The sequence below is a fragment of the Amblyomma maculatum genome, chromosome 10, assembly GCF_055883805.1.
Source record: "Amblyomma maculatum isolate TAMU_Amacu chromosome 10, ASM5588380v1, whole genome shotgun sequence".
NCBI lineage: Eukaryota > Metazoa > Arthropoda > Arachnida > Ixodida > Ixodidae > Amblyomma > Amblyomma maculatum.
The window spans coordinates 106,333,773-106,405,861 of record NC_139353.1 but is presented as its reverse complement, the minus strand read 5'-3'; the positions used below and the strand labels follow the sequence as shown (position 1 = coordinate 106,405,861).

The window sequence follows — 72,089 nt, the reverse complement described above, 5'->3', positions numbered from 1 at the left end:
GGGTGGGACATTTTTGTTTCGGTTACATTCCTTTCGTTTTTAATCCTCAGATTTCGGTTGATGTCCGTGTCCTTTGCGACTGAGCGCTGTAACTGATGAATGGCCCGGGTATTGGATGTCATTCCGGAGGCTCAGTAGCTACACTGTCCGACAGTTGAGACTGAAATCTAGGGTGTTGCCGCGGCCGCTGTAGTAGACGAAAAGCAAGGCACATCGAAATGCTTTGCCTCTTCATCCCGTATGGTGCCCGCTTAGTGGCGCGTGTCACCCTCGGCACGAGGCATCATGTTTTTTCTTCGAACTCAGTGTCAGGAACCAATCGCTATCCCCCTTCAGCGCTGGTGAATATAAAAATGCAGGTATACCGAGATTACGTAGTGCGCTAAGTAACTCTGCGAAGTCGACGTGCTCCATGTGACGCGCTGCTCATTGTGTGTGATCTCATGGTCCGCGTATGGACACACATTGCGTGGAAAAATTATTTTTCTCATTCCTTGGACCTGGATAAAGCTGAGGGCTTCTGAATGCATGCACCGCTGCCAGAGCTCTGAAAAACCTTCTTATTGTGTAAAGGGGGACTATAGGCAGTCTCCACTGGTGACCATAGGGCCCCACCTACACCACCGGCTGTCAGACTTGCTATGCACGTAGTGGACTAACTCCTCCACTAGCATGCTTTCCTTGCGCGTCGAATTCAAATTGCCGCTTGCAATTTGCGACAACGGCAGATTCGGCCTACTGTCGCCGCGCGTAACAGCAACAATAAACTACATTGCCAATAGGGGCCTCTTTGGATGGGCAGCAGCACTGCTTAGCGCTGCTCGAGGCCAGGTTGATCGACAAACTGGTTCAGCGACGCCGTAGGCTGATTCGAAGGGCAGATAATGGCCAGTGGCAGCAGCGCTTCCCTAACATGGGATAGTCTGAATGGAAGGCTTATTGTTACCTCACTCCAGTACTATTTTAAGCAAAGGTTGCTGACTACTGTCTCAAATTATGGTAGCAGATTAAGGCACCAAACTGGGTGTATGATGGTGGTTTATGTTTCCACTATGTGCCGTACATGTTGACAAAAGTTGACACGCGATAGCGTAGTCGTAGTAGGTAGTCCATGCTTCATCCCTGTCACGTCTGGCTTTTGTGTTGACATTTGTAAGCACAATTCTCCTACAGAGCAGTGACCGAGTTAAACTGACAATTTGCCGAGCTAGTCGGCGAAGTTGCCTTACCACCATGGCGCAAGCGTTGATGCCCAGCATGTGTACTTCTTCGATGTCTCTTAAGAATAGAATGGCAAATGCGTACACTTCCTCTCCTATCATTTAATTCTCATGGATTGCCTCCTATCGGCATTCGCTGTAGTGCTACACATAATTATAATCGGTTTACAGGAAAGCAAAGGCGAAGTCTGTCACACTTTCTCCGGCAAGTGTGTTTCGACTGTGCATCCTCGTTCCTGTGGTATGGTGTTCCTTGGCGTGGGATTGCAGATTGCAAGAATGCTAGACAAGAGCACTTTTCGCGGAAATTTGCAGAATATGACGCAACTCGCGCACTACCCTCGCACACAGGATTGCGTTCCATGAGCCTAGAAATGCTTTTGCTTTAAAAGTGATCGCCAGTACGGCCACGATGTCCTCGGAAGACACAGGCATGCCCCAAGGACTCATTTCAAGGCCCAAACACTGCGATGTCACACATCATTTCATACGTGCATATGTCTAGGTCACATACGCAGAAGTGATGGAAATAGAGATTTCTGCGCAGAAACATCGTTTCTGAAAGTTTTAAGACCACTGCAGAATGTGCATGGGGAAATAAGAAAGCCTGAGCATTGCTCTTGCACACGGTACATCGCGCGCCGGTTGTCGAACACAATCAGCGTTCAATTTAACGCATCAAAGTTCACCGGCGATCTATAACTGGCCTACAGGAAAGGAAAGGCGCTGCATCTGCCAGTCGCATTATCTCGCTGACATCTCGCGGCAGACCTGATTGATTTATAGGAAAGTAAAGGCGCAGTTACTGTCTCACTTGTTTTCTGTGGACACCTCAACCGCGCCGTGAGGGAAGGGAGGAAGGTGGGTGTGAAAGTGGATAGGGAGAAAGAGGAGCCGATAGTGAGGGCTACGGAATAATTTCGACCACCTGGAGATCTTTACCGTGCGCTGACATCGCGTAGCACATGGACGCCTCTTCGTTTTGCCTCCATCGAAACGCAGCCGCAGCGGTCGGGATCGAACCCGGGTACTCCGGCACAGTAGTCGGGCGTCTTACCACTGCACCACCCCGGCAGCGCGACATCTCGCGACAAATCTGCCCCGCTACCGTGGTTAAGTTCCTTGAAGTTCCTTGAACGGAAGAGAGAAAGTAGAGAAGAAAGAAAGATAAGAGGAAGAGAAAGACGCGCGCTGACACAGCCGTTGTCCACCACCTAAGCGGTGGCGGGTGCAATGGCAATCTACAACAGGTAAAAATTCGGTGGCTGTCTAGCCCCCGCCGCAAGCGGCGTTGACCTGCTGTCCCAGCCCCGCAGGTCTAGGAACAGCCACCCTTCCCCACCTCTCTCCACTTTAAGTGTGGGATTGCAGATGGCTGGTTGTTCTTTGTACAACCAGCTGCGGGGTGGCTCGTACACGAGCATCTTTGGGGTTTTGGGCGATTATTTCAGGCCTCTTGGGGTTAGGTATTCTTCAACAGTTCTCACAGCTGCCTGAAGGATGTCTTCGATTTGTCCATCACTACCTTTCGTGGTCCAGAGTGTGGTGTCGTCTCCGTAGAGGCAGTGATTTAGCAGATTGGACAAAGAAAAGCCGTGAATCATACTAAAGGCAGACGGAGTTCCGATCCCCAGACTGGACAAGATTAGAATCATAGGTATGTGGCTGCCGGAAAATGGTCGTCACGGAGAAGCTATAAAGAAAATCCAAGCTTGGGCTCAACAAACGATACTTCTAATTAGACGCATTGCAAATTGTAAGTCGGGCATAAGAGAAGCAAACCTCCTAAGACTTGTACATGCGTTTGTCATCAGCAAGATGGCCTATGCAGTCCCGTACTCAAATTTTGTCAACTGCGAGAAGGATAAGATTGAAGCAATTATCAGCAAGAGCATAAACACAGCTCTTGGTCTCCCCATCAGTACGTCTACGAACCGGCTAATGAAATTGAGGGTGCACAATACGCTCGAAGAATTGATAGAGGCCAACAGAACCACCCAGTACGAAAGACTACCAAAGACGTTGACGGGAGAAGCATATTGCTAAAACTAGGCATTCGGTACAAAAGTCAAGTGGACCAGATGACCGATGTCCCGATGAAAGTCAGGAAGCGACTCAAAATCCCCCCGCTACAGCGAAATATGCATCCAGAGCATCACCAGGAAAGAAAGAAAAAAAGGGCGGAAACGTTGCAGAAGATATAGCAAGAAAGAAAGGACGGGTTATATGTCGACGCCACCAAATATGACGATAGGCATGTTATGGTTGAGGTAGAGTCGGATGAACAAAATCTAAGAATAAGCGCTCGGTTAGGACGAGCTTAGCTGACACGGCAGAAGAGGTGACGATTGCCCTTGCAATAGCGGGGACAATGCCTACTAGAATTTGAAAACAGCAATATGCAGTTTTCTCAGAGGAAAGGTCTCTCCACAGGCAAACAGGATAGTGAGAACATGTCAGGAAGACAGAATAATCCGGCTAATATGGGCACCAGCCCATTTCCAGCTTCAAGGAAATGAGAAAGCTCACAAGCTTGCTCGCTGTCCTCACCTTCCTGGTAGGTTATGATTTTCAGTACACTCTTAGAAAAGACAGGCTAGTCAGCTACAAAGAGATTACTGGGCACTATTGTCTACACAGGTTAGAATACCCACCGGCTGATAGGAGACTAAATAAGATCCCAGAAAACATTCGGAGGCGCTTGCAAACGGACTTTCCGAGCCCAGCTACCCTACGTCAGTGGCACCCTGAACAATTCTCAGATAGGCGCGAACTTTGTGAGAATAAGGCGGATCTGATACCTATGATATGGACGTGTCCAGAAATAAAAATATGAATGAACAGTCAAAAACGGAAGAATTTTGGGAGACCGGACTGTTGAGCTCATACCCTGACACTCAGCTAAGTGTTATCCGACTGGTCGAACACGCCGCCCTGACCCCAGGAATCCAGGATTTCATGTAGGCGAATAGGTTGACGCCTATCCAGCATCTGTTGGAAATTAGTTTTACCCACACCCCCAGATGGCAGGAACGCTAGACAAGGAGAACACATCTCACGTACACTCGCGCACAGATCCAATTCCTAAGGAGGCATTGGCAGATCTCGCGCACAATTCGCAGACAGAACTCGTGTGCCACTTGCGTACGGAATTTCTTTCTGTGAGCCTATAAACGCTTTTTTTCACCCTAATAATAATTGTAATAATTAGTTCACAGGGAACAAAATGTGCAGTATATGTCACGATTGTTTTGTAGACACCTGACTCGCGCAGTAAGGGAAGGCAGAAAGGTGGGAGTGAAAGCGGAAAGTGAAATAGATGCCGTTGTGGAAGGCTCTGAAGTAATTTAGACCACGTGGGGATATTTACCGTGCACTGACACTGCACAGCACGCGGACGCCTCTTCGTTTCACCAAAATCGAAAAACAAGCAAAGAGCTGTCAGTGAATTTACAGACACGATGTCCGATGCATACAAATTCTATGCGACAGCATTAATGTGGCACGTCAGCCACTATAACACGATGAAAGCACACCCTCGGAGCAGAACTGGCAGGACTTTGTCTTGACTGCAACCACAATCTCGGAGCAAGACTGGCAGGATTTCGTCTCCGATGAGAGCCCGCTCTAGGACCAGGGCTGGCAGTAGTTGATCTCCTACATGCACCGCACAAATGGTGGACGGCGGCGTAGTTGGGTGCCATGTGGGTGGAGTGCATACCAGCAATACTGTCAGCATGCATTCACTTTGAATATGATTGGCCGACGTTCACGGACAGAAGAGAATTCAGAGCTCTTAGTTCTGTGATGCCTGTCCACCGTTTTCTTGGAGATTGGAATCTGATTAAAGGTAGCGCATGAAGCAGACGTATCTTTCAATAAAGCAAGCTTCCGAAGCACTCGTAAAAGATAGCCCCTCACTTCGCGAACGGTTACCGTTGAGCCTGCCGGCTACCGGTTTCAATGGGGGCCATCTTCACGTTCGTCATTTAACTTAATGAGAACTGCATAATTATTTCACACCGGACACTACGAAACTCAGATGCCACTCAGAAACTGCATATCAGGCCGCCGATTTAGAAATATTACACAGTAGAGGTTCGAAGCATATAAATGTAGGTCAACCATAGAAGTCATGGCCATTTTAATTGTTGACGTGATCTGTGTATCTGTAGGAAATACTAGTCAGCCTTATAACCTCTAGGAGGCCTTAGCAAAAAGGCACACTAATGTGTATGTTTTGGTGCAGGAGGCCAAAGAAATCACCCAGCGGCAACTGCCGACGGAAGCACCTCCAGGAGGACCGTCCCAGCAGAACAACGTGTCTACTATCCCCGAGACACGTGAGCCGTCCCAGTACTACACGTCGACGGCAGTCAGCCAAATGACAAGGGACGACTCCACAAAGGTGCCTAATGACCTCAGGCATGGACGCAGCCTCGCTGAACTAGTGCTCGGCTACTTGGAAACGAGGCGACGTAATTGGGCTGCATGATTTTTCTACCGTCAACTAATATTGTTGAAATTATTTACTAAAATTAGAAAACAAACACGAGTAATAGGTATCCCTTCAGTCCTCTCCACAACGCAAAATTGCTTAAGATAGCGGAATTAACGCAAAATATTGGCAATCAAACATTGCGCCCTCCTCTCCACTGAATGCATGCTGGGCCGGAAGAAAAAAAATAAAGATTGGTTAGCTTTTTCATGCCTGGATGTACGTAGCAAAAAGCAGTGACTAACTCGGGGTCAAAAGAAGTTATCTCCTGCCTTCTGCGCCGTTCCCCAGCAGCTAAAGTCTCGTGGCTTCCGTGTCGAGCCTGTTCACCGGCGTTCTATATTTCGTTCTCAGGAAAGGAAAGGCGCAGCATCTGTCAGTCGCGGAAGGCAAAAAGCGCCGCCTGGCGGCGTTGGAACTGTAGTTGTTGTAAAGTTGTTGTGGCTGTAGGAAGAAGGAAAAGAAAATGCACGGGCCTGCTACTGGCTCTGTAGCTGAGCCACCTCCGCTGCCTCGTGCGGACAGAAGAGATATTAAAGAAGGAGGAAAAAAGGGAGAAAAAAATGCGCGCAGCAACAACAGCCGCCGTCCACCACTTCCAATATGTCACGAGAAGACCATATTTTGCGGCGCCTGGCGCGAGCGGAACCTTGGCCCGCCATTATGGCAACAAATCAGGTGTGTTCTAAGTGGGTACCTCGGGCCCCCATCCGGGGGGCTGGTATACGGTCGCAGTCGTTCACAACGGGAAGACAGTCGATGGCCTTACATTCAAGGCCAAATCTATAACACACGCTTAAGAGGTAGTCATTGCACTCGCGGCCTCTAAAAATATCTAAAGATATCATCATCATCACTGACTCATGAGGGGCTTGTCGGAACGTCACGCAAGGGTGAACCACCCCCTTAGCCTACAGAATATATCAAAATTACAGTCGTGACAGAGACCCTGCGTGCCGATATCTCGTCTGGGCTCCTAGCAACCAGGGACTTACAGGGATTCATTGATTGATTTAAACTTTAATTTCCACCGATTTTGGAGGCCCCTTACTCCCCGCTCCTGGCACACAGGCCTTGGGAACGGGGGCTGGAACCTCCGCGACTAAGGACTGGCGAATATACATTGGTTATTCGCGGCCTCAGCCGCCAGGCGGACGGCTTTTTGCTGGTCAGCGGGGACGTTGCTTCGCAGCAGGGTTACCCAGGCTTCTCTACTTTTAATGTTGTCCCCAGCGCCCGGAGACTTAGGGAATTCCCAACGTATACAAATATACAAATACAAATATTTTTATTTAGCATCGACACTGATTATACAGTACTCGTGATGCTGCAGGGTGCTAGTAAAAAGCCTGCGATGGCTTGACAAAGGCTAGCACCCCGCTTACAGTGCAATACATCAGCGGACAAAACGCAACAAACAAGAAAAAGCTATTATAAACATAACGACGGCTTGATATATTACAAAGTACATTTAGAGGATAGGACTAATATTGGGTGGTACAGAACTGCATGTGTTAACAATATTTTGATTTGAGGACATATACTGTTGTATAGATTAGCTGGACTTGTTAACAGAGGAATTAAGAGCTTGTGGTAGCATGTACATCAACATTTGGCGGCCATAGTTGGTACGGGTATGGGGAATCTTCCAAACCTCACTGCTTCGTGTGCCATACGTTTTTTCAACTGGAGTCAGCGTTGCAAGTGTTTCAAGGAAAGCGTCACTATTTATGCGATAAGTATGATAACGTTTTAGCAGAACTGCGTTGAACAGGTTCGGTAATGGTTCTAATCTAAGGTCATGAAATATAGGTTCTGTGTGTGCGTCATAAGGTTCATTAGAAATTATTCTTACAGCTTGTTTCTGTAGTCGATAGATTTTGGACAGGTTTGTGTAGGTCATTGTTCCCCATACCAAATAACCATACGATAGCGTGGACATGAAAAGGGAATTGTATAAGAGCAATTTAATGTGCTTTGGCAAAAAATAACGAAAGCGTGCAAGAATACCTACTGTTCGCGAAAGTTTGGAGTGAACAAGGTCAGCATGCGCGCTCCACTGCATAATCTCTTGAAAAAGAACACCTAACGTTTTCATAACTGGTACCAACTCTATGACCGAAAGACCTAGTCGAAGGACAATAATGGAATTAACTGGCTTATTTTTAGGGCGAAAAAGAACTGATTTTGTCTTCGAGATGTTTATAGTTAAAGAATTAGTTTGACTCCAAGTGTTTAGTACATCAAGCACTTCATTCGCTTTCTTAACAAGCAGGGGTAAACTGTGATGTGAGAAAAATAGGCTTGTATCGTCGGCATAAATAACAAATGAAGTGTTTAAATCTATGTTAACAAGGTCGTTAATATATAGGTTGAAAAGCAGCGGCCCGAGAATACTTCCCTGCGGAACGCCATGTAATAATGGTTTGAAACTGGAGCAAGATTCATTTATGTGTACCCTTTGTTGGCGGTGTTGTAGGTAAGACTTAATGAGAGATAGAAAACAGCCTCTGAAACCATAATATTCCAATTTTGTTAATAACGTGGCGTGATTTATTTTGTCAAATGCTTTTGAATAGTCTACAAATATTCCAAGTGTATAAAATTCACGCTCAAAAGCATTAAGAATGATTTCTTTTTGCGCCAGCAAGGCGCTTTCTGTGGATCGTTTTTTTGTAAACCCAAACTGATATTGTGTCATGATGTGATGCTTGGTTAGGAATGAGCTCATTCGAACGTGTATTAGTTTTTCAACGACTTTGGAGAAAACAGGGAGTATTGAAATGGGCCTGTAATTAGACATGTTGCATTTCTCACCACCTTTAAAAATGGTAGTAACTTTAGCCACTTGGAGTCGGCGAGGAAACTGACCGCATGAAAATATTTGATTAATGATATAGTCTAAAACTAGAGCTATAATAATAGTAACATACTTAAGTGGCCGAATCTGTAAGCCATCTATATCAGTACAATTAGAATTGTTTAAAGACATGATTGTAGACACGACCTCATCTGCAGTCACTGGAGATAAAAATGCACTATCTTCTGTTCGTTGGGGCATAAAATCTGTACAGCTGGGGTCATGATGGCTATTTCCTACTGATGTGAAAAAATCATTAAAAGCTACAGCTAAGTTTTCTCCAGCAAGAGTTGTACCATTTACAGTTATCTCGTTGGGGTTATCATTTGAATCAGGGTGGCGGTTTAGGAGCGTATTTGATTTTTTCCAAATGAATTCTGGAGTTTGCTTCGTGTCCTGGACGAAAAGGTTTTCAAAGTACTCTCTTTTAGTTTTCCGTAAGAGACTGTTTGTTCTGTTTCTGTGCTTTTTGAATTCATCTAAATCGGTTTTGTTTCTGTATTTCAAAAACTTTTGATAAAGAATATTTTTCAGCTTTATAGCTGTGATACATTCTGCAGTAATCCAGGGTTTGCGTGCTTTGCGTGGCCGTTTGAGGGTTCTGAAGGGAAAGCAATCATTATAAATATTTATAAATTTGTGTATGAAGGTTTTGTAAGCCCCCTCCGCATCAGTGCTCGAAAGAACGCTCTCCCAGGATATCTTAGAAAGTAAGTTATAAAAAACCTCCAGGGTGCTTTTATTTATCTGCCGATATGTATTAACACTCCGCTTCGCGTCTTTTAATTGAAACTTTTTATGACTAAGCACTAAATATATAGGTAAGTGGTCACTAATATGTGTTTGAAGAACTCCTGAACTGATAGGCACATTTATAGTGTTTGTGATAAAACTGTCTATGAGTGTGGATGTACCATGGTGTATACGAGTGGGTTGCTCTATGATATTAGTGAACGCATTAGTTTCTAAAGTGCAGCACAATTCTTCACTTTGTGGGGACGAATGCAGAAGGTCAATGTTCAAGTCTCCGCCGAGAATTAGTTTGCAGTCGTTTTCGTTAACCCAACTTAGAAATGCTTCAAGAAAAGGAAAAAAAGCACTATTTCTACCTTCAGGCGGACGGTATGCCACAGAAAAAATGGTCATATTACATCTCAAAGTTAGCATTTCGTAATCATCAGCTATAACAGAAAAAAGAGTCAACAATGTCGCATTGAAATGCATCTTTCACTAACAGCATTACACCACCCCCTATCCTCCCATTGCGATTCAAGTGGAAGGTTTGATAGCCGTGCACACGAAGTGCTTCTGAATCATCCTGGTACCACGTTTCAGTTACCATCACTACATCAAACTTAAAACTAAAACAGTCAAAAAGTGTAGTTATTTCGTCTTCTTTGTTTCTTGCTGACTGAGCATTTATATGCAAGAAAGAAATGTACTTTTCTCGAACAAGGGGCGAGGGCGATGCTTGTGGCGCCATCTGGTATCAGACTATATATCAAAACGATTAGGGCGTCACCCAAACCTGTTAAACAATCTTTTCAAGATCACTGCTGCTCGTTATCTGAAGCACTCCGGATTTTTCGGTTTTGCGGGCAAATATCTTTCCGTCTTTCGTCCAGGCATACCGCCAGCTCATCTCTTTCTTTCTTGCCACTGTCATTCCTAGTAGCTTTTTCAGTTGTGGACAGAGATGCTCGTTAACGTATATGGGCGTTTTTTCCGAGAGGCCGACATCGGTAGCAGATAGACGCATTTTCCGCGCCTTTTCCAACACTGCATCGCGTTTAGACCGGTTGTGAAATTGTACAACTATGTGCGGGAAAGGGGCATCTTTGGCAGGAACACGGTGACAAATATCAATATCGCTTTCCTCTATCGGTTCGCCTACAGCTTCGCCAAGTTTTCCAAGGACCTCTGTTAGCCTTTCATCGGAAGTGTTGGGGACGTTTTTCAGCTCGATGTTTCTGTTACGTGAGTACTGCTCGAGGGCAGTAGTTCTCTTGTCTGTTTGAGCAGCAAATGTTTTAAGCTTCTCTTGTTCAGTAACTAGGGCTTCATTCTGAACCTTCAGCTCATTGTTTTCTTTTTCGAGTTGAGTGCATTTTGTTACCATTTCCTCATACTGTTTATTGAGGAAGTCAAGGCTCTGCTTAAGGTCACGATGCTCTTTTCGAAGTTCTCTTTCCATAGAGGTAAGCAAGTCGGTAAATTGTTGCTGCAAGTCACTTTTAAGCAAATCGCGAACTTCTTGCTTGAAATCTTTGAGAACTTTTAGTATTTCTGCATTTGGCATATCACAAACACTTCGGCAGCAGCAGCAGAGACACTGAAAAAAGGAAACTACAGATGTAGTCCGGACCAACCTGAAAAATGGTAGATAACCGCTTCAGTTGGTTGTACGCGTGTCCGCTGCTGCTGCCAAAGTGTCAGGAATAGCGTTGCGCGTAGCCACAGGAAAACAGCGGGACAGATGTTGCTCACTGTGCAAAGATGATAGCCACGTCTGTAGCGAGTATCTCTCCACGATGGCACGTGCCGATGCGTCGATGAAAGTGCTGAAGAAAGTCGCAAATTCGAAAGTCAAAAGTCGCAAAATTGGAGTAACGTGAAGGCTTGGTGAATGAAAACAGGTAAGGCAGGAGCCAAGGCAGCCGGCGGTACAGGAGAAGACGTTCACCGGCAAGGCACCAAGTATAGGTAGTGGCCAACGTCCAGTACCTGAAAAATGGTAGATAGCCGCTTCAGTTGGTTTTACGCTTGTCCGCTGCTGCTGCCAAAGTATGGTCGAGGGTCCCCCTCGCTTCGCAGGCTTTACATTTATCAATTTTTCTCTTATCTATCTGGGTGTGAAACAACCAGACAGGGTTGGGGAAATTTCCGGCTTGTAATCGCCGCCAGGCTATGACCTCTTTATTATTTAAGCTGCGATCCGTTGGCGGCATCAGACGTCTTCCTAATCTATAATTTTCAATTATTTCTTTATAGGTTTGCAAAAGTTCGTCCATCGCTTGGCAGTCGGGCGGCTCCGCGTTTGCCCGGAAGTAAAGATCTCGGGCTAAATCATGGTCCGCCTCGTTGCCGGCGACGGATGTGTGTGCTGGGATCCAAATTAGGGTGATTTTGCGGTCGATTTTAGCTGCAGCTGCTAGAATTCGGGCGGCTTCTTGCGAGACCCTGCCTTTTCCGATATTTCAGAGAGCAGTTTTACTCTCGCTAAAGATCAATCTAGCCTTCGTTCCGACGCAAGCGAGCGCTATTGCGACCTCTTCAGCCGTGTCTATGTTTCTGCTTCGGATGGTGGCGGAGACGACTGGTGCGCCGCTACCATCGACTACCACGGCGACTGCCGCCCCTGATCGGCCGCTTGCAGCGTCTGCGTAGATAAATTCTTTTACTCTGAATTCTTTTGCTCTTTTAACCAGAGCTTCTGCTCTCTTCTCCCGTCTCTCCTTGTTGTATTCTGGGTGCATGTTGCGGCGGAGAGGACGGACAATGATGTTCTCGCGACATTGTGGCGGTAGGGCAACCTTGTCGGCTGTACCCCTATCTATTTTTCGACCCACCCATTCTAAGATGGTTCGACCCGTGCTCGACCTACTTAATCTCTCATGTTGGGTGATTCTCACCGCTTCAGCAAGTTCCGTCCAGCTATTATGCACTCCCATTTCTACCAGGCGTTCCGTAGAAGGGGAGACCGGTAGACCCAGCGTCCTCTTGACGAAACGCCTGATGAGTGCGTCTATCGTATCTTTTTCATTGGTCCTGATGTTCAGGAACGGTGTGGCATAGCATATTCGACTGATTATGTACGCCTGAATCAGTCTCAAGAGGCTTCTCTCTTTGAGGCCTCTGCCTTTGAATGCAATCCTCCTAAATATCCCTGTTACTTGTGTCGCGTAGGTAGTGGGTTTTGTTTTATCGTTGCGTCGTTATGCCCATCCTCTTGAATAAAAAGTCCGAGGATTCTGATTTGCTGGACGTTTGGTATGGTTTTGCCGTCGACCTTAATTTCTACGTTAAATTAGCGCTTGCATCTCAATGATTTTGGATTATATATGAAAAGTTCGGATTTTTGCGGAGAGCACGCAAGATCTCTTTCGACCGCGTAGGACACAATGTGTCCGCCGCCGCCTGTAGGCGTTCCTCTATGCTGCCATCGCTGCATTGTTCATCCAGAGATTAACGTCGTCCGCGTAAATGCTGAACTTTAGATCTTTTATGACTTTAAAAGCGGCGGGAAGGCCTCTCATTACAACGTTAAAAAGGAAGGGGGAGAGCACCGAGCCTTGAGGCGTTCCTTTACTTCCCAGGTGGACAGTGGGGAATTCTAGGTCCTGAAACTCTAGTTTCAACGTCCTGTTTGTCAGGAAATCCATTACGTAATTATATGTCCTCTCGCCGACTCCTAATTCCTGCAGTCCCGCGAGAATTGCCTGGTGTTTTACGTTGCCAAATGCTTTTGTTAGATCTAGTGCTAGAATTACCTTCGCGTCTCTGGATTTTGAGTCAATTCTGTCTGTCGTAATCGGAGCATTATGTCCTGTGTGCACAGGCCCGGTCGGAACCCGACCATCTCGTGCGGCCGCAGGTCGTTTTATGCGAAGCATACTAGCCGCACAACCGAGCTCTTCCTTGCTGCGCCGCGCGCGGCCGCGTAGCTACCACTTGACCTACATCGGCGCACCACGTGATATGACGTCACAACAGCTGTGAAAACGGGGGCTCGAGTGACACGAGGAGCCGGAGTGAGCGGCCGCGCGTTCGATGAGCTCCGTCGAACGCAGCCGTTCAAGTCCAAGTTTCGACCTACGGCGTGCATTATACCGCTGGATTCGACTACACACGTGAAGTGGAGTCCGAGGAGACCGCAAGTTCGGAGGTAGGCACACTAATTTGCCTATTTTTCGGTGGCCCACGCGGGACCGCTAGGCCTACCCATAGGCCTAGCAGAAGAAAGACGCTCTCGGCGGCGGGAGCCACAGAAGAGCATGAGCAACGCAATGGAGCTGGTGGAGGGAGAGACTATCGACCCCGCGGAGCTAACTAAGGGTACTTGGTTTATTACGAAAAAGAAAGGCCGCGTAGTGCCCCTCGAAGAGGAAACGCGAACCGCGACCAAAGATGAAGAGCGGCGGACTACAGGTCACAAGGCCGCCATCGGAAGAAAGCTAGCGGCAAAATCGGTAGAGAAGCAGTCCGTGCAGATACCGAAGGACGCCGAAAAAATAATAATACGCCCCCGGGGCGGAGTCAGCCGTCTAATAGAAGGTGGAATGATTGAACTGGCTGAATCGATCGCCCGCGCCGCCGGCATCGAGCTCAGGGACGCCGAGAACGACATCTTCTCGGCAAATATAAAGCAACAGTCCATACTAATCGCCACTACTAGCGAAGAGCGTGGAAGAAGGTACGCGGCTTTGCGCGCAGTTCTTTGCGGCAGCGAGAATATAGAAGTAAAGGCCTATCCCGCTATGCCTGAAGATTGTGGCAAGGGAGTCGTGCACGACGTCCCCCTACGCTATTCCAACGAAGAGCTATTGGAGCGAATACGCAGGAGAAAGGAGAACCCTTCAGTGCTCGGTGTTCGCAGACTGGGAGCAACCTCCAAAACAATACTAATCCTCTTCGAAGATCAGAAGGTTCCGCGCTGGGTGTACCTATCTCCTTTCGCGCAAAGATGCGTCTTGTACAAGAAGAAATATGAAGTTTGCCACGCGTGCGGGCGCATGGGACACCGAGACGACGTCTGTCCGGATCCGACGAATAAAAATTGCCGCGGATGCGGCATGGAAAACCCGAAAGAAGGTCATCTGTGCGAACCCAGGTGCCAGCTATGCGGAAAGAATCACCTCCTCGGCGATAAGCGATGCCGGGAGATATATAGAACCCCATACATCACCAAAAAAAGACGTTGGGAGAAAAAACTGGGTCAGCAGGAACAACTGGCTGATGCAACGCAAAACTGCGAGCGAGCGGGACGCTCAAGAACCAGAAATGGTGAAGAGGACCCCCGGCTACTAAGAAGGAGATCGAGATCAAACAGCAAGGACTGCCACCACTTCACAGCCAAAGAGGGGGACTTCCCAAGGCTGGAGGAAGGAGCCACCGCCAACTCTACGCGACGCCGCTCGAGCTCCGGTACCAGGGACCGTTCCAGCTCTGGACGAAGCCGCTCCAGTTCGAGGACCTTGGCCGACTCATCCACTGCCAGCAGCTCCGGGTGCTTTACACGGGACCCCAAGACGTCGTGGGGACCACCTGCACGCAGACGCAGTCCGAGCGAAGATCGAAAAACGGTAAGCTTCACGGTTAGCAGTTCCCAGGTAAATAGGGAGGCAGACGAGAGAACTAAAAAACTAGAAAAAGAGAATCGAGAGCTCAAGAGCATGCTCAGCATGCTCACTACAGAGATTCAAAATTTAAGAATGGAAAAGAGTACCCCCCCTCCTCCACCGAGGAACCAACTGGTACCCCAAAAACAGGTACAGAAACAGATGCCCTCTTCCCCGCCTACAAAGGTCGTAGTCGCGCGCCCTGAGCAGAAGGATAATGAAGAGGAGAAAATGATTACTGAAACAATCAGGCCACCCCCGCAAAAACGTAAAGGGAACGAGACGGATCCGCTGGTGGCATTAGAAAGGAGACTGGACGCTAAATACGAAGCAAGATTTGAAAGAATAGAGACCCTCCTCACCCAATTAATGGGTGCGGTAAATCAAATGCAGACGCAATTCACCGCGATGCAGAACGCCTTCACCGAGAGGCTAACTACATTAGAAAAGACTGTGACCCCAATTCAACAAAATGGACAGGCGCAGTAAAAATGAAGACTCTCTGGTGTGGCAGTGGAACTGCCGCGGCTTCCAACGAAAGCGAGCGCTCTTGCAACAGCACTTAGAGCAGAGCGCAGAAAAACCTTTAGCTATAGCCCTTCAGGAAACAGGAAAAGGTCTACCAAAATTATCGGGATATCAGGCGTTCCACGGTAATCGGGGAGAAAAATCCCGCGTCTCCACGCTAGTTAAAAGACACATAGCGGTAGTCGAGCATGAGGTCAACTCACGAGACATCGAAGCTGTATTAATAGAAATTATCACTGGTCGCAAGGAAGAGGCTAGTCTCTTCATCCTAAATCTGTACAGCACCCCCCAGCAGAGAAAGGTACGTTTCCGCGCCCTCTTCCGCAAAGCGATCAAAACAGCAGGAAGCAATACTCTTATAATTCTAGGAGACTTCAATGCCGCCCACCAAGAATGGGGCTACAATAGACACGACCCCAAGGGTAGGCAACTGTGGGAGGACATACATGAGCTCGGCCTCACCCTGCTGACGGACCCTAGCTGTCCGTCCAGGATGGGAAACAGCGTCTGTGCAGACACCACCCCGGACCTTACCTTAGGAAAAAACACGGGAGACGCAGTCTGGAAAAACACAGCTCAAAATTTTGGCAGCGACCACTTTGTTCTGGCTCTCACCCTCAGCAAGGGCGTCAAAACGCGTCGCCTCAAAAAACCCAAAATCACCGATTGGGACAGGTTTAGGCAAATCAGAGAAAACTGCGAATCGGGAGATGAAATCCAAAACATAGAGCAATGGGCAGAGACGCTTAAGAAACAAGTAGAGAAAGCAACCACGACCCTACTGGAGGACGATGCGCCGGTGACGGTTGACAGCAAACTCCTTCATATGTGGGAAGCAAAATGCGGCATGGAGAGGCGTCTCCGGTCGCAAAGATGGAACAGGAACCTTAGGCGAAGGATAGCAAGATATAACAAAGAGATTGAAGATTACGCAGTAAAACTTTGCGAACAAAACTGGTGTAGTAGGTGTGACGAGATGGAAGGGAACATGAGCCTTGCTAATACGTGGAGCCTACTCAGACACCTACTTGATCCTGACAATTCGAAAACTCAATCGGGCATAAGACTGACGAAAGCCAGACACGCGTTCGAGGGCACGGACGGGGAACTCATGGCGAAACTAATTAACATGTACGTAGGCGACACGCAAACCTTACCCCTGCCGGATTACGAAGGACCCTTAAACGAGGCCCTAGACGCGCCGATCACGGAGGCGGAGGTTCGCGCCGAAATATTAGGCCTAAAAACAAAATCGGCTCCCGGCCCAGACGGAATCACAAACAAGGTTCTCCGAAATTTGGACGATAATTCCATCCGCGCGCTCACCAAGTACATGAGAATCGTATGGGACAGAGGCCGCCTCCCACAACAGTGGAAGACGGCAAACGTAATTTTGATACCGAAGCCAGGCAAACCCCCTAAACTAGAGAACTTACGACCAATCTCTCTAACATCCTGTATAGGGAAATTGATGGAGCGGGTAGTCCAAACGCGACTAACGCGTTTCATGGAGCTTAACGACCTGTGGCCACACGAAATGGTTGGGTTCCGGCCCGGCCTGTGCACACAGGACGTAATGCTCCGCTTGAGACACGATATCATAGAAAGCGAAACCAGGGACGCGAGGGTACTACTAGGTCTAGACCTGACAAAGGCGTTCGATAACGTAAAACACGCGGCAATTCTTTCTGGTCTCCAAGAATTGGGGGTCGGAAAGAAAACGTACGACTACGTAAAAGACTTCCTGTCGGGTAGAACGATAAAGATAAAGTTTCAGGACATTGAATCCTCCACCGTCAAACTAGGAAGCAGGGGTACGCCACAGGGTTCGGTGCTGTCCCCGTTCCTCTTTAATGTTGCCATGCGAAACCTCCCGGCAGAACTGAGGAAAGTGGAAAACTTGAAATTCAGTATGTACGCGGACGACGTCAACCTGTGGGCTACCCAGGGGAGTGACGCGAGCATCGAGGAGCGCTTGCAAGCGGCGGCGGACACCGTCGTGTCCTACGCGGCCGAAAGGGGCCTCTCGTGCTCTCCACAGAAATCGGAACTGTTTATATACAACCCGAAGGCGCTCAGGTGTAAACGCCAGATAAACATCAGCGTAACAGTAGACGGCCAAATAGTGCCAAAAGTCGAACAAATTAGGATCTTGGGGCTGTTTCTACAAGCAGATGGGTACAACGATACAACGGTAAAGAAACTGAACGCGTACGCCACGCAAGTCACGGGTCTGTTCAGGAGAATCGCACTAAAGGGTCGGGGCCTTAAGGAACGAAGCCTCCTGAAACTAATGCAGGCTTACATCACTAGCCGCATATGTTACGCCACACCATTCCTAAACATTAGATCAGACGAAAGGCAGAGAATAGACGCACTCATCAGACGATGCGCGAAGAGGGCTCTGGGACTACCCATCTCGACCTCGACTGAACGCCTCCTCGAAATGGGGGTGCACAACAACTGGACGGAACTAGCGGAGGCTGTGCGCATGGCGCAACTAGAAAGATTAAGCAGAACCACCACGGGCAGAACCATCCTCGGCTGGGTGGGACTGCAGTCAGATAGAAGAACAAGCCACAAAGTAGACATTCCACGAGAGTGTCGCGAATATATAATAGTGCCCCCCCTACCTAAAAACATGCACCCTACGTACAACAAGGAGAGGAGACAAAAGAGGGCCGAGACGCTCGCAAAGAAAGCGGGGAAAATGAAGCCGGGGGAGGTCGCCTACGTGGACGCGGCTAGCGGGAAGTCGGGGGCGGCGGTGGCTGTGGTCGTCAACGGCCGCGGCGTGCCCGCCGCCGCCGCGTCCGTTAGAAGCCGAAATGTAGACACGGCTGAAGAAGTTGCAATAGCGCTCGCTTGCGTTGGAACGGAAGCCAGCATAGTTATTAGTGACAGCAAAACAGCTGTCTGGAACTTTGGAAAAGGGAGGGTCTCGACGGAGGCAGCCAAAATTTTAGAGAAAAGAAAACTTGAAAGAAAGATTCGAATTATTTGGACCCCCGCGCACGAGTCCGTCCCCGGCAACGAGGCGGCGCACGAGCTAGCCCGAGCTCTCTACTTCCGGGCAGCCGTAGAGCCGCCTGATTGCGATGGGATGGACGAGAGGCTGCAAACTTATAAGGAAATTTTAGAGCACTACAGACTTAGCAGAAGGTCCCTGCCACCACCGGACCGAACGCTAACTAACAAGGAGGCCGTCGCTTGGCGGCGCCTGCAAGCTGGGAATTTCCCAAGTCCCGTCTGGCTTTTCCACACGCAAGTGGAGGAAAAGGCGGACGATAGATGCGAAACCTGCGGAGAAAGGGGTACTCTTGATCACATAATCTGGCAATGCCTTGATTCCCCTGGCGCCAAGGAAAACATAAACAGTAGAGAAGCCTGGGAACTGCTACTGCGGAGCGAGTCCCCCGCCAACCAGCAGCAAGCTGTCCGCCTGGCGGCTGAAGCCGCGAAGAAACACTGTCACTTCGCCTGTCTTTAGTCGCGGAGGCCCCGGCCTCCGTCCCATAGGCCTGCGTGCCGGGGGCGGGGAGTAGGGGGCCTCCTACATCGGTGGAAAAATAAAGTTCGTAACAACAACAACAACAAAACGGGGGCTCAACTCGTGCGCTAGCTTGCGGACGCGCAGCCTCCGCCGGCGGCCTAACTCCCGCTCCTACCGCTATGAGATACTGAAGTCACGCAATTGTATAAAAATCGACGCACTCGTTGAGTCAGTTGAGCAGCGAGATGTCGGCGGCTGGTACAGGTGGGTCACCGCCGCTTGCGGCGGGTCAAGCCTGGCACCGAATTTTTCTCTGTTCTAGGCCGTCGTTGCACAGGCCACCGCTGGTGGTGGACGACGGCTGTTGTTGCGGCGCGCGTCTTTCTTTCCCTCTTCCTTTTCTTTCTTATCTATATTCTCTTCTATCTGCATGAGGCAGCGGAGGTGGCTCAGCTACACAGCCAGTAGCAGGCCCGTGCATTTTCTTTGCTTTCTTCCTACAGCCACAACAACAACAACCAGTTAGAGGGCGGCTCGCCAGACCGCAAAGCGCGTTACGAACAGCACTAGTATGCATCGCATCCTAGGCTTAACCATAAGCTAAGCCAGACCAATTTTTTCTCCATGAAATTAGTTAGCCTTGTTTGGATTACGCGTTCCATAAGCTTTCCAATGCATGAGGTTAGAGACATAGGTCTGACGTTTTCAAATTTCGGGGGCATGCCAGGTCTTGGAAATAGCACAACGTTTGCAGTTTTCCACTGCTGGGGAAGACGACAGCTACTACATACTTCTTGCATGTACTTGTTGAGTGCCGTTATGGAAGGGTCGTCTAGGTTTCGTAGCATTTCGTTTGTTATTCCATCGGCGCCGGGAGCTGATCGCGTCTTTAAGCTCAGGATTTCGGCTCTAACTTCCGCTTCTAAAATAGGCGCATCGAGGGCCTCGTTCGGAGGGCCCGCATATTGCCTAAGAGGGAGGGATTTTGTATCGCCGACATATGTGTCTACAGGTTTAGTTATTAGTTCCGCGTCAGTCGCCTCGAACGCGTGTCTTGCCTTTGCTATTGTTGTGCTTGATTGTGTTTTCGAACTGTCGGGATCAAGAAGATATCGTAGCAGGCTCCACGTCATTGAAAGGCTCATGTTGCCCCCCATTTCATCCCATCTGTTACACCAGGTTTGCTCGCAGAGTTTAATTGCATAATCCTCAATTTTCTTATTGTGCCTGGCTATTTTTCGCCTTTGTTTCGGTTCCATGTCTGACACCGGAGGCGTCTTTACATACCTTTTTTTGCTTCACACATGTGTAGGAGTTTCCTGTCGACTGTTTTCGGTGCATCGTCCCCCTCTAGGGTAATGGTAGCGGATTTAACATGGTGCATGAGGATTTCTGCCCAATCGTCGATATTTTCAATATTTTCGTCCAAGTTTGCGGATTCCCTAATTTGTCGGAATTTACGAGGCAGATGACGCAACCGCCCGCGCGCTTTTCTCTGGGCAGTTTCCTTGGGACTCGAATCGGGTGAGGACGTCGGTTCCAATCAAGCCTACACATTCAAAGATGTTGTAATGTTCCATCAAAACTCGTTTCGCAAATATCCTAATCTCTGCAGAGGGTTAGGAAAAGCGCGCGAGAGGCTAGGCTGCTCCTGCGCCTGTTCACTAACACGATGCTGTGCCCGAAAATACTTCAACATTTTGACTACCAATTCACTGGCCAGTGCCAGTACCGTGGAGACGTGGCTGAAACCCATCCCTTACCCCAATCGGGAGGACTGGGAGGCGACCCTGCTCGGCTGCTGTGACCTACAGGCCCAAAGGGCCTTAACACGGTGTGCGCGGGCGGCGGCAACCGTCAACGGGGTCCCTGGCTAGGGTCTCCACACAGTATTGTAAGGCCGAGGCCCTTAAGGCTCGGCGTGAAACAAACCTCGAAAATGTACAATAAATGTTTTCACCACCACCATTACCACCACCACTGAAGCAGTGGCGGGTGTAATGACGGCCTACAATTGATAAAATTCGATGGCAGGCTAGCCCCCGCCGCAAGCGGCGTTGACCTACGTGTCCCAGTCCTATCGGGGCCATGATCAGCCACCCTTCTCCCCAGTTGTTCCGCAATGGAACGCGCTCGTTCCCGCTTGTGCTTCACAGCTAACGGCAGATGAGTGACGTCACATCCTTGACATCACCCTAATTGATTGACTTAACCATTTTAGTCTTTGGAACTTTCGAATTGCGCGCCAATCGCAGTATCTCTCACTCGCGGAATCACGCTATTATATTCACGGTAGACAAGTAGAATTATGAACACCGTTTCACGAGTCGGTGCCTGGCAAAGTGGTAAAGCGTAAGGCTGAATATCCAAGGTATGGGAGCTTGATTCCCAGATGGAGGCTAATTTTTTTAATGAGGCGGAGTCCCACACCTATTAAGCGTTGCTAGGCAACGACGGCAGAGCGTGGCGAGGGGCTGCGCAGCTGGCCTTGGCGGTGACGTCACGGCATACGGCATACAACGCACGGCATATGCGAAGAACAGTAAAGAACACAACACGCGGAATTTCGCAGAATATTACAGATCTTGCGCGCAACTCTCGCGCACATGATTTCGTTCTATTATCTTGGAAAGAGTTTCGTCTAAATAATTGTGGGCTCTACGCAAAATATTTCAGTTTAGGTTTAATACTCACGATCTCCCCTTATATTTATTTCTTCTAAAAAAATTTAGAACAAGTATCTGTTCAAAGGCCCTTTAAAGAAGGCCAAAAAACAACTATATTAGTGCTTCATTTGAGAATGCTTTCTGTTGAATGCAGAGAAAGCTAATCGTTCTGTGATCTTCAAAATAATCAGTATCCTCTTTGTTTTGAAATACTACAATTTTAGCACATCTTTATTCTTTCGGTGCGTCTGAGATTATGACGAAAGAAGTCAAACAAATGCCCCGCCGCGATGGTGCAGTATTTGGGGCGCTGGACTGCCGTGCCTAAGGAAGCGGAGTTGGAATCCCAACCGCGTCGGCCGCTTTTCGTTTGAGGCGAGAAGCAAGGAGCTCATGGGCTGTGCGATATCAGTGCACGTTAATGAACTCCAGGTGGTCGGCATTCTCGGAGCCCCGACTATATAACATCACTGACAGCCTTTGTCGCTTTAAGCACTATGAACCAAACAAAGTAATATCGGTTTTCAATTCGTAGTGTGTTCTGCATCTTAGAATGAACCGGTAGTTATTTAATCACTACTAGTTCTTTCCCTTCCCTTATAAAAATGTCATCTCTAGACTTATATAAAAATATCAGGAATTGGGTAGATATGAAATATCTGGACCAATCTGGACCAGATAAGGCATATCGGCCCAATTCCTGATTTGCAGTATGAAATACGGCATATGTGGCGAGGTATACCTTATCTGCGCAATTCTTTGCTTGTAGTACCTGATATAACTGATATTGCCCATAAATGTGCTGAGAGCACAACAGATGCTAGATGAGAGCAAAAAGTTATAGCAGCAAGGAATTTTAGGCGATTTGCTCAGGAAACGGGGAAAATAACGGTTAGCACCATATATGTGTCAGGACGCGAAGCTTGAATGCAAAAGCGCCAAATTTAAACATTCATTCAGGCATGAATGACAGACAGCTGATGCCGTCCAGCTCATATAGCTTGTGACTAGCAACAATAGGATAGCTATTTCAAGCCTGGTTGCCTTGAGCTAGACCAATACCTACTAGTGCATATACTCATTGAATGAAGAATGAGTACAGGAGTGGGATGAAATAATTACCCTGAAACCACAACCGACTAGAGACCAATAGCCAGTTGAGTTACATGTATCGCACCTATATTTTCCCCTTCTTTTCACATTTCTGAATTCACTGCAGTGCATGCATGGGGGGGGGGAGCATATCACCTATGATCTTTATCTCAACATAACAAATTATTAAAACGTACAAAAGCAAATATTCAGTATTCCAGCTAAATGCAGACAGCCGCACGCTCAATCAAGGTTGCCAAACGGGAAATTTCATTTTTCCTTTCCATTGCGAACCTACAGACAGGAATACAGCTTTCGAGCCACAGGTTGTTTTTCCTCTCTATGGAATCGCTCATAGACGGGCCTGAATTACGCGGGTACTGAGAGTTAGGCACATGCTCATTCGTCTAAATTAAATATTGAGATCCCACTCATTTACACGCGAAACTATAACAAACTAATGAGGTATCTGAACAAAATAATGAACCTTCCTGTTTAATAAGAATCTAAAGAGAAAGATAATAATCTATTAAACTATATATTAAATTTGAACCTACTCTTACACAAAGCGTTAACCAGTAAATAGTTTTAGTATGAGCTTTTTGGATTACTGGCGAATCTAAAGGAAATAGAGAACAGCATTGAAATCGAACTAGACTGTTGAAATCGAATTTAATTGTTTGTAGATGCTCAGAAAAAGCACCGCTAAACCGTAGGGTGATGAACCACGCACTGCTGGGCTGCTTCTAATACCTAAATTTAGCAGGGTGCATAGGCTGTCAGGAAGTACCGGTGTTACCTGGAGCAGAGACTGCAGTGTAGAATGGGCGAAAGCGCCTAACTCGGGGTTGCTTTTGAAATTAAGAGAAAGAAAAACAATACAAGGCGTTTGCGGATTTTTTGAATGTGTCCGATGGCATTTCACACGATGAGCGACAGCCCCGCCCCCTCTAAAACAAATTAAGCATGAAGTTACATACTTAGGTAGAGAAAATAATAGCATTAATAATAAACAACAAAAGACCCAATCCACTCAATGAAATATGTCAAGCTTGCTGGAGGGAAAGACTAATTAGCAAAGTATACTGTACGTAAAAGTATGTAATGACAATTACTATCGAATTCACTGATTGGAAAATAATATTCTATCAATGTTATAAAGTGAACTGTACCCTGAGTCTGGCATGTGCTAGTTCCCGACAAGAAGTCTCATGCTCATGGTTCCTGTGATCTGGCGTGAAGCCATGATGAGGGTGCGATCCGCTGGAAGTTTCTAAACCATGGTGAAAATTTGGCAGAGGGCCCCCAGGGCGGTAACCCCGAAAAGCTCAGGCGACCATAAGGTTCGCTGCCAAGGCTGAGGAGGCAGCTGCGACCCGCAGTGGGACACGGCAATTTCCTCTGTGCTGGCGGTCATAACGAAGCCCCTGTATTTTTGCTGTTGCATTTTTGTTACATGCACACAGCTAATAACGAACGGGCGCTGGCACATACACACGCACTAGCATCACAACCCGCAGCATGCCCGCCAGCCACACCGAACTCCTGATATCGGCCACCGAAAAGGAACGAGACACCAACACGCGCTCAAACACGTACAGAGTGGAAAGGCGGAAGGGAACGAAGCAAGCACACACAAGAAGAGCGCGCGACATCTGCGGTAGAGCGCGGCAAGCCGCGAAGTCGATCGCAGCGGCCACGAGGAGAGATGAAATGCGATCCCGCGAAGCAGGCAAGCTAAGCGACTGCCGCTGTCTGAGAGGGAATTCGAGGGAAACACCGGACAAAATGCGTTAGCGTCTAGCCAGCGAGGCGGAGTCCGTATACTGAACTGCCATCATTTTCTTGATATTTTGAATCGCTCAACTGAACCGACTATGCTTGTAGCGAGCGCGGCGGGGGCCGTATACTGAACTGCCATTATTTTCTTGATATTTTTACTCCCTCAAATGAACCGACCAAGCTTAGTGCACCGGACTGCCGCAGCATTTTAAATGAAAACGCGAGTTGGTGGGGGGCAAGAGGAGCATGTAGCCATAACCTAGCGCACTCCTGGATTATGGAACACATGGTATAATAATGTGCAGCGAAATCTGCAGAATAATTGAAATAATAAGACTCAATCGTAGCTTCTCTAAATTGAATACAATTATGTCAAAAAGCATGCAGGCCATGCTGAATGTGTGAAAAAATTGAAGCTGGGCCACATGATGCCAATGTTGTATATTTGCAGAAGGTGGATCAAGGCCATCTATTGCTAATTCATAGTCACTATGACGCCCAAATAAGGCCCCAATGAGATTTTATAAGATAGTGTGACACCAGGCATGCCTCTGGTCTGTCCATATAAGGTCATTACGACGCCATATATGCCCTTTATCAGGCAACAGAAAGTCATGAGGATGCAACATCCCCATAATCTGGCAATATAAGCTCCCATTACCCGTTCAGATATGAATTGGAAGTTGCATGATATATCCATATCTGAGATATATAAGGGCAATATTTAGTACATATACGTCCCTATCTGGACTGATTTTCGATTGGATTTGCCAAGATAAGATTTTATTTGCTGTCCTATATATTTATATCTGGCAGCACATAAAGGATATCTGGACCAGATATGGAATATCCGTATCTCCATATCCGTATCTCCTCTTTCACTATGCTTGAGGCACCATAGCCTAGGTGCGTGTGCCTTAGTAATCGGCGGGATGACTATTCCGGCAACCCCCAAAGGTAATCAAATTGATGGGGATATAAGGCTTCGTCTTGAGTTGGCGCGATATCGCCTTTAAAGCGCATTTTCATTCCCAGACGGGTTAAATGTTTTTCTGCAAAATAATGTAAATCTGTTTATAGAAATGAACTCCGCAGTAACTGCCACACTTCCTTGTGGACACCTTACCTGTGCCGTAAGTGAAGATAGGTTACCCGCATCGATGGCTCAGTTGTTGACGCTCAGATACTCATCCAATGAACCCTGGTTCGAACCCGACAGTGGTAGCCGCGTTTCGATCAAGGCGAAATGCAAATGTGTTGGTGTGCCTTGCGATATTTTTTTTTTATTTAAGAACATACTGCCAGCCTGAGCGTCAGGCTTTAAGGCAGGAGCAGGCATACAATGGTTGGTTGGTTTGTGGGGTTTAACGTCCCAAAGCGACTCAGGCTATGAGAGACGCACAGGCATACAATGCTTTGCAAAACATACAATTTACACAATGCATACATAGTGTCAATACACGGAGCCGTAACTACTCATCATAAATACAAGTCAACGTTAGACCAGCAAGCTATAACACAGAGTGTAAAATAGAAAAAGAATGTGAAGTGAAACGTGTTGCCAAAAAAAAAAGGCAAAGGATATTCAACCCGACGCCACGATGTGAATACAATACAAGTGTGCCCATATATTCAGGACAGCGCGTGACAGAATGAAGATACACTTGTGCATTGGACAACATCAGCAGGTAAGGTATTCCACTGGCGAGTCGTTCTAGGAAAGAATGATTCTTTAAAAATGTTGGTTTTAGAGTAATATTTTTTAACGTTTTTAGGGTGATAGGAACGTGTTGTGCGTGGGTTAGAGGTCTCAATATAAAGTGTTTTATCAATTCTTAATTTGTCATGATAAAGCAAGTAAAGAAGCTTCATTCTTTCCCGGTAACGTCTTGATGCTAAGCTTTCCAGGTTGGCATCTAGTAAGAGTTGGGTTGGAGATGTGCGCCAGTTATATGCCTTATAAATGTACCTTAATGATTTACGTTGTACGCTTTCAAGTTTGATGATGTTGGTTTGTGTGTAGGGGTCCCAAATAGCGGCAGCGTATTCCAATATCGGTCTGATGTACGTTTTGCAAGGCAAAAGTTTTATGTCGCGTGTTGATTTTCCCAGTGTTCTTCTCAGATAACCGAGCCTTTCATTGCCTGTTTTTCAACGTATCCTACGTGTCGGTTCCATCTGAGATCGCTTGTGATTATTAATCCAAGATATTTAAAACTTGATACTGTAGCTAAGGCATGGTTTCGAAGACAATATGTAAAGTGCAATGGTGGTTTTTTACGAGTGATTGTCGTTGCGACTGTTTTTTGTTATTTATAGACATTTGCCACGTAGGGCACCATTCTTGTATTTTGGCCAGAGATGTGTTTAAGTCTACCTGATCTTCAAAACTACGGATTTCATGGTAAATCACGCAGTCATCTGCGAAAAGTTTGATTTTCACTGGGATTTCACAAGCGATGTCGTTAGTAAAAATCAAAAAGAAGAGTGGTCCGAGTACCGATCCCTGAAGGATTCCTGACTCAACTAAAACAGGTCTGGAGGACACATTACCAACCTTAACACTCTGATGACGAAAGTACAGATAAGCTTCTATCCATGCAAGCAAGGTATCATTTTTCAGTAAAGATTTTAGCTTCAACAGTAGTTTACTATGAGATACGCGATCGAAGGCTTTTTCGAAGTCTAAAGAAATAATGTCAATCTGATTATGATTATCTAAGGCTGCAGCGAGGTCGTGAATTATTTCAAGTAGCTGAGTTACAGTAGATAGCCCTTTACGAAAACCGTGCTTACGCTTATCAATTATGTTATGATTGTTAAGAAAAACAGAGATGTGTTTGGCAATGATATGCTCCAGGGCATTAGCACAAGGAAGCAACCGTCCGTGAAATGGGCCAAAAAAATGTGGGTAGCGACTGGTCAGAAATTTTTGGAATAGGTGCGATTTGGGCATACTTCCAGTCAGCTGGTACTTCGGCGCATGTCGAAGATTTGTTAAATATGGGGGTCAGGTATTTTGCGCACCATTCAGCATACCTAATTAGAAAACAGTTCGATATTCCATCTACACCAGAGGACTTCTTAGCGTCTAAGTTCAGTAATAGCGAAAGTACACCTTCCTCTTTAGCGCATACACCACCAATTGCCGGAACTTCATCATAGAGGTTGAAATTGGGTCTTAAGCCGTCATCACGTGTAAAAACAGAGCAAAAATAATCGTTAAGGGCATTTGCAATTTCAGATTTGTCGGTTGTAACGACATTGTTCAAGCACATGCTTTGCAAGGATTTCCTTTTTGGTGCAATGTGGCGCCAAAACTTTCCTGGGGACGAAGACAGAACATTTCTGAGAGACACATTTTGATAATGAGGTTTCGCCTTCTTGATGCTATCTTTCAGCATTGCGCGCAGATCGCCCATTTTGATTGCGCTGGCTGCGGACGGGTGCCGCTTATGTTGCTTCCTTGCGTTTTTCAACTTTCGCCCAAGCCGAACGATTTCTTTATTATTCCAAGGGCTAGTATTGCGCTCTATCTTTCGCTGAAAAGGCACGAAGTCGTTTCTGCATTTCAACACCAAATCCTTGACCAACACCAAATGCCACTCATAAGCGTTAGAGGGGCGAGGGTGACTTCTTAGCAAAAACGCTTAAGTTCTCCCTATGGCATTATCACTGCCAATAGGCTTCCAAAGCACCGTCGAGCGGCGCTGCTGCTCCTGACAGGGAGCGCCATCTCTGACAAAAAAATAGAAACTGGGGATACACTCGGCACCACCTAGGCGTCCCGTGCAAGTTTTCTCCTTTTGCTCGCTCGCTTCCGCGCACGTGCAGACGTCTCGCGCTGCTTTGTCGCGCGGACAGAAAAGCACACACTGGACGCCCTCGGCTGAGCTCGCTGCCTTGGCGGCGTGTGCTGTGCGCTTTCTCTCGCACAAGCACGCGCCTTGACGCGCCCCCGCAGACACACCGCGACATGCCCCTGCATTCCATCTTGATAGGGCAACCTAAAGCGTATTTTTATCAAAGATACTTAATTATAGGCGGGAAACCTTATATTTACGTCTGCCCTGCAGAGCAGACAACAGACGGGAATGAGTACATATTGATTGTGAATGCGTCCCACGTTAGCAAAAACGTAGGAAGTGCATCTCGAGGTAAGCCCGCTATGTAATTATATTGTCGTATATAATATGTTTAAAAACTGCTAAAATATCATCAGTACTGTGAAATGAAGTGCCCCGCTCGTTGACGATCGTTTTGGCCTTTAGCAGGAAATCTATATATGGATTTGTTTTTTATTAGTACGACGTTACCAAAGGAAATCTTACAGTAAAATAATAAGTATATAGTCCGAAGGAGGTGTTTCTTCAACGACAAAAACGCTATCAATCTCATAAGCACATGCGTGCTCCGTGTGCTGCACGCGACATAACCGGCTCGCTGTCTCGGAAGGCAGTTGAATTCCAAGCTTGTACTACATAGTTTTTTATTTCGGTTCTTATTAAATGGCGGCAAGACATGAGCTTGGGTTCCCTATACCAATCCCGCTCTTAAAGATTTTGAATCCTCAAGTGCCGATAAACGAGGGGCTCGGTACTTCACGCACTAAGTATGTCATAAAGGATCGTTCATTTTTCTACTCTAGGAGTACAGGAAGTCAACCCAAATATAACATGCGTGCAGCCTGCTTAGCTCCCTTAGGTCCCACGTTTAGTGCGTACATCATGGCTATATATTAGGAGAAAAACACATATGACATTTTAGTGACGGATCCCGACGGCGGTGTCCAGAAAGTGGTCTTGAAAAATTGGCGAGACATCATTTTGGAAAGTTAAGTGCAAATGTAGAGTGGCCCTGCATGAGTCCTACTTATATTCACCTTGTTCCATGCCATATTTACCTTAGCCCACGCTGATTCAAACGCTAATCAAACCTAATCTGCATATTATTCTACGTTAAGTAGCTTCTTATTAAGGCAAAAATCTTTTTAGGATCCTGGTGCGTCGGCTGAAACTGACCAACGGACACGTCATTAGGAAACGTCTGCCGTATGAAGACAGAGCAAAGAATTTAAATTATTTAGAGTGATAGTGAATAATAGAGGTTATAATAGTTATTGGTAGAGGTTGTAATGACTGCTAATTACTTGTAAGGACTCCAACGACAATTTGTATGCTGCAATAGATTATAAATCACTAAATATGCTTAGTAATGACTTATAATGCCCCATATATCTAACGGCGACTTGGCTATAGATGATTAGAAGAACCCTTTTTGCTTAGTAATGAGTATAATGAATAAAATGACTACTAATACCTTGTAATGACAAATACGTCTAACGACGACTTTTACTGACGACAATTGATTAGAAATAACTAAATATTTATTATTTTGTAGTAATGACTAAAATGACTATAATTACTGCTGCTGTGTTTTCGCCGTTCACCTCTTTCGAGATAGCTTAAGAGACCCTGTAATTTTTCTAGACTCATGCTCTCGCATTTGCAACATGGAGGTGTGAAGTGGCCTGTTTGCAAAGTTGTCAGCATTGACTTTTTGATTAATGTGGTTAGGGTGTCCATGAAGAGTTGTTTACTAAAATTATAAAACGAGCCCTAAGAATAAGTAACCCATCAATCTCCGAAACTAAAAAATATTTGTCGCCTTCATTAGCACTGAACATATGGCGCTAAAACTTCAATATCCGACATGTACAGTATCCGCCTAGACGGCGGCCTGGATTCCTTGGACCTGGGCGGCGTGTTCTGGAAACCCTGTTCTTGAGATGACACCCCAGCATATGGGCGATTTAAAATGTAGCTCCTTTTCTCCCGCTTCCCAACTCATCCCAAAGCGGCGCGCAAGGAACAATAGGGAGTTTTAGTACTGCGTAATGAGCGCTACGTACGCACAGCCCACGTACTTTGCGGAACGCTACGCCATGGTCGCGTACATGCCACAGAAAGACTTTTAGTAGGGCGGAAGCGCATACGTACGCAGGGGTCTGAAAGCTAACGCGGCAAGCGCAGTGGCTTGTGCAGTGCCATTTCGCAGCCATTCAAAAACTGAATTTTCCAGCGCAGGAACTCCTGCTTCTTTGTTTTTCCGACAGGCGAGAGATGGAACCCATGCTGCAAAGGTGCTGATTTGGTTCGTCGTTCTTGCAGAGGATGAGGATATAATGAATAACTTTAACCGAATCGGAGCACTACCCCCAGCAAACGTAGTAGAAAACGAAAATTAACTATATAACCCCGTGCAAATTTTAAATCCGAAGGAGCAAACCGATTTTCCGAAAGAAACAATGTCATGTCAAAGCAGTTTTCCGAGTTCACAGTGCGCCTATGCTGTCATCATTCAATGCAAAGTAACTATGAACCTCGGAGAATACACTGCAAAACTATACGAAGTCTCATTAGAGAGGCGGAGTATATTTAAAATGCCATGAAACGTATGCCGTAAAAGTCAGCACCATGGCCCATAGGCAAAGAAAACTTACCAAAATAATTTTCTGGTTTAGGCCAGCCCCAATGAACACGGCAGATGGTTAAAAGTTAGCGAATGTTTTGAAGAAAAAGTATGACAAAATATGCTACGGCTTTTTTGGAGCCAAACAATATTTAATGCGCCTCGAATAATCTGCGTTGTAAAAACCTACATACGCATGAAATCTAGCTGTCTGCTCTTCCGAAAGTTTCAGCGTTCCCTCTTAAAGGTGGCCGCTCATATGATACGAGCTTTTAAGCTAAAAGTAGTCATCACTCGGCACGAAAAACGAACCGTGCACAACAGCAGACGACCAACAGTCCGTCTACTCACACGAATGTCATTCGCGGTCGCCGGCGTCGTCTGCGATCGAATAGAGCGTCGGCTGCGCCGCCGTCTGCTACAATGGACCGTTCCCTTCCGAAGTTTAAAAATGCCTTTTGAATGTACATTTGTCTATGGGCTGCTTACTTTGAATGAAAGGTATCAAGAAAAATTAGTACATACGGAAGCTGTTACGAGAAGCTTCCGCGATTGGGAGAAGCCCCCAGCACATAGCGAGCGTGTGTGCGGTATGTACGGCTTCACAACACATGTTTTAGCGGTGTTTATAAATAGATTACCCGTGGAATGACTTAGCATACTTTGTCACACATTCATTCAAAGCACTCGCCAACATTTAATGATAAGCAGTCTCCATTGATACTGTACTAAACAAGAAAGATACTGCGGTAAGTTGTGTTTACATGTTTTCTAAGGTCCCTACCAGCTCGTACCCCTAAAAGTCACGCAATGTTATATAGATACTCCGCCTTTGAAATGGCATTTCATATTTTCACAGTCTGTTCTAGGATGTTTGTAGTTGCTCTATACCAAAAACAAAATCATAGGTGCTCCGTGAAGACATAAAATGGCTTTGAAATCTTTCGCTTCCACATATTCTCGTGTTAAGCCTATACATTTTACCCCCAGTCTGCGGCGGGGTCGCGAGCGCTCCATTCGTTTGTAAACACGGCGTTTGTCCATAGGTGTAAAGCCCACGGGAAACTTGGTACTTACTGCTTCAAGTTTCAAAGATCCTGGCGACGAAATACACCAGCTAGAAGTTGGAGCGCTCGCGCAGCGCATTCATAGAAAACAATTTGTGCGTCGCATAAGGCAATCCGCGCCCTGTACTGCGGAGCAACAAATGGATTAGAAGTTTTTACTTCTTGCGAAACGCCAAATCGCCTGCAATGAAAAGAAAAGAAACGAGCAAGCGCTGCGTGTTTGCTGCTTATCATGCGCGGCCACATAGCCAAACGTGTCTGTCGAGCTTTCTCATACGCGAGAGCAACACGCAGGCGGTTCAGCGAACGCACGCAGAGGTAGGGATTTCTGCGTACGCGAGCAACGTATACGCAGTACGCAAGGACCGTGCTGCGTATGACGCATGCGCAGTAAGCAGCACGCAGGCCGCCTACGTACGCAAGGGTTCTGCGTATGCCTACGTACGCAGTACTAAAACTCTCTAATGAAAAGAAGCCACGCTGGTGCTCCTCGCCGCTTCGTCCCGCCCGCGCAACTAGAGAGCGTCTAATGAGCAGGCGAGACCAGTATGCACTAGTGACGTCACTGGGAAGGCTTGGGAACTGGGATGGGCTACCCAAGTCGATGGCGAGCAGTTGTCACGTGCAGCTTTAAAACAAATTGACTTAATAATATCGGCTTCACACAAAGCTTCAAATCTGACTCGACTGCTCACAAAGGCCACCTCTGAGGATTTCTTGGTTTTTAAGTTCACCTGAAGTATAATTTCAGGTCCCTTAATTGCTGAATATATTTTCTCGGACAAAGTTCTGAAATCGCGTATTTTCCATTTTACCGCTCAATTGAGAAAACAACAAAATCCGAGGATCTTAATAAACTGGACGTCGCTTGTGCGTGCGTTCGGCACAAGCGCGGCTGTGTTCTGCTGCTACAACTATCGGTATCGCCATGCTCTCCATGAGGGGGTGTTTACCGTCAGTGTCTTTTCGCAGGAGCCCAACGACGCCGTGAAGCGAGAGGAGCTTCTTCCAGATGAATGCGACTCCACTCTGGCAAGGGGATCGGCCAAGACGACTTCGACCCGCACGTTGCGTGCGCCGTCGTTACGCTCCACGACGTCTAAAGCAGCCAGCACATGGACGAGGGAAGAGTCCTTGAAGGCACTGAACGATGTGCTGAACGCCGGCATGGGTGCCGTATCCAACAAGGTGGGCTGATGCTTGCTGCTCCAACAGATCGGCGCAATGAAAAATTACTCGTAACGGAAGAGTCTGCCGGAGAATAGTATAAAATATTGGCTCATTCTGGTAGATTTTACCATTTGTTGGCAGTATCGGTGGAAGAAGGAAATCAGGGTTTTACACATGGTGGTACCATACCATGTCGATTCGTCCTACTAATATTTTTCAGTTTGTAGTGTCCGAATTGAATATACTACGCTTTACGACTATGGCACAGCGTCACGCACACAGGTAATTTTGTTCATATCAACTTAAGGCAGTGTAGGTCTTGTTAAATGCAAGGCAGCTACTTTTATACTTTGCTATTTTTTGATTCGCGTTAATATACGTTTAAAGCAGAACACCTCACCAACCAATGACATGATCAAAGACGCCGCTATATTTGTGCCAGCGCTGCCAATAGCACTCCTAAAGCAAACACGGTTGTTCTTACCTGCGGTAGGTGTCAACGGGTGTGTTTTGTTTCTTTATTCATTTCATTCTATTTCATATTGGACATGGCTAGCACTATGGCTGCCGCTTCGGCTTCTGTCGACGTTTTTGCTTTGACAGAGGCGGAAACTGATTGATGAGAGGTTTACCAAATCACAATTTTGGCATATGTCATGGGGTGACTGTATTCTGCCGAGTCTACGTAGGCCCCTTTATTGTCAGTAGCGCGGGCTTTGTGTAACGGCTTGGCTCGAGCTTCTTGTCGTGCCTTGTTGCGCTGTGCATTCCGAGCGACAATGCATGCTTCGGGAATGTACACTTTGGAAGGACCAGCGCGCGCTTTACGCATCTACGTATTAATCCACGAATTTTCATTTCTTCTCAGACATCAATTCCAGATCAGGCGCAGAGTCCTAACTCTGCTGAATAATAAAGCTGGTACCAGCGCCAATAAATACGTTTTGAATTTTCGCCTTTCGTTCGTAACTCATGTGATGAGACTCGGCGTCTGTCAAGCGTGGTTGTCCAATCGTATTAGTCTCTCCGTTATCGATGTGAGACAGGAGAACTAGGCCGAAAATACGTATCTGCTCTTCCTTTTGAATTTCGGCTGCCGCTATCAGAATGCGAATTTCCAACTGTGCCTTACACCTAAAATGCTTAGTACCGTAGCAAACAGCTTCGATTTTTGTGGCGAACAACCAATCCATGCTCGGCCATCTAAAAGCGGAGATGCCTTTTAGATGGTGCGCGTCGCTGCTCTGCTTCAATGCCCCCTCAATTAGTATTGGGTATTGGGATTGTGCGCCCCGAGAACGGGCAGGACTCTGCTGGCTAAAGTAAAAGTCAACCTCGACTGGTGCGCACATCCGAGGGCAGAAAGTGAGTGTATCAGCAAGTGGCTAACAATCCCCTTTTTGAAGCGAAAGCTTCACTACCCGTGTCAGATCGCAACTTCGCGTGGCTCCACATAGCCTAGTTCTGCGCATGCGCGTGACCTCGCAGCCAAGGCCAGCTGCGCATGCCCCCTTGCCAATCTCTGCCGACGTTACCTAGCAACGTTTAAGAGGTTAGCGACTCCTCGTTATAAAAAAATTGTCTCCACCGCGAACTCAACCTCCATCCCTTGAATCCTGAGCCATCACCAACTGTCGGGTAAAAAGGAAATGGAGATGCTTGTTTTATTTCGAATGACGTTTAGTTTATTCTTGACTGTTAGTTTTCTCTATCTCTAAATTGATGTTTAGATTATAGAAAAGTGGATGCATGGTATTCGGGTAGTGCTTTATAGTGCTTTCATTGAGACAATGATGAAACAGGAGGAATGACATATTTTGCTTCTTTTTCTTTCCGCAGAAATATTAGTCAAACACTGCTTTTTTATTCATGCTATCTTAACCCTTTCGTACACGAAGAAAATAAATGACGTATCTTTAAATACCATAGTTCTTTCTTCTTTATCATGACATCTACAGTAAACGGCTCAAACACTCCATTTCGGCTCATCCCGCGAAATAATAATTACTTTTCAACGTATTGAATTATTTTGATTTGATCGGTTTGTGGGTTTCAACATCGTAACTTTATTCAGGATAAGGATGAGTCATAACCGACGACTCCCTTGGATTATTAATGAGAGCTCTCATCACACAGTCCACCAGAGCTTTGATTGCATCAGTAAAATAGTGGCTGCCACATAGCTAGAACGGAACTCGGGTTCCCTGGCTCAGTATAGTGGAGCCTGAGTAGCGGCCTATTTACTGCGCCACATCAGATGGAAATTGGAATACTGTTTGTAGACATTATAGTGATACATGAAGAAGGGCACAGAGTAGAGAGCTCAACAAGTGACGCATTGAATTGAATGCTCCCTTAAACGTCTCCAACTAATGCCTTGTCATTCATATTGGTTTGGAGCACGCGTCACACGTTGCGCTCTGACAATTTGCTATCTCTGTCACAGTTGACACTCTCGCCGCCGACTGTTCCAAGCGGCTTAAAATCGTCGAAGGAGGCCAAGGTGTTCGCCATCATGCTTATAGTGGGCGTTGTGTTGGCGTTAACAATATTCCTGCTGCCCAGCCCGGTCCCGAAGACGGCTCTGCTCTGCACTACACAATCCTGCGCTCAGCACAGGTGAGCCGGAGTCCCGTTCTTTCTCTCTTACTTGGTCAGGTTAGCCTAGAAGTGCTGTTCGAGGAACACGCAGCTAGTAGATATCATTGGCTTAGGTTGAAAGCACAGGTCACGCACATACGGCGTTAAAAGGGGGCACTTAATACATTATTGTGTAGTGCACTGAAGCTAGGTGTGTGGCTATTGTTAAATATAACTGGTAACATATTATTTTGCAGAATTAACAAAATGTTGACAGTGATCTTAGCAATGAGACTATGCACAACGCCGGCAACTAGTCATAGTAATTCGACAATCGAAGTCTTCTAACACGACGTCGAATCGGCCTGAGTACAGTGAAACAGTACAACGTTCTAATTATTAAATTTCAAATAGAAAAAAAAAGACAAGCGAGTAGAAAGTAGGCAATTGCGGCATATTCGTTTATTGTAGGACAGATTTACGAAATATTTTAACAATCAGGAACTCCATTTTCCGCAAACAGGATGGCTGAAAATATACAATGAAGTCATTGTTTACGCAGCCTGGTATAGTACTTGATACATATGGGCCCGCAACAGGAGAATATATTTTACGTACGATTGTGAGGTATCAAATTCGGCTAGAACTTAACAGAGAACCCAGGGAACCGAAAAAAGCAATTGCTCATCTATATGCTATTGGTGAGGGAGAACGTTGATAAGCACTGAAAAGGTGAAAACGTGGCTTTGACCAGGATACACCCTTGACCATTTTTAGTTGTTCTTTTTTCTTGGTGGGTGCCGCGGAAGAAATGTAAATGTTTTTGAAGATACACACAGGTTCCACGGCGAGCGCAGGCAAGGTGAATAAATGAGAATGAGAAATCATCAGACATGCATACTCTGTACTTTTTGTCGCGCGTCAAAAATTTCTATTTTAAATGGCGCGGAAAAGAAACGAGTCCTTCTCATTACTTAGATGCTGTGTTGTTCGGTTGTTTACTATGCTCTAGTCTAGGGGAAGATATACAAATCGCTGCTGAAGGGGATGCCGCTGGTACTGATAATAATAAAATACCTCTTCCAACGTGCTCTCCTGGTTAGCTTGAAGACAATATACAAATAAGTTGTAAATTCCTCGATGGTCGGATATCGTGACTTGACCTTTCACGTCACCGCCTTGCGTTCCTGTCGGACTCTTCATTCGCCTTTGGGGACTCGGCCGTGGGAACTCTTCATTCTGGGGCAATCCTTGTTGTTGGGGATGGGGACAATGCTGTTTGTTAGGCTCGATGTCACTGCTATCTGACGGAGTCCGTCTCACGTGTGCACAAGGTTTCGTCTGCTGCCATCCACTAAACATCATAAGTTATGAACCAATGTGCTCGATCACAATGTCTATTTTCCATGCATGCTGCTGTATGATCGGCTGGACTGAGTTTGCCCCCTTTCTTCAGAGGCGTGAGATCTTTGGCACATTTGAACATCACACACTGTTGTCTTGCTCACTTCTTTCTCTGAAAGTTTGCTATACTTGGCTGCAGCAAGACAAGAGTTGAAAGGATTGTTTGTGTTATTGGAGCGTCGCTGGGCTGGCTCCTATTCCTAATGGAGCACGTTGAGGTAATACAAGAAGACTAGCTCTTGGTGACTACCAGTTTCAAGAGCTTTTTGAACAACAGCTTCGCTTTTTTTGCCACATAATGCTGCATAATATTTTTTTCGCAATTTGGGCTTGAATTCTTGTGTCTAGAAATGCCACTTACGAACAAAGGTATGAAAATCAACTTTTAAAAACTGCGTTTCAGGTTCAATGATAACAAATAAAAGTTATACTTAGCGACGCGAACCTTAAGACACTTGACAGAACTTGCAGATGCTGTAGACATCAGCACATCATATTCCAAAATGCACTGATCTATTAATCTATTACCAGAAAAGGATTCCTTTGAAACTCCATTAGGTCGGAAATGGCTATTTGCCATGAGACTCTGGGGTTTGACACTGCAGTGTTTTAGCAATGCTTCTGGTTGTGTGTTGACCTGAACCTTGTGTATTTTCCATGTATAAAATATTCCCCACTCACCATATCTCATTTCTGGCCAGATGATGCATTCGCGTGTACTTCCTAGGTAAGGTTTAGTATCAAGATGAGACGAGAGCAGCCTCTTGAATTTGTCACGTTTGCTCAGAGAATGACGCCGTGTTGAACTCTTTACAGTATTCTGTCTCTTAAAGAGATACCATTAATGGTCAGGCCGACGTCGGCGTTATCGGAGTTTCTGGCATCAGCATTTCAGCGAAAAATTCGGCAGGTGGCTGGTGACATGGCGCTGTATCGACTGATCCTAGGTTTGCGATATTACAAAACTGCATGACATTGCCGAGTAGGCAGGCGCTGCCAACTCGGGAATTTATTTTAGATGAAGGGTAGCGATCAGAATCTAGCCTTCCATGATCATTGGATCCCACTTTAGATATGCTGGCCATAGTCCACATACCTATACGTTTTAGCGGCTTGGTTAAAGCGGTACTTTATCCTATGTATTAGGTTATCTTTGAGCAGTGTTTCATTCCTCTGAGTGGCGCTTCTGACCGCCTAAAGTGTTTCTTGTCTTATATATTAACATGCAACGAAATTCACGTCTGTCTACTCGTGGCTGCCTTCGGTGTCTGGAAGGAGAGCTGTAGACATTGTGTTTGCGGCGACAAGCTCATTGCCTGGGTAGTACCGAGCTCTATGTTGTATGGATTCACCTGCAGCAGCATGCTATGTAATCTCATTGGCACTTCGTTGTGCGACGTTGAGACTGTAGATTGCGGGGGACTTTGATCAGTAACTACTTTTCCATGACTACCAAACACATACTGGTGGAAAAGTTCGGGAGTTAAAAGTAATGACCAACGTCTCCTTTTCAGTCCGAGTATGCTTGGTTGAAAAACGGGTAAGCACTCGCTAATAAAAGATACAGACAATTCCCCTTGTAGCAGAGCTGCTCGAAGTCCTTTTTCAATTCCATCACACTGTACGTTTTCTTAAAGCATAGCTCTGCTAGTGCTTCGACCACATGTTTCATGTTCGCAAATTCTTGGTCTTTTGTTGACGTCCACTAGGCATCATGGGGTTTGTTTTCTTATTGTTTTTCATGCCATCGAATACGCCACATAGTAATCTGCAGATGTAATAAACCATGGTGCACCTGAACGGTTCCACACATATCGATTAATGGGGATATGCCATAAATTACCGGTCTTTTCAGGGTCTGCCATAGGGACTAGGCTTGTCAGCTTATGATCCAAGACAATCACTTCAGTGTTCAACTCCCGCTCTTTCCAGTTGATGTGAATTCCTTCGTCACATCAAATGGCTTCTGATTCTGGTCGTGCTCACCTCGTTCGTTCTTTCTGCTCTTTCGTTTGCCATACATGAGAATGTCATATGCAACACATCGATGTCTTTCTGACCATCTAAAGTTCTCTGCACCTATCTCAATATCGATATGCTACTCACAGCCAAACTAAAAGGCGAAGAAAAATAGTTGTAGAGTTAAAAGGGTGCCTGGAATACGATTCAAACATTTGACTTAGGTCTACGATATAATGCGACTTCAGATTGAATATAAGAAGCCCTCTGCGTTTTTAGGATTGGCATTGAGAGCTGTTGTCTGCTCATCTTTTCGCTCAGATTATATTGGTCTATTCTTATTCTGAATGCGCCTAATTTCTTTCCCACTGCCATGTGGCTCCCCTAACCTGTTGCTTGATCGTTTTGACGATTATATTTTCTTTCAGTTCTCGAAGCAATACCTGAATCCGAGGCTTTGTGCTCACAGGAACTCGACACAAACAGCGACATCTGGTGCAAACTGGATTTATACTCTTTAATGCTCTTCCTGGAAAATGTCTCTGATATTGCACGAGAATCGATTAAAACTTGTCCACAGTAATACTGTTTGTGGCTGACTGTGCACCCTGCTGGACCGCTGACGCCATTTTATAGCTGCCTTTAGAGTCGTATTGCTTCGGACGCATCCGTTCTCCAATGCATACCAAGTGGTTTTCCACCAATTGAGTACAATATTAATTTTGTGATAAAAGGCTTCGGGCGAGAAGCCTACAAATACAATTAGAGTGATGACTATTTCATTGTGTAACCCCAGGTGTTGGGGGCTTCATAAAACTCGCTTACTTATGTGTATCCGCTGGAATGGCATATACTGACGCTCCATTTTAAACCTGGAATTTGGTTCGCTGTTTTTCACTGTAAATGAGATTACAGCTCCTGTTTTGGCTCAGCAAGAACGTCATCTGAACATAAGTCACTTTCGTAAGCAGTTGTGACTCTTCGCTTGGTGTTGCACAGTTTCGCAAAATGGTTCTTTCCACATTTGTTGCAGTGTGTTTCCTACGCCCGACATGCGCCGTGGAATCTTCCACGGCACCCTTACAAGTATCATCGGAGTTGTGTTAGCTGGTAGAGCCTTACTAATGGTTCTGATAACGTGAACAGCGACCGGTGTTTTATTTGGGATAAGACTTTTGAAAGCCTTGATCTGTTTAAATATGTCCTATACATCATACATACCATTGCGAAATTTTCTAAGATAGAGTGCTCGTGCTTCAGAAGGTTTGTGCGCACATTCTTGTTAGCCCTGCCGAAATTACTGTTTCGGAGGATTACTTCTTACTGACCTTCGACAAGTGATTTGCAGATTTCGCCTCGAGGTCTGCGTGAAAAGAGCCACAAGGTTCTTCGGTTTCTTGATTTCTACATCGCAGCAGGTATCTTAAACACACATCGACTTCTACTTGGGCGAAATAAAGTTATGCCCGCGACCGGATGCATTCCTAAAGGCTTTTTCAGGTTCCGGGACTGTATTCCTTTTCAGGTCCAAACGACCGATGGCTGTAACGATAATTATGAAGCCTTTGTTCGGCTCCTGGACTGATTTTAGTTGCCTCATCGAATTCAACCACATTGTAGACAATGATCATTTCCGATCCGCCGATAGACGGAACGCTTTTTTCTGCTAGTCTGTTCTCTTCGCTTGTCCCGCTGCAGTCAAATATGGGTCAAAAGCTTGCTCCATATCTTCCGATTTGCACGCAAAACAGCCGAGAAGCGCAATTGTTCGCTGGCGCTTAATCGGCATGCTACTCTTTATTGTGTGTTCGTGAAGAGTGTTCGCGAAGACAGGTCACTCGCTCGCATTCATGTCTCGCTTATGCGCAGCGCGTCTCCGGCACAGTCACTGTTATTTTCTAGCGTCATTTCAGGCTGTGAATGCAACCGTGCGCTGCTTCCACCATACCAAAGGAGTCAATGCGGCGTGAAAGAAACGAGCTTGTGTTACACTGACGCTATATTGTTTATTATCCACTAGGAGAAAGAATACATTATGTTGCCGTAGTGTATGCAGCTGCTGCTGATGATGGTAGTAAAATACCTATTGTATAAGTATTCACAGACCTCTTTTTCAGAATAGCTGCAATCTGCAATTGAGCTGATGATATTGGCTTGCTAAATTACTAGTAGTTGTTTCGAGGCCCTTCCATTGCTCTTGAATAGTAGTTTAATCTTGTATACGTTAATTTCCACTCACCTTTCGGCTTTAGTTGTCCTGATCATTGACAACGCTCTAATAGTGCATGCATGCTTTGCAAATTGTCATTATAGGTGCCAGAAAGACTCAAACTTCTTTATTTCATGTCGTCATCATCATCATCATCATCAGCCATCTGAGAGACCGCGTTTATTGAGGAATATGTAAGAGGCCTTCGCCCACTGCAGGGCGAATGCTACTTACATATTCCTCGATAAACGCGATAGTGTGCTGGCGGCATCCACTTGAACCCTTCCAACTTAATTTCATCCATCCACCTCTCTGTGTCCCCCTGCTAACATTTCCCTGCCTTGGAATTCAGTTTGTTACCCTAAGCGACCATTGGTTATCCGTTCATTGCACTACATGTCCTGACGATGCCCATTTCGTCTTCTTGATTTCTGCTAGAATATAAGTAACTTGAGTTATTTCTCTGACCCACTATACACGCTGTCAGTGCTGTGCGATGTCAGTGCACGTTAAAGAACCCCAGGTGGTCGAAATTTCCGGAGTCCTCCACTACGGCGTCTCTCATAGCCTGAGTTGCTTTGGGACGTTAAACCCCACAAACCAACCAACCACTATACACGCTTCCTATTTTTTAGCGTTACCGCTACCATTAAGGTAAGATACAAATGTTGCATACTTTCCTCTTAAGCGATACCGGTAAGCTGCTAGTCATAATCTGCGAGTACTTGCCAAATGCGCTCCAACCCAATCCTATTCACCTTGTTATTTTCCTTTTAAGGTCCGGATCTGCGGTTACTACCTGTCCTAAGTCGACATATTCACCAACTTCTTCCAGTGCTTCACTACCTAACGTAAACTGCCGGTCTTTCCCGAGGCTGTTGAACCTTGTCTTAGTCTTCTGCACATTAATTTTCAAGCCTGCTTTTCTGTTTTTACAGTCTAAGTCATTATTAATTATTTGTAGTTCATTCCCGGAGTTACTCAGCGAGGCAACGTCATCAGAGGATCGCTAATTACTGATGTATTCTCCATCTACCCTTATCGATTCCAAGTCTCTGATTACTTCCTCTAATCAAGTTGTGAATGTTACGGGGTAGATAATCTTTCTGTGCCAAACACCTTTCTGTGTGGGGATTTTTTTCAGTTGCATTATTGGTTGGTTGGTTGGTTCATAGGAAGGGAAAGGCGCAGTATCTGTCACACTTGCTCTGTGGACACCTGAACCGCGCCGTAAGGGAAGGGATGAAGGTGGGAGTGAAAGTGGATAGAGAGAAAGGGGGCCGTAGTGGAGGGCTACGGAGTAATTTCGACCACCTGGGGATCTTTAACGTGCGCTGACATCGCACAGCACACGACGCCTCTTCGTTCAGTTGCATTATGCATTATGCAGAACATAATAGCTGTGCAGCCACTGTAGATATCTTCCAGTACTTTGACATACATCTCGTCTACTCTCTGATTTGGCAATTCCTCTATGGCTGCCGAAGTTTCTACTGAGTCGAATGCTTTTTCGTAATGAATAATCGCAATGTAAAAGGGCTGCTTATATTCCGAGCATTTTTCTATCACTTGTTTGACAGTGTGAATATTGTCAATATTGTAGTATCCTTTCCGACAAATTGCTCAATCTTTTGCTTCACTAAAGTCTAAGAGTGTCTTGATTCTGTTAGTAAACATGTTATACAGTAAACACGTTATATGAAAGAGATATTAAGCTGGTTGGCTTATACGGTTTCAAATCCGTAGCGTCCGCTATTGAATTAAGGTAATGTTTGCGTTGTTCTATGGTTCGGGTACCATCGATGACACAGGACATTGCGTATACAGGGTAGCTGCTTTTTCTAGCACGATATCCTTCCCTTCCTTCGACAAATCTGCAGTTACCTCATCCTCTACCGCTTCTTTTCCCTTTATAATTGTTTCCAAAACTTCCTTACCCCGTCCTTTGTTGCTGGCGGCACGTCTGACTGCTCGTCATCACTTCCAAACTCATTACTGTCCTGACTACTTTGGCTACTGTTCAGATGAGTACAAACTCCGCGCCTACTTCGGCTATCTTGTCTATATTCGTGATGAAATTGCCCGCCTTGTCCCTTAGTGCTTGCGTTTGATTTTTCCTTATGCCCAATATCTTGTTCCCCGTTTTAAGGCTTCCTCTGTTCTATACTGCATGCTCAATTTCCTCAATGTTATACATTCTTATATCCGCCACTTTATGCTTAGTTATTGGCTTTGATATCTCTAACAGCTTTATCTGGTCCATTGGATTGGAAGCTTTCTTATTTTGGCGTTTCTTAATAAAATATTTCGTCTCCTTAGACAGCATAGAAGTCTGCTCCTAAACTATCCTATCGCCTACGTCTAAGCTCGCTCAGTAATGATATCTCTGAAATTATTGTTCGTTGCTTCTAGGCTAATGTGGTCATCCTCGGTTAGAGCTTAATATCTATTCTGTAGCGAGATCCTGAACTTTCTGCTCCCCCGTCGCCACTAATTCGTTGACTGCCTTCTTTCTTACTAATCTGTTTAGTTCCCTTTTCAGGTTGAGAATAATTAAAAACCATACCATCCTGTGGTCCCTCATCGGACTTTCCCGATTACTTATACATCCTGCATAATGGTGGGGTTAGAACACAGTATTAAGTCAGTTTATATTTTTCGTCTCACCATTAGCAATTTTTTATGTCCACTTCCGGGTCCTCCATTTGCTGAACGAGGTATTCATGATTCTTAATTTATTGCGCTCTTCAAACTGAACTAGTAACTCCCCCTGCTCTTTCCAGAAGCAATGCCATATTCCCCCACTCCCTAATTTCCGTCCTGCTTTTCCCTGCCTTGGCATTGAAGTCGCCCATTAGTGCAGTATACTACGTGTTTCCATTCCGCGTTGCCGATTCTGCATCTTTGTAGAAGCTCCAAACGGTTTGGTCATCATGAATACATGTAGGTGCGTACGCCTGTACAACCATCAGTTTATAGTGCTTGTTAATCTTAATTACGATGCCTGCATCGTAAGAATGTGAAATAATTACACTGAAAGAAAAATGATTTTATTCATATGGAGATGGTATCGTGATTCCTGCATGATTGGCGAGTCAGAGAAGATGCTTCTATGCCATCAAAGCACATTCATTTGACTTTGTTAAGAAACTGATTGTGTGTATCGCGGTAAATTAAAAAATAAAGGTTGTAATTGTCTTTTTACGGAATGGCCTGGAAAGTGCACAAGAGGTTGCTGAGTAGATCCATTAACACTGTCGAATAACTGATGTAATGCGTAGCTTAAGTGTATCCCGAACATTTAGAGCGAAAACACTCATACACTCAGTAACGCCGATTACGAATCTTGTCCTACAGTTGTTTGTGCCGCCGTTCTTTTTGGTGAGGTTACAATCACGTGGCCTCGCACAGATAATTCAAACTGAGTCCGGTATAGCGGCTGTAACGCGCGAGTCTCCCCGACGAGCCTTTCAATCTTACCAACTAAAAGAGTGACGTAGCCTGTTAGTCACCAGGATCACCACAAGTGATTTATCAATAAAAAATCATTGAAGTGGCCTCGAGCCGATGGGGTTTAAACTGTGTCGTTTAAACCCGTTTACTGCGGTTCAGTAGCATAGTGTCATAGGCACTAAACCACCTGGTGATTACTTTGCCTCTTCATAACCATTCATAAGGAGGCTTAATATATGCCGCTTCAAGCAGCGATTCCCAGATGGCCCCACACATATGTGGCCTCCACGGTGAAGCGCGTCGTTGCAGCTGAGGTAATCATAAAGGACATGGTTAAACCTGCACCAATAGACGCAGCGGCTACCAGATGTCGCCAAAAGTCCAGCTGATGCTTTGGTTCACTGTACAAAAATGTTACTGGGAAATAATATTGAATCTGCCAAACATCGGATCGTTCTCCTGCTCGTTGTTTCCTTAAGACATTTCCATCTCCAGAATTTTAACGACACTATCCGGCTGGTCAGATGAAACTATTGTGTATTACATTTGTCGTCCGAAGCCTCGCTGGAATACTTAGGCCGTATGAAGAAGAGAAGAGAAAGGCGTATGCGCGTGTTCAACCATCCGCTTGGTGTGAATTTACAGTTTTGAAAACGTCGCAAAAAGCGGAAGGTACTGTGTAAAATCCTAAGCTTGTGCGCTACATAAGCCATTGTTCCAAAAGGTGACGCACTCAGAAAGCGACACATGCCACTTCGTTCCGCAACACTTGGTCTAAGTAGTAGGGTACACATATCCCCCTCTCATTTAAGCTGTGGTCTGAATGCTGTGTGACACAGGGCGGGAATGCAGCAGTTGAATCGCATGTCTTTGTGTTTTTGATAGGGCCCTAATCGAACTCCAGCTGGACATGAACGTGGATCCGTGCAAAGATTTCACTGCCCACGTCTGCAGTCGTTGGGAGCCCCGCAAAGAATTCGCTGACATGTCTCGCTCTGTGCTTACGGACATGGTGATGTCGTGGCTGGCGAGGGTACCCGACACACTAGCAGAGGGACTCGCCCGGCTTCCCGCCGGAAGAAAAGCTTCTGCCATGTTCAACAGCTGCATGACGCAGACGGGCTCACAAGTAGGCGTCTTGAAGAATTTCATGAGCGAGCATGGCCTCAGCTGGCCAGAGGATCCGCCAGAAAATGCTACAGGAAGTACTCCAGTGGAAGTTCTCTTCGACCTCGCCTTCAACTGGAACGTCAACCTTTGGTTTTCGCTGAACTTACTCCCATCCGCGGCGGATGACGGCCAGAAGCGACGTCTATTCTTCTCTGCGAACAATCTTATGCTGGAGTGGAGAACCATCTTTAGACAAGTACCAAGGCAGTTTTTCGACAGAGTCTACAGCGCCATCTTCAAGCATTTTGCTAAGGACCAACACATATCGCTGCCGCCGGAAAGAATTAAGGAAGCTTACAGTATGCTCCTGCAGATTTTTGACGTGTTCATTTCGTCGAGCAAGGGCAACGTGAGAGTGCCTGCCGTAATGCCATTGGGAGAATTGGGCAAAGTCCTGCATCTCACGAACGCGGCCTACTTAAAATATGTAATCGACGGAATGCTCAAGATTGAGCCGCCTTTCACGATGGAAGATTTATTGCTCACAAGTGACCTGGACCTGCTCGATGCGACCTTGCAAATTTTCGGCAAGTTCAATGATAGCAGCGTGCGTCGTAATTTGGCGTGGCTGTTCCTGGAGGCGTACGCAGCCGTCGCCAACCCCGACGCTGTCCTGCTCATTTTGCATGGAAGTCAGCGCCGAGCCAATCAAGTGCGAACCTTGTTCTGCGCCAGCCAGGTTGAGGCGAGCTACAAAGTACTGGTGGCCGCTATGGCGGCGGTGACTTACTTCACTGATGAGGAGCGTCGGATCATTGACGCCAAGCTGGCTAACATCGTACAGGTAAGGGCAGAAACTTGAACAATTCTTAAATCCTTGATTTTAAACTGTAGCAGAGAAGGGTGGATGACGGGTATAAAAGACGTAAGCGCTATTAGCGTCTTTATGCAACATTTGACAATAGGAAAGAACGCCGATACCATCGGAGGTGGATGACTGTTGTCTTTATCTACAAAGCGAGATATATGTCGCAGCAGGGAAGACCACTTCGTTTGTATCTCTGATGTCTCTCTGAGAAACTTTGGGCGAATGTCCAATAGCCATTTGATTAATTGTGGCAATAATATAGACTGAAACATACTGTACAACTCAATGCTGGGCAGTGCGCAGGCTTTTGTTGGCATCATTTTTTTCTAATTTGCGAGGTGGGGACACGCTGCGCCCAACAGACATGCTCGTACGGTTTGATTTATGCGAGGCTTTTTATGAACGTGTAATGACATTTTATTTAATTTGAAAACCTACAAGAGTATCTTGGATGACAGGTTCACAAAAATAATGATTAAATTAGTAGCAATGTTCATTAAAAAAAACGATGCAGCAAGGGAATGGACAGGTGGTAGCCACTAAAAGATCACGTGATACCCTCGAAGTCGCGGATTAGGTGTCCAGAGTTTTAAGTGTTCAATGTGCAAGGAGGTAATGCACAGAGCGAAACAATCAGTACATAGAGTACTGTGTGCACATTTGGCTGCAGAAAACAATATACGAAAGAGAAGTGCGGACAACATGACTTGCTTTAAATTGTATATAAGTGTGGGGCTCAATATGACATAATCAAGTTTTATTTTAAAAACAATTCTGAATGCGTGGGGGCAAGGGCTGTATAGGATCGATATATGTGCTTCTGAGATAGGTTTAGCCGTGCATTTTCAAGAGGCAGTGGTAAATAAAACAATGCATTGACTGCGACGTCATCTGCTACTCATATACTAAATCGCTGAAACATGCATGTGCATAAAATTCCTTCACTATGATGTCATCATAGCTTTGGTCGGCATGCAAAGTTGAAACCCAGAGCCAGAGGAAATGTAAACACCTGAAGAGGTCTCAAGGGCACCAGCTCGAGGAAACGTTTTTCTTCTTGGAAATAAAGTGCTTGTGCTTAGGCATTGAGTTCTAGTTGTTCGATGTCAGGCTACCAACCACCGCCTTTACTACCACCGTCTTTACTACCACCGCCTAAAACGCCGGTGCAATTGATGCGTTCAACGGAATGCTGGTTGTGCTCGATGCAACGCTCGGTCGCACGCAGCCAAACATTTCACTCCACACTCGTATACCGTAGCCACAATTGGTAGGCGCAAAGAAAGCCTCAGGAGACGGCGTGCTAAAGCAACGAATGAAGAGCTCGCTGCACGTCTCGAGAAAACAAAGACGAGGGCTCTGGCCGGTTTAATCGTTGAGCCTGTAGATGGGGAAGGTGGCCGGCGCGCAGATTTTGCACAAAGAGTGGGCGAGCCCTAGTCTGCCACGCGAGTTTCACCACCGCTTCACGAACAACCTCTTTGAAAGTGCGTGTTCTGTGCGCGAATGGCTGTGGCAAAAAATGATGTAACACCGGTGAGTGAACTTATGCATCCCATTCTCCCTTTTGCCGCAAGTATAATCATGTAGCAGTTGCTTTTGCAGTTCAACCAGGGTTAAACAGAGCTAAGCCACAGCCAACATTTTCTGGCGGCTTAGACTCTAGGCTGTAACCAGTGGAAACGAATGTACGGCTGCATATTTATTTTGATTCACCCAGTAAGAAAAGTTGGCAAGCGTGAAAATGTCGCAGAACAGCGTGCCTTTTTTTTTCAGATTCATTTGTGATGGCTCCGCTGTGCCTTATTTGAATATTTCTAAATTTTGGGACAGGGGTTTATAAATATATTCTTCTCAGAAAGCAGCAGCCTCCCACGCTTTTGAGCGTTGGTCGCCTCGATCCTCGCCCTTTATTGGCGGATACAATCCTTGGCCTATCAACTGCTTTGAAAGCACACAAGGCTCTGTTTTGTTAGCTAATATCAGTCTTCTGCAGTGACATATTGTGACTAAATGTTCCTTTCTTCTTCTCGTCTTTTTTCTCATCTGTTTTCTCCTCTCAGGGTAGCTTTTTTGATAACCGCCCACGCCTTTTCTATCTACTTGTAGGTAAACTTTCTAGAGGTCATATGCAACACATGCGTGCTCTTTAAAACCGAATAGCCCCGTGAGAACTATCATTCTTGCTTGTTATCAGAACGTTTGTGCTCACATAAGACGCACAGTGCCGATATATGGCGCATGGACTAACTCGACCGTCTTTTTTGGATTCACCCAAGCTCAGAGAAGGCGCGTGACGGCATAGAGTACGTAGACCTTAAGTATTATAGAATGGTTAAGCCACGCTTCTATGTCGTAAGGTAGGCACATTGTTTAGCACAGTGCAGTACGTTCAAGTGACACTGTTTTCGAACACTGCCGAGTTATTGACCCTTTCCGTATGTTGCCCATTGCTATTAACGATGGCTATAATAGCCAAAGAAGCGGCTTGCAAATGTTTTTATTCAGGCGCCAGACTTATATTGAGCAACTTCGGTTGTCGATCCAGTCCACATTGCATCAAATGTTTACTGGCGTAAGATGCTTGTCGATTGATTACAGTGCCGACATATGCTGGCATTCCTAACCTCGTATTTATCTCACTTTCTCTAAAGCAGTGAATTCCGATATGTTTTTTTTTTTTTGCGCAGAGTAAACATTTTGGCTAACCAACGCTTAAAACAATGCATAGTCTTTATTCATAAGCTTATTGTAACATGACGTGAACAGAGCACGTTAAACGCGACATGGCACGCAAAGCTCCTTCCAGCTCACTGGTCTGTGATCCAAAACGCTTGTTACTTTTGTGCTTGCCAGTGAGCGATATTTTTATGCGGATCCGGCCAGATAGCGTCTTCAAACGCGGAGTTTAACATCGAGAAATAACATAATTTTAGCACTGTTTCTGGGCACTTCAAACGCATAGTTTGCCGCAATATGGTTGTCCACATTGTCCATGGATGTAGTGTCACAACCACCAATTTCATATGCTTAAGCATTAATGAATGTAATGACAATGTATGTGCTGTAGATGTTAGTAAAAACGGAAGAGAGGATTGTGGGCTTAAAGAGTGGCCGGTGATCCAATATATACATATATGAAAACTTGCTTGGCCTTGAAATTAGCAACTGCTATATTACAAATTTGAGAATCCCATTGGAAATTATGAGTTAAGAAATCAACCGAATAAAAAAAAAAACAGATTAAAAAATAAAATTCCGGGCGTGATGACACTCGTCGACATATTTCAAAAGGAATTCCCCTAACAATTATTGTATTTAGGCTGTCGTGATCCCGCGTAGCACTTGGAAAAAATGTTCTTGACGAATCTATCGTTTACGTTTTGTTCGGATGAAGTTGGAAGCCTTGTGGGTCGTCGAGAGGGAGTCATCCTCTTCGCGTGTGGTTCCAGGCATCTCTCATATATAATCTTCACAGCGCGAACACTGCTAGACGGCACGTTAGCATCTCTGTCGTCTCGTGCACGTAGTAAGAGCATACAGGTGAGCTTCATGCTTCCACAGACTGCCTTCGAGAAGGCATCTGCCGTACCATGGCTGGACAATGCGACTCAAGGTGTCGCGGCCAAGAAGATCCGTGCCGTGCGCAGCGTGCTGTGGCCGGATAAGAAGTTTCTCACTGCTGAGGGTCTTGAGGAGGCGTACACCAAGTTTCCCGAGAGTGCCCCCTCCTTTGCCCATTTCTGGATTGAGACTCGGCGCAGTCTGCGCGGCCTCATCGGCTCCGACGCCGGCTTGCAGCAGCTGCGGATCGGAGAAAGTATGGCCCAGCCGTACGCTCAATACGTTCACGTACTGAACCAGCTCTCTCTGTCATTGGGAGCTCTGGCCCCGCCGTTATATTACAAGGAGGGCACAAAGGCCATGTTATACGGCGGTCTGGGTTATCTTTACGCAAAGGAGCTTGTCGGCGCTGTGGACAGCGAAGGTGTCAAGGTAAGCGGGATCTGTGTACGGGGAACGCAATTCACAGTTTCGTTGTCCTGACTCGTCTCGTTGTACAGTCTGCGACATTTTACTCTCGATTACATTGCATGAATTTTAATATGCAGTGACTTCTGAATTCCCGTGTAAGAGTGAGCCGTTGCGACCAGTTCACGGCGAACGTATTTAAACGGATCCGCTTCCAAAGCCTTTGCAATGTTCTTGTAGCCGGCCCAGAATGACGCTCTGGGACGGACACCTGAATGACGTGGGACGCTATTGAATTAAATGTGGCCATAGTTCTGTTATTCCCAAGTTAGCCTTGACTACGTTTCATATCTTAGCTGGCTCATTCCGAAGTATAAGCTGATAGTCAGCGCACGGACCATGCTTGATTCTTTTAGGAGGTATTTTCGTTGCTATTAGCTACTGTGTTATACAAATCATTAATTGTAATTTGTTCATCTTGTTGAATGCAAAACAATTATTGGTAAGGTTAAGCTCCACCTTCAAGTAAATGACATGACTGCGTTAGCTGCTCCTGTCTGCTGCTTCACTTGCCGGTTTTACTTCAATTAAATACCTGTTTCTACTCGAATAGTTGCGGACCCCTAACTTTTGCCACTGTAATCTCACACCTAATCATTAGCGTGCCTTCCTACGATACTACACTATGCGGAAGACCGCCCATTATGTGACAAGCTCCGCTTCACGAATCCGTATATGAACATGCCTGCTTGGTTTAGGATTAGCGTACCTGGCGCTGGATCCAACGCCCCTGGTGAGTTCGATTGCTTTCTCACCCACCACAATAGCAGGTCGCGTGGTATTACGAAGTCGCACAAGCACCTGACCTATCAGCGGGTGGTCTGCAAACGACCGTCACCCTTGCTTGGGATTTCTCGCTAACGGCGATAACGTCGATGGTGGGTTTTCTGCAAAAGGGTTATTTAGCCCTGCAGCGTTTAAACAGGGATTGCGTGTGAAAACATTCCGATGAGGGAGTGCTGCTCACTGGTGTCGATGACTGGATCGCTTAGAGGCACCGACATCAATCCTAATGTTGATAGGTGTACACAAGAACAATAAATCATGCAGTAAACGGCATTCAATCGGAAAACACATTTCTACCACGCGTCGCAGCTAATTTGGGCCACGGGTTAAAAATTACATTTTTGAGATTGGCCACGGAACCAGTTGCAAACAGCTGCCTTCCATACTACGCATCACAGGCAATATGTGTTTCAGAAACAGTTAATTTGGATAATCGATATAGTTTACTTAATACTGACGATAGATAATATGTACAATTTAAAAATTGAAGAGCCTGCTCATAAACCCTTATGACATTTCTTGTCGGGAAAGAAAGTGGGACGCGTATCTTCTCCGAGTTCCAAAGAAAGCCCACGAATTAAAGAAAAATCAACGCAACAGGGGCATGCGCGCACGACGATAGTGCTACTTTCAAATCATGGCTTGAGTTCAGGAAATCAGCTGGCCCGTGTGCAGCGGCAAGCCGATATATCTGCGGTGCTTTCTTCGCTCACGTGAGCCCGTCGGTGCATGTGGACGGTGCAAGCGGGCAAGCAGCAGCGTGCGCAACGAGCCGGCTGAGCGGGCTGCAGCCATCGCTAATTTATCAGCCTCGCGCTTTAACTAGGTCACTGAGTCACGACCGAAGGTGATTTTGGCTCACCCAATGCAAGCTTGGGAGCAGCACAATCGCGGCGCGCGAATGCGCTTGACACGTGATTGTTTTTGCATTTCGCGGGCTTCCTTTCTTGTTCAGAAAAAAAGACACATGCGCGGCTTCCTTTACCGAAAATAAAACAGATGGACGTTTTTGAATGTGCTCTACCTGTTGCAAATCACATTTACTGTTTAAATTCAATAACAAGTAAATTAGAAAAATAACTTAAATAATTATTCCCGAAACAAAGATGCCTGTGTTGCGCAGAGCAGCTGGTAAAGGTATTTCTTGGCTTATCTCAAGTATTTAACTTTTGAATCCTTGACTCAAGTTATGGGGAAAACATGGGATTAGAGTCTGACAGCATTCCTTGAGCATGCACAGTCCGAGTTGGAAGCGAAGTTCCATAAGAAAGGCCCGGAAGTATGCCATAAAAGGAAGTTAGTGGCTTACTGCATTAAATGCAGTGCTAAGGTTTGAGTCCCTGTCAGGACTGCTCTTTCGGCATCTGCAGTTCCTTTGTCTGCCGATTTTCTTTCGCCTTTCTGCGGACTGGGTTGCAAGAACGAAGCACATATTTTGGCGTGGGTTGCAAAAACACTCACGTTTTTGGGGGAGTGTACTGAATGTTATATTCGTTGAAGAATAATTTTATACTATAATAGCATTAGAAACTATTTCCAGAAAAAATCTCTGCCTTGGCGTCGCACGTCGTTTAGGACACGTGTGATATCTTGAGAGCGAACTGCGACTGTAGTGGCGCAGAACTTTGATTGGTTAGAGAGGTCAAAATTTCAAGTGGCGTCACGCACACGTCAATGCGTCAGTACTCGGCCACGGCACTCGACCTTATGTCAACCCCTTGACCAATGAGGGAATTTTGTAGGTAGGTAGGTGGATGCTCTGCCAGTTTGCATGGCTGAGGGCTGATTGATTAGCAGTTTATGTGACAGTACAGGAGCACGCGACATCGTCGAGTTGCCAGGTCCCCTAGAAGGGAGTTCCAAGATTATGATGTCATCCACAGGGTCGCCCCATCAGCCAAGCAGCATTATAAGTTGTATGTAAAGAAAGAAACTAATTACAGGGGTTACCTCTGCTAAGCGCATCCAGTGCGAAAGCACAAAATGTTTAGTCATAATTTAGCTGAGTGGGACTGTTGTCCTGAAGACGATGCTAACCTTACACTTGAGAATTTCTTCCAAGGCGCTCAGTAAACCGGTTAGGCATATTTTCTGTGATTACGTTACGTAACCTTAAAGCTGTTTTTACCAAGCTGTGTATAAGTATAATATGTAAATTCTGAAGAGACTGCTTGATTTCTTTGTAAATGTATATATTGCACTCAAGAAAATTGCATGAACTCCTTAAAAAACTAAATTTCTGAGTTTAGGGGAGAGGCAAAAAGACAGGAAAAGTTTATTTCTATCACTCAAGCTGCCTTTTGACCACCACCAATCGTTAGCCTATGCTCACAATGTTCGTTGTTGAATTGAGGACTGTTTTTATCATCTTTTCTGAACCACTAAACTGTTGCGTACTGATAAAATGAAGATCAATCCAGCTTTCCTGCACAGGTGGACCCGTTGGGCAACATTGTCTCATCATGGTTGAGCGAAGCCGTGAAGAGCACCTTCAAAGACCGCGTGCTAGGCTGTCTGCCTGGTGGCAATCCCAACCTCTTCCCAGAAGTGCCTGCCATTGAGGTCGCTTTCGCCGCCTTCAAAAATGAGCTCCAAGACGACGATCTCCAGCTATCCTTAGTAAGTGACTTGAAATATGCGGCTAACATGGCCGTGGGATAATATGTGCACGAAAATTACATAGGTTGAAGTTTGCTGCTTCTAGGAATGCGTTTGTGGCTTGCGTAATATACGACTCAATGTAACATCATCATCATCATCATCATCATCATCATCATCCTGATTATACCAACTGCAGGGCGAAGGCCTCTCCCATATTTCTCCCTTTAACCCGGTTCTGTGCTAGCGGCATCCACTTGACCCCTGCGAACTTCTTAATCTCATCCGCCCACCTAACTTTCTGCCGCCCCCTGCTACGCTTTCCTTCCCTTGGAATCCAGTTTGTTACCCTCAGCGACCATCGGTTATCCTCTCTTCGCACTACATGTCCTGCCCATGTCCATTTCTTCTTCTTAATTTCCACTAGAATGTCGGTAACCTTAGTTATTTCTCTGACCCACTCTGCACGCTTCCTGTCTCTTAATGTTACCCCTACCATTTTTCGTTCCATGGCCCTCTGGGTTGTCCTCAACTTAAGCAGAACTCTCTTGGTTAGCCTCCACGTTTCAGCCCCATAGGTGAGTACAGGTAAGATGCAACTGTTGTATACTTTCCTCTTTAGCGATACCGGTAAGCTGCTAGTCATAATCTGTGAGCGCTTGCCAAATGCGCTCCATCCCAATCTTATTCTTCTTGTTATTTCTTTTTCATGGTCCGGATCTGCGGTTACTACCTGTCCTAAGTAGATATATTCGCCTACTACTTCCAGTACTTCGCTACCTAATGTAAACTGCTGTTCCTTTCCGAGGCTGTTGAACATTACCTTAGTCTTCTGCATATTGATTTTCAAACCTACATTTCTACTTTTCCTGTCTAGGTCATCAATCATTATTTGCAGTTCATCCCCCGAGTTGCTTAGCAAGGCAATGTCATCAGCAAATCGCAGATTACTGAGGTATTCTCCATCTACCCTTACCCCTAACTGCTCCCATTCCAAGTCTCTGAATACTTCCTCTAAACAAGCTATGAATAGTACTGGGAAGATTGTGTCTCCTTGCCGAACACCTTTCTTTATGGGAATTTTGTTACTTTCTTTATGCAGAACTATGGTTGCTGTGCAGCCACTATATATATCTTCCAGCACTTTCACGTACGGCTCGTCTACCCCCTGATTTCGCAACGCCTGCATCACCGCCGAGGTTTCAACTGAGTCAAATGCTTTTTCGTAATCAATGAATGCTATGTATAAGGGCTGCTTATATTCTGAGCATTTTTCTATCACCTGATTGATGGTATGGATATGATCGATAGTAGAGTACCGTTTCCGAAACCCTGCTTGATCCTTTGCTTGATTGCAGTCTAAGGTTGTCCTGATTCTATTAGCGATTACCTTAGTAAATACCTTATACGTAAAAGACAGTAAGCTGATTGGTCTGTAATTTTTAAGGTCCTTAGAGTCCCCTTTCTTATGAATGAGGATAATGTTTGCATTCTTCCATGGTTCCGGTACCGTCGATGACACCAGGCACTGCGTATACAGGGTGGCCAGTTTTTCTAGCACGATATCCCCCCCGTCCTTCAGCAAATCTGTAGTTATCTGATCCTCTCCAGCTGATTTCCCCATTTTCATAGTTTCTAGTGCTTTCTTGACCTCGTCCTTTGTCACTGGTGTAACGTCTGACTGTTTTTCCCTACCTCCAATCTCATTACGGTCCTGACTACTTTGGCTACTGTAGAGATCTGTATAGAACTCCTCGGCTACTTTGACTATCTTGTCCATATTAGTGATGACGTTGCCCGCCTTGTCCCTTATCACATACATCTGATTTTTGCCTATGCCCAATTTCTTCTTTACCGCTTTAAGGCTTCACCCGTTTTTTACAGCATGCTCGATTTTATCCATGTTATACTTCCTTATATTGTCCACCTTGCGCTTATTGATTAGCTTTGATATCTCGGCCAATGCTATTTGCTCTGTTGGATTGGAAGCTTTCATACTTTGGCGTTTCTTAGCCAAATCTTTCGTCTCCTCAGACAGCTTGCCTGTATCCTCTCTAACTATCCTACCGCCTACTTCTACCGCGCACTCAGTAATGATATCTCTGAAATTATTGTTCCTTGCCTCTAGGGTAATGTCACCATCCTCAGTTAGAGCTGAATACCTATTTTGTAGCGAGATCCTGAACTCTTCTGCCCTCCCCCTCACCGCTAATTCGTTGATGGGTTTCTTTCTTACTAATCTGTTGCGTTCCTTCTTCAGATTTAGGCTAATTCGCGACCTCACCATCCTGTGGTCACTGCATCGCACTTTCCCGATTACCTCTACATCCTGCACAATGGCGGAGGTTGAACACATTATGAAGTCGATTTCATTTTTAGTCTCTCCGTTAGGACTTTTCGATGTCCATTTCCGGTTCTTCCGTTTGCTGAAGAAGGTATTCATGATTCGTAAGTTATTGCGCTCTGCAAACTCAACTAGTAACTCCCCCCTGCTATTCCTAGAACCAATGCCATAGTCACCTACTGCCTTGTCTCCTGCCTGTTTTTTCCCTACCTTGGCATTGAAGTCGCCCATTAGTACAGTATACTGCATTTTTACTTTTCGCATTGCCGATTCTACATCTTCATAGAAGCTTTCAACTGCCTGGACATCATAACTACATGTAGGTGCATAGGCCTGTACCACCTTCAGTTTATACCGCTTATTAAGCCTAATTACTATGCCTGCAACCCTTTCATTAATACTATAGAATTCATCTATATTACCCGCTATATACTTATTGACAAGGAAACCTACTCCTAGTTGTCGCCTCTCTGGTAAACCTCGATAACACAGTACATGCCCATCCTTCAGTGCAGTATATGCCTCATTCGGCCTCCTAACCTCACTAAGCCCTATGAGATCCCATTTCATGCCCTCTAGTTCCTCTAACAGCACTGCTAAACTAGCTTCACTAGCTAGGGTTCTAGCATTAAACGTTGCCAGGGTCAGTTTCCAATGGCGGCCTGTCCAGCGGAGCCAGGCTTTCTTAGCACCCCCCTGCTGCGTCACAGGTCTGACCGCCGCAGTGGTCAGTTGTTCCGCAGCCGCTGGTGACTGAGGTCCGGGGTTTTATGGAGCTTATCATAGGAGGTTGTGGTCAATTACTGCACCAGGGTGGCCAACTCCTGTTCTGGTGAGGGAGTGCGTTGCCGGAGGTGTTCACCGGCATCAGGTCGCACCCCAAACCTGTTTATGCAATTCCATCGACACGCGGATTTTTCTGTTCTTTTCCTTTTTTTTTTCATCCGGTGGAGAATTGCGCGGCACCGGGATTTGAGCCCCGGTCCTCTTGCATGCGAGGCAGATGTTCTACCACTACGCCACCGCTGCACTCTTGTTCACAACTTGTTCACAAGTACTGCAGATGAGAAATTTTAGTTTCAGCCATCATATGGAGCCATCACGGAGCCATTAAAGACTAAACGGCCATGAAGTTTTATGAGTCAGTATATTACTCTCGTACCAAATACATTTCTAACATTTTAAATGCCTTTGGTGATTTTCTGATGACATTGCCTTGCTAAGTAACTCGGGGGATGAACTGCAAATAATGATTGATGACCTTGACAGAGAAAGTAGAAAGTAGGTAGCGAAGCACTGGAAGTAGTAGGCGAATATGTCTACTTAAAACAGGTATTACCCGCCGATCTGGACCATGAAAATGAAATAACAAGAATAAGATTGGGATGCAGCGCATTTGGCAAGCACTCGCAGATTATGACTAGCAGCTTACCGGTATCGCTCAAGAGAAAAGTATACACCAGTTGCATTTTACCTGCACTCACCTATGGGGCTGGAACGTAGAGGCTAACCAAGAGGGTTCTACTTAACTTGAGGACAACGCAGAGGGCTATGGAACGAAAAATGGTAGGGGTAAAATTAAGAGATAGGAAGCGTACAGATTGGGTCAGAGAAATAACTCGTTACTGATATTCTAGTGGAAATCAAGAAGAAATGGGCATGGGCAGGACATGTAGTGCAAAGAGAGGATAACCAATGGTCGCTTAGGGTAACGAACTGCATTCCAAGGGAAGGAAAGCGTAGCAGAGGGCGGCAGAAAGGTGGGCGGATGAGGTTAAGAAGTTCGCAGGGGTCAAGTGGATGCAGCTAGCACAGAACCTGGTTAAGTGGAGAAATGCGGGAGAGGCCTTCGCACTGCAGTGGGTATATTCAGGCTGCTGCTGCTGCTGCTGCTGCTGCTGCTGCTGCTGCTGCTGCTGCTGCTGCTGCTGCTGCTGCTGCTGCTGCTGCTGCTGCTGCTGCTGCTGCTGCTGCTGCTGCTGCTGCTGCTGCTGCTGCTGCTGCTGCTGCTGCTGCTGCTGCTGCTGCTGCTGCTGCTGCTGCTGCTGCTGCTGCTGCTGCTGCTGCTGCTGCTGCTGCTGCTGCTGCTGCTGCTGCTGCTGCTGCTGCTGCTGCTGCTGCTGCTGCTGCTGCTGCTGCTGCTGCTGCTGCTGCTGCTGCTGCTGCTGCTGCTGCTGCTGCTGCTGCTGCTGCTGCTGCTGCTGCTGCTGCTGCTGCTGCTGCTGCTGCTGCTGCTGCTGCTGCTGCTGCTGCTGCTGCTGCTGCTGCTGCTGCTGCTGCTGCTGCTGCTGCTGCTGCTGCTGCTGCTGCTGCTGCTGCTGCTGCTGCTGCTGCTGCTGCTGCTGCTGCTGCTGCTGCTGCTGCTGCTGCTGCTGCTGCTGCTGCTGCTGCTGCTGCTGCTGCTGCTGCTGCTGCTGCTGCTGCTGCTGCTGCTGCTGCTGCTGCTGCTGCTGCTGCTGCTGCTGCTGCTGCTGCTGCTGCTGCTGCTGCTGCTGCTGCTGCTGCTGCTGCTGCTGCTGCTGCTGCTGCTGCTGCTGCTGCTGCTGCTGCTGCTGCTGCTGCTGCTGCTGCTGCTGCTGCTGCTGCTGCTGCTGCTGCTGCTGCTGCTGCTGCTGCTGCTGCTGCTGCTGCTGCTGCTGCTGCTGCTGCTGCTGCTGCTGCTGCTGCTGCTGCTGCTGCTGCTGCTGCTGCTGCTGCTGCTGCTGCTGCTGCTGCTGCTGCTGCTGCTGCTGCTGCTGCTGCTGCTGCTGCTGCTGCTGCTGCTGCTGCTGCTGCTGCTGCTGCTGCTGCTGCTGCTGCTGCTGCTGCTGCTGCTGCTGCTGCTGCTGCTGCTGCTGCTGCTGCTGCTGCTGCTGCTGCTGCTGCTGCTGCTGCTGCTGCTGCTGCTGCTGCTGCTGCTGCTGCTGCTGCTGCTGCTGCTGCTGCTGCTGCTGCTGCTGCTGCTGCTGCTGCTGCTGCTGCTGCTGCTGCTGCTGCTGCTGCTGCTGCTGCTGCTGCTGCTGCTGCTGCTGCTGCTGCTGCTGCTGCTGCTGCTGCTGCTGCTGCTGCTGCTGCTGCTGCTGCTGCTGCTGCTGCTGCTGCTGCTGCTGCTGCTGCTGCTGCTGCTGCTGCTGCTGCTGCTGCTGCTGCTGCTGCTGCTGCTGCTGCTGCTGCTGCTGCTGCTGCTGCTGCTGCTGCTGCTGCTGCTGCTGCTGCTGCTGCTGCTGCTGCTGCTGCTGCTGCTGCTGCTGCTGCTGCTGCTGCTGCTGCTGCTGCTGCTGCTGCTGCTGCTGCTGCTGCTGCTGCTGCTGCTGCTGCTGCTGCTGCTGCTGCTGCTGCTGCTGCTGCTGCTGCTGCTGCTGCTGCTGCTGCTGCTGCTGCTGCTGCTGCTGCTGCTGCTGCTGCTGCTGCTGCTGCTGCTGCTGCTGCTGCTGCTGCTGCTGCTGCTGCTGCTGCTGCTGCTGCTGCTGCTGCTGCTGCTGCTGCTGCTGCTGCTGCTGCTGCTGCTGCTGCTGCTGCTGCTGCTGCTGCTGCTGCTGCTGCTGCTGCTGCTGCTGCTGCTGCTGCTGCTGCTGCTGCTGCTGCTGCTGCTGCTGCTGCTGCTGCTGATGATGATGATGATGATGATGATGATGATGATGATGATGATGATGAAATGTTTTTCCGTTGAAAGATGGTATGACGGCTCGATTTCACGGCTGAGACGAAATGGAGTCGTGAGACAAAATTTCGCGGCTTCTAGACTTTTGTCCAAGGTTGTACGCACCGCAAGAAAAGGCTGAGTGGTGCTATTCTCAGCACCGAACCTTTGGCAAGAGAAGTAATGTATTTTATATTGATAGAAATAAGCGCGTAATACTGACCAAAGTTAGGATATTGAATTTTCTTTTTCGGACATCCCTTTGTATATTGCGACGAGCAAGGAGAATCCTGGTTGTAAATTTTCTAGAGACAAACAAAAAGAATTGCGGTGGCCAAAACATGAATTGGAGCACCCTTGAGCGGCGTAAAATCAGCTACACTCAAAACCTAAATCATTACTTAGTTCTTGGCTGGACGAAAGAGTGGCATCTCTTCATCATTTCTACTCCCCGAAAGGCTCCCATGCGTTTGCAATGTCGTGTTAAAGGCTCGATTGCTTAAGCGCATATCTCGCGTAACGTTCAAAAGTCTGGCCCACTTCGCCGACATATTTATGAACTGATGGCTAGGTGATTGCATGTACGTTGAACGGAACCTTGCGAAAGCTTTAATTGCAGATGTCTTAGTAAAGAATGTGGGGTCGTAAAGTTATCTAGGGGAGCTAGATGACAGGGGTTGTCGTCGTTGCACAATTCTCAACGCTTCGCCATGCTCTCGAATGCCCCATTTGATCTGCGATATTTTTACAAGGTGACACGTTTTGGGGATTTTTACATCGCATAGTCTGTGCCCTGTTTCAGACATCACGTGGAAGGTGCAGCAGATGGGCAACACAGTCTGGATTGCAAAATTGTGCTGATTGGTCAGTGATTCTTATCGTGTCTTGCGGAAAAATTTCTATACATGGCCCATTTTGGGACCTTAACCTCTTTCCCAAGCATTTCACTCTAAAAGAGCCGTTCAGCAGACCGGGAAAAATGTTGTACCCATTGCAAACAGGTGGTTACCCGGCAGAACCAGGAAACGAATGAGAAGGTGGAGAGGTCAGCCGGTGGTTAAGAGACACTGGCCTGCTACTACACACTGGGGAAGGGGGAATATCATGTTCGAGAGGTAGGGTGAGAATGATGGATGGGTGATGTCATATTCTTATGAGGTTTCACTTGTGGTCGGAGGTAATGAGGACTCCATGCACACATGAAACGAAGTAGTGAAACGCAACATGCCTCAAATGTCTTGGACAAACACCACTTATCATTGTAGAAACGCATCCACAATGTTCAAAACGAACCTGCTACCTCCCAAATATGAAGCAGATGCTCTAGAAAGCCATCGCTTGGGCAATAGGTTGCAATTGCAACGGGATACGAAAGAAAGCGAATAAAGACGCAAGACTAGAGAAAGCACGCACACAGCCGCCGGAATAGAACTGGTTTATTCTTGACTCAACCACATACTTAAAACCACCTTCCTGTCCAGGTGCACGTGCACAAAACCAAATGAGGTCACAATTAAAGTACCCGACGAGGCACGGCGCTCTTTCTTGATGATCACGACGGATGGATCACTTATGCAAGTCATATTTTTGATCTTAAACGGCTTCAGAAGCTCGCGTTCGTGTCTAGTCTTTTTCTAGCGAATTATTCAGGTCCGGTAAAACAATTGTGAACGGCTTCTCCATTTTTGCACATGAAATACCATGTTGCTTCCATTACCTTGTCGACAGGAGTTGCCGTGCTTTCTAAGCCTTTCGTTCAAGCACTGCTAGTTTTTCCTATGTAAGCTTTTAGCAGTGAGTGGGGATAAATACACTGTCTAGTCTTGGGTCTTTTTTTCGCTGAGCTATTGCTAATAAACACAAACCAGCTTGCCCAGCAATTCCCTGTTCTGAGCAGGTAAATGAGAACTCAATCAAAAATTGTTTAAAGCTATCAGTTTCTTTCACAAGCGCATGTACAGACGCGACGCCAAGATCATATGAACGAACGATGGGTGAGGACAGCCCTAAGCTATGGCGTGTGTCAATGATCTGCATAAGCGCCCACCGCTCTTGCAATGAATCTTTCCTGTCCAGTAGTTGATCCTGTTAGCGGGTTCTACCTCGGTATGGAAAGTATTATTTCGACCGTTGTGGTTATACAAAAGGCGCATGTTCTGTACGATATCAGTGCATGTTGAAGGGCCCCCGGAAGCCGTAATTTAACTCTCGGCATGGAGAATTTAATATCATTGCGACTGTGAGAAACTTTTTTTTTTCTTGGAGTGCCTGTCTTAGAAACTCCTTCTAATGATCCACTTGTCACGTTTGTTGTCATATTCGATACTGTACCCTAACTTTCGGCAAGATGACCGCAACACTTTAAGAGAACGCATGCGATCGGGGTTACGTTCACATTTAAGCACTTTTGGCACACAGAAGAGGTACAAAACTGATTGGCGCAGTGTATCCACTGAGCTGGGCCATATGACATGACTGCTGTTTTGACGACTTTAATTAGAGTGGATATTTTTTGTATACTTGATGGTTTGGAAGAGCAACTGGATGTAATTCTAATGAAATCCGTGACGGTGGGAAACAGTACATAAAATCCTATTTGTAGTGCACACATTTTCAAAACTTTTAACCTGCGGTCATGTAACGTCAGCAACAAAGCATACAGTTTTATTGTGCGGTTTCAGTTTTGGGTCCTATCGATACCTAATTTGTCACCATCCTTATATGCGACCTACCATTCAAGTACCGAAATCGAGCTGCCGCGTAGAGCTACCCGCGAGGACGGGTTGTGGCGGCAGCTATTCTTGTAGCATTGCCGAAACGGTGGATATTGCTCACATGGGGCCTCTAAGAAGATTATTGGTTATATTTCGCCGTGACTACAATGTGCCGAATGTGGGTCTGTGCGCATTGTTTCCTTATTCGAGCACGAAGAAACGGAGCAACTTAGCAGGCAAAAGACTGCGAGAGGTGAAACAGCAATAATAGGTAGTAAATATGGACATGCATCTGTTACAAACCTTTTCACGCAGCCTTAATGCAGGATATCAATGACACCATGCACGCTTTCTTTGATGTAGGAGCTGACAGAGGAGAAAGTGTTCTTCATCACCGCCTGCCTCCTCAGCTGCTCGAAGACGCCAGACGACAACTTGTATGGCGGCGACTGCAACAAGGCGGTGGCAAATTTCGCGCCATTCGCAGAAGCGTTCAAGTGCCACCCGGGATCAAACTTGAACCCGATAACGAAGTGCACGTTTTTCGACTAACCTCTTAGGATCCCGCACCATCCACCGATCTACATAATGTTTTGTTTTTCCCGCCTCGTTCAACTTGCTGTCTTATTCAAGATCTACTGTGTTGTTGGTTAGGTGAATTGCATTTGTTAATTGAGTTTCATATAATTTAGGGCTGGTGTGCCACTACAATCTTGCGGAAATCATGGTGCATTGACATATCTGCATGAACTGCTATTTCGCACGTGATTTTAAGCTGATACTTTCGTTCTTGCTAAAAAAAAGTTTCTTTAGTTTGGTGATGTACATTTAACGTTGGTATTTGTTCACACGTGCTTTATGGGATAAGGTCGTTATTGATTGTCTTGGTCTGTGCCTGTATTCTGTAATACTTTCTAGATAGCTGCTTTTTTGTATTGAAATGTGATGTTACCTCTATGTTTCCGCAGCCTGCAGCTGAAGCGCTTCTTTTGAAGTGTTTAGCGACTTTGCGATGTGCCTAAAGGCAAAGACGCGTTGGTGTTTCTGGTGGACTGCGTTTGTAGTGATATCGCATCTTGTTGAAAACAATTTACGATGAGGAGTCTTAGATGCTCCACAAAATTACTGTAAATGCTGCTTGAAAATGCCGCAATTCTTCGCAGTGTCCTCTGTTGGATGATTCGCGCAGCCAGTTTGGACTGCTGGGTGTGGGTTCTAACTTGTGATCGTGATTAGCCTGCAATGACGGCTAGGATGGGGGCCGTTCAAGACCTGAGTGCCGAATTACGAGGTACCTTCCTCGGGTCAGAAACTTCATGAGCGACACACGCCGGTTACGCCAGTGCATGCTGATACAGGCTGAGTGCTAAGAATATACTGGCGCGATTGCTGTGCTCGTTTTCGAAGCGCTGCCATAAAAGTAGCAGCACGGACTGCATACCATGCACTACGTGATCTACCCTCTCGATGTGCTTGGTACCACGGTTGGTGTCCCCCACCCTTTCGTTCCAGAGAGTATTCAAGCCTCAATAATGTGCGCGTATTTGGCGGTGGACGAAATGAACGATTTTTGCATGTTGCATGGAAGCGAAGCGTATGAACAGCCTTACCTTTGTTTAATAACGTTTGGTAAAAAAGACTTGTTTGCTGATTCTAAAGTCCTGCAACCCCCGATAAGCAGCAAGAGCATACGGGCAAGCATTTTTGGTCAACTTTTTTTCCTTATAATTATCCACTGAATAGCCAGAAAGTATAGTAACCTAGCCGGAGTATGAATTTTTGTGGTATGAAGTCTCAGCCAGTAGGCCAAGACTGCTCACAACTGACAGTGGTACTGAGATGATGTGTTTTTTGCTGGAGATTTTTTTTTTGTTCAACCGTTCAATTCAGGAACATCTCGGTTCCACATACTAAATACCGGTGTACATTGTAATTATGTACTTCACTGGAAAAAATAACAATGTTTTGTATTCACTCTACATGAATGGCATGAAGACTAAGTACATATCCACTGGTGTATCAAGGTGCCAGAGACAAATATAAATGAGAGTAGAAACACCTGTCAGTTAAAAGTCCGAATAAACTGATAACGACGCCGGAAAGAACAGTTTGGCATGGTTTTTCCTGGTGGCAAAGCATTGAAAGACTGAAACACGGCTTGGCAAAGCGTGCCTTCCCCGAAATGAACATTGGTTCATTTTGAAGAAAAGATTGTGCATTGACACCTGCGCTTACAATTAAGGGCATTCAATTGGAGGCATACATATGTCGTGGTTTTGAATCCGTATCGCAAACTAGCCACAACCGTAACCTGCAGATGGATTCATAATGGGTAGACGCAAGAAAATTGCTGCCTCTCCAATTTTGATAGGATACAAAGTTATAGTTTTGGTATAATTCCTTCCTCCACCGTTTTGATGAAAGTAAGGCATTCATGCTAATGGGAGAATGAAATTAGGAGAGAGATTGACTCACGTTGACTCCATGTGAACCACAGTGGCTATCCTGGTCTTCCTCAGACGAGGACTGAACAGTGATCCCACCCTGTCTGAATGAAGTTAATTGCCAAGAAAATATTTTACCAACAGCTTCTGGCAAAATTGCAACTTTTGGTTTGCATCTGCACCCTAAGGACAGTCTTCGATATCTGAGTCTTCGCATAATGCGCCTATAGGGTATGCATAACTATAGCTGTAATTCACTCTAGAGAGCACGCTATGGATACATGCGTGCAGCTCTGCACTATCATCGTACCTAAGCTGTCTCCCATCCACAAGGTTAGCCTGCGTGTCTTAGCTGGTGAACCCAGAAATGTCTGTGCATAGAAAAATGACAGCTGAGCCGTGCTTAGACGATCATATGTAATCAACATGCAGTCCCAAATAAAATTTATGCCACGGGTACAAAATGGATCTCCTAAAACCTACTGTTCAACAATAAACCCCTTTATTGTACATAAAAGGTAAGTAAATGAGAAAGACCACACCAAACCAGAGGCTATCGAAGGCAAAAACGAAATGAAAAAGAAAGGGTGAGACGGTCGCCCTAAAAAAAATTAAGACCAAATATACAAAAACAAATTATACAAATTAAAAGCGGGAAAAATGAGCAGAGAGGACCTATTACGGAAGAAAAGCGCAAAAACTACTAGATCCAGCGTGCCCAGAAGCTTGACGTGTTGTTGTAGGTGTCCAGGAGGTGAGAATGAATTGGGAAGGGAAAGGAGGAAGAACCTTTAATGGTACAAGCCGTAGATTGCCCGCTTTTAGGAAAATGATTTAATCAGCAACACTAACTCCTTTTCCGATATTTTCTCAAAAAGCATCCGCTGCAGCTATGATACAGACGAACTGGAGTATTGGAAATCACGTTGACTTTCTTTATATACCTATATGCAAACTTTGCTGTACGTATAGCCAGGCGCGCAGGTTAAGCCTCTCTGTTGCCCTTGCAGATAATAAACTGTTGTATTTTGCCCTAATTTATTCTCTACTGGTGTACTGTAATCTAATCTGGGGTCTTGCAACAAAACTTGTTCAGGCTATTTTCTTTAAAAAAAAGCTTTACGCGCTTGTTCCACAGACCCTTCAAACGATCACCTCTCATTTCAAGCCGTACTTAATCCTCCATTTCCTGTGTGCCATAAGTATTTTGTTGCTGTACATATCTTTCATAAAATTAGGCAAGACGTCACATCATTTAGAAATACATATCTGAACAGAAATACTGGCTACAGCCTGCGTGTTACCTCTCTTGTTCCCACTCGCGACCGGACTAATTACGGCACCCAACATACAGATAACCAAATTAGTATAGTATGCAAGGCCTATCCTTCAATAATTGGTGATGCTATAAACAGCAAAACTATTTTTCAATTTAAAAATAAAATGAAATTGCTTTTTTCCACTTCTTGGGAATGCACCAAATCTATGTGACTTGTAGTGCTTGATATATTATTTTCTTTACATTTTGTGTCACGAATTGTAGCGTTACTGATGTACTTTGCTTGTTTACGACACCATGGTTCTTATCTAATTTCTTACAATGCCAAATATATTCTATGGAATTTTTTTGTCATTGGTTATATTTTGTTTTGTCTTAGTGAAACTGACCTTGACCTCGTCCATCCTTCAGCCATTGATATGTGACCCGGGGTGAGGCCTCATCAGGAAGAATGCTACCAGCTTCTTTCTTTTGCCTCTTCCCGTGGGCATGTTCTGTGTACATGATTCATGTCGGAATAAGCTTATTATTATTAATATTATTATTAATATAGACCAGCGCTTCGAAGAACGGAGCTTTCTGCAGCACTGCAGCTACACAAAGAGAAGTCTGGCTTTCTTCTTGACTGTAGCATTTAGCAGATATATATGCAGAGTAATTTTGTGAAGGCTCCTCTTTAGGTTTACGTCGCAGTTATGCCTTCAATTTATAGTCTATCTTTCCTTAAGCTTCCTACTGCAAAAAAAGCACTGGCATGATACAGCTATTTTGTGTAATTATGTGTAGCATGAAACTACCTGAACAGAAGTATTTAGTCTCAAAATTGAATTCATTATTGCCGAACTGACTGGGCGGCAACGCTATAACACATTTCTCCAACCCATTGCACTCATATCTGCCTCCTTCACAGCTAGGCATGGCCGTATATTCACAATTCTAAGAACTGCCCTCCTCCTCCTCCTCCACGGTATATAAGCTTCTTATCTCGGAGGAATGTTTTGGAATAAAGTGCGCACCCGACTACTGTTCTCAAGGACGCGGGATCGAATCCCGGCCTCGGCGGCCGCTTTTCCATGGAGGCGGAGGGCAAGGTGCCCGTGTGCTGTGCTATGTCAGTGCACGTTAAAGAACCCCAGGTGGTCGAAATATCCGGAGTCCTCCACTACGGCGTCTCTCACAGCCTGGGTCGCTTTGGGACGTTTAATCCCACAAACGAAATGAAACCAACCACGTTTTGCGAGGAGAAGCGCGTAGATGAGCCTGTCAGCTCACTTGCTCACTCAGGCGTGGAGCAGGAGCCGTCGGAGTCCCGACATGGCGCGATGTTTGCGGGGTTATTTTTGGCTTGTGTTGATACATGATAGCTCGGAGCACATAAAACCAAACGCCGGCCGAAATCGACTCCGAATACCTTATCAGCGTGTTGTCGCATGGACCTGGAATTGGTAGCATTCTGCTATTCGGCGGAGCTTGGGAGGTTTTGTTAGGCCTCTCGGGCCCGCGTTTGTTGTCAGCTGTCTGACAGCCATAATGGAAGACGTCATATGAGTAACTGAAATTGTATTTGCCATTTACTAAATATAATGTTCCTTATCACGCATGTGGCCTACGGCACAAAATAAGTAATTCAACGGCCAAAAGGCTGTTTTCTATCTTCTTCACTTCAAGGTAACATTATGAAATTGTGCGTTTCAGCCTCCAGCACCGACGCACAGGTTTCTATGCCGCCAGTGGCGTCATAACAAAACAGGTGACACCAAGGGTAGTACAAAGTAGGAGTACTGCCGTTCCCCCAAAACTTCTGCAACGCAGTGCTAAGTACGTCACTAAATATAAAACACAACAAAAAGGAAGTCAATAAAGCCATTTGTCCCTTGTGTCCATTACTCCGCCCTCCTCCTTTTGCGCTACCTTTTATTCCAAGAAGTCAATAAAGCCTTACGTTGTGGGAATTCAATATTTCCCTCGCCCGCAAGACGCGGTGAACACCCTCCTCCTCTCCTTCACAGAGACTTCGCATCTTTACCCTCCTGGCCTCATTTCCCCGGAGCTGTGACGGAGAGTCCGGAGGTGAGAGAACTGGCGTAGCATGCCGGGCGGCCCCTCCTTCACCCTCCCTTCTCATCTCGGCGGACAGCATCTGCATCCAGAGAGACGACGCCGCATCGCCGGAGCGCGCGGATGCTGCTACGACACCGAGGAAGAATGTTGGGCACTCCCAATAAACAGCTTGGCCCGCTGACTGTGCCTCCTTGATTCGTTATTCCCTGCCACAGATGTGGTCAGAGCTAGCGGCGAGGCGTTTTGCTATTAGAGCGGAGTCAGGACCCCGTGAGAACCCTCACAAAGTGTTTTTCGAGCATAGAGCGCAGTACGTAAATCTAAATGCACAATTAAGGAATTATTTTTATTAGTGTGAATTTCTCCGATTGTGAACCCGAAGCATTCAAACATGCGCTTCTTCGTAACCTATGTTAAAAATTCTGCTTTTTTGTTTTTATTAATATTATTATTATTATATTATTTATAACCTAAGTTTTGTTATATTTTTATTATTTTTATTTTATTTTATTTTGTATACTAGTTACGCCTATCTGTAACGTCTCAACGGCCCTGATAGTAACCAAATCAATAAATTAAAAATAAATTACAGTAGAAATCTTATTTCATATATTGCGTCCATTCGAGCCATCGAATAAGTTAACTTCGATATCGGCGCGGCGTACTTCCGTTTTCTGAACGGCAGGGCCCCGCAACTTCTTTCTCCTCACTGGTTGTCTCTCCGTGAGATAAACGGCGATTGTTGCAGAGAGGTGTCTTTGAATTCAACCTAAAGGTAACAAATTCACTGAAGGCAGGAATTGTTTACGATGAAGGTACCTGCATACTGTAACCGTTGTCATAGAGTAACTCCTGGCTGTGTTTGGCTGTGTTTTGCGGCTATGAAGAATAACCATCACAATATGTAGCCTAAAGGGGAACACCACCCCAAGATAGATGTAATCTAGTTGAACGTTGTGAAATAAAATAAAGTGGCACTCACAGGATTAATACATGTAGGATTCGAACACGCGTTTAGTGCTAAGATAAGTAGCGTTATTCGATTGCGTTACTGAAGCGACGAGAATTACAGGCTTCAAATGGGTTCTTATTCCTTTTATTTCAACGCACTAAAGATGACGCGACGGTGACACACCCAGTATTTCCGTTGCTGCAGTTTGCGGGGAATTACAATACGCTAAAAATTACATCAGCGATTCCGAGGATCATGTGGTTAGCATGTATTGCTACAGTGACTTTGAGTTACAAAAATAAAGAGGACGACGTGCACTTCTGTTTAATGAAATTACTTTCGGGCAATTTGTACACCTCACAACGTCTGTAAAATATATTCTTTTATTTGCGTATAAAAGCAAGAGAACAATTTAGGCAAATAAAATGCATTTAAGAAGCCGAAATCATCTTCAATGTGAGGGCAAAAAAGGCTGCCGCATATAGCAAGTGGCACTGGCGCGGAATGCGATATCAACTGTTATTTATCAAGTTTTTAAGCCAATGTCACCTATTGGGCTCTTCTTGATCATATCCAGGCACTTCGCAACGTTGCATTCAGTCTCATATTGCGCTCATCCGAGTCGTGGTTGAAGGCTCACCAATGCACACGTAGCACTGTTTTCAACCCGAACCCAAACTGCACAAATAGTCCAGAAGGCATATCGTTGCCCGAATTGTCCAATAACAGTGGTCACGATCTGAACGTTTCAAAAGCTGCTGTTGGCATTGTTTGCATTCAATGAAGCAATCTTTCTACAAGCTGAGTATTCGGTACATACGCTATTATGAGAAAAACAATGTGCCTCGCATACAATCACCTCGTGCTCCGCGTACACCTCTTCTTAAAGGTTCAACCGCAGGCTGCTGTTATGTTGGCAGTTTCTTACTTCAATACCAACATAAGGGAAGGGATTTGAAAACTATGTAATAAACGGTATAGGAAATTCGTGCAAAACACATGAGCATGAAATCAGGAACAGTCTCTGCACACAACGTATAGATATTAAAAATAAGTTGTCAAAGAAGCGCCATGGGCTAAGAAAACTTGATCCTAAAAAATACGTCGAACATCGGCATGGTTATACTGTATGAGTTGGTTTAAAAACAACAATTCATGAAGATTTAGCGTTATATCACCTTTTCTGGATTAGGGTTATGATGGTTCATATAAATGAGTGTTCAAGAAACCTACATGGCAGTAAGATGCACCACACCACGCTCCATTGCCAATATTCTGGTAAGCTAAACATCCGGGAAAAAAGACAGGTATGAATCTGGAGAAGATGTTGGCATCTTGGCGGTTAGTCGAAAAAAGTGCACTTGGTAATCGGGTTCATGTCGGATCCTGGACGGCACTGAAAGGCTTCCGCAAATGGCGCGAAATTTGCCACCGCTTTGTTGCAGTCGCCACCGTACAGGTTGTCAGCGGGCGTCTGTGAACAGCTTAAGAGGCACGCGGTGATGAAGAAGACCTTTTCTTCAGTGAGGACCTGCGACATCAATGAACCACAATACGTCAACATTAGACTTTACTCAGTTTGGGGAAAGGCTGATAAAATGTACATGCATATATTCATAAACGCCCTCTGCTGCGTCAGTTAAACGGTATTTTTTGCTTATTGTGGTAGTCAAAAGAATAAGAGATATATAATGCGTAAACCTGCGTGGGTAATTCTTCGTAGTTTGGCAAAGCTATAGCGATGTCTGCTGACATAGTTCTCAGAGCGAGCCTTACACAGACCGCAACATTCAGGCACCACAATGTATATCTCACTCAAGGATACAAGCAAATTTGCGATAGGAAACAAACTTTAGGCCATGGAGTAAAACCACGTCTTGATGCCAGTGTTTCATGTCCCGAGGCGACACATCTTATGCGTTAACTTCATGAATAGGACGTCTAGTACTGTGCCCTGCCCACGCGGAAGATAACTTAACAGAACTCGTGCTTCTGCAGAAGACGGTAAATAGCTTTCGATGGGGAAACGCAAGCGCTCTGAAAAATCGAGACGGAATGAAGAAATCGACAGAACAATCCTCCGATATGGTTTGATGGTACCACGTCGTTACGGTTCCCGTACCTGGCGATGCCGCTAGTCCTAATATGCGGGACACGGACTGGCCAAACCCTGAGGGCGATCAGTGTTCTCGGCCCAGATCGAGTGGCCTCTCCATGTAACCGACGGCATCATAAAAGTTGACTAGATTATCGGCATTGGTGCCGAAACATGTGTCCTTGCCCCAACGTTGGCTGAGCGCAGCCATCCTCCTGACTCGTCTTCTCCCACTGCGGTAAACAGATTTAACATTGCTACATTAGGCGGTGCATGCACTTATATCTGCATAAGAAGAAGAATCCCGTGAATTTTGGTGAAGACGACATTGGAGCAGTGTCGGTTGGTGCCCGGTTAACGCTGCTGTGTTTCTGTGTGCTGTGTGCGGAGTCATCTT

The 72,089-nt window shown here is 46.0% G+C and overlaps 1 protein-coding gene across 1 annotated transcript; it reads left to right on the top strand.

Annotated features, from left to right (window-relative positions):
- Positions 1-29,989: 29,989 nt before the first annotated feature.
- LOC146177197 (endothelin-converting enzyme 1-like) lies at positions 29,990-63,572 on the top strand. Its single transcript, XM_084581487.1, has 7 exons — positions 29,990-29,995; positions 32,988-33,203; positions 35,632-35,804; positions 45,676-46,744; positions 50,333-50,764; positions 54,020-54,205; positions 63,225-63,572. The coding sequence occupies exons 1-7, from the start codon at positions 29,990-29,992 to the stop codon at positions 63,411-63,413; spliced, it is 2,271 nt and encodes a 756-aa protein (XP_084437613.1). The 3' UTR covers positions 63,414-63,572.
- Positions 63,573-72,089: the final 8,517 nt, after the last annotated feature.

Bases quoted from the DNA above. Each gene is read 5' to 3' on its own strand.
- LOC146177197 (XM_084581487.1), top strand. The intron at 35,805-45,675 runs GTGAGCCGGAGT...TGTTTTTGATAG, and splicing joins CAATCCTGCGCTCAGCACAG to GGCCCTAATCGAACTCCAGC. The intron at 50,765-54,019 runs GTAAGCGGGATC...TTTCCTGCACAG, and splicing joins TGGACAGCGAAGGTGTCAAG to GTGGACCCGTTGGGCAACAT.